Source organism: Dendronephthya gigantea, unplaced genomic scaffold (genome assembly GCF_004324835.1).
Source record: "Dendronephthya gigantea isolate DGI-Jeju-01 unplaced genomic scaffold, DenGig_1.0 000118F, whole genome shotgun sequence".
Lineage (NCBI taxonomy): Eukaryota > Metazoa > Cnidaria > Anthozoa > Malacalcyonacea > Nephtheidae > Dendronephthya > Dendronephthya gigantea.
The window spans coordinates 415,087-476,034 of NW_021163128.1; the positions used below are offsets into that span (position 1 = coordinate 415,087).

A 60,948-nucleotide genomic window follows, 5' to 3' on the forward strand; every position below is an offset into this window, starting at 1 on the left:
GTGTAGTAAGTGAGTGACATACCTGAGCTTTCTCCAGACAGGGTCAGGTCAGACTCAAAATCAAATTCAAAGTCCGCCATATTTGCATTTTGCCTTATTTGCATGGCTTGAAGCCGGCGACCACGTGGACGTGGTACGCTAATGCGTACTCGTTGCACTTTCTGTCCCAGACCGTGGAAGCATCAACAAATCATATAGCTATAGGCGATATTTCCGGCCGGCAACTATAGTCGTAAATACATATTCGAGCCTTCTGTTCATAATTTCGTATACTGCCACACGCCTACAGTACTGGCATGCTGAATTTGAAACGTCGCAAATTGCCAAATACGCCAAGCCGCCAAGTATTTGTAAATACGCCACGCCAAACACGTTTTCTTAGGAATAGGGAAAATATTTACGCCAAATTTAGCGTAAGTGGGAAAACTCCACGCCGAAGATCTTCGGCGCAACCTACGAACTTTCCAGTATGGGTTGTGAATATATGCTATTACAGGTTCACCTAAAAAATTAAGGAATGTACTTTTTAGTACTTTTTTCAAATAAACTACACAAAGGATCGCAATTTTGTAAAAACAAAAATACAAATAGGAATCCTAATTAGGTATGTTAATTTGCATTATTTATTACAATTAGATATTTTTTAAACTATCATATTTTCAGAATAGTCAAAAGGATAACAGCCATTAATGTGATAATAACTTAACTTTTGGATACTTACCTTCTGCAAATTATTAATACATTAAATTTAAGTAACAGTTTTGCCAAAGTAAGGAATGAACATAAATTTTACCAGGAAATTAATGTAAATAATACACACAGTGCTTAATCAACATGTAGTATTTTATGGTTTTAGCACATTAATGCTGATGAATATATTTTGCACATAATTGTACACCAGCCATCAACGTTCTACCACAATAAAAAAAATTTTTTAACATCTATTCACAATTAAAGATGTACCTTTGACTTCAGTCTGGTTGCCACTTATAACCTGAGTGATATAAAGGCTTTTCACCAACAGGTGGTAGTTGACCTGGATCACCAACTAAAAAAACTGATTTGCCACCAAAAATCTGCTCCTTAAAACCAGTAACTTGTCTACATCTTCAGTCAATCCATGCCATTGTATTTTGACCTAGCATAGAGTACTCATCAATTACAATGTAATCAATCTGTGCTAGACTTTCTTGTAAAACAGCAAGGTACTGTCCAGATAAATCTTTTTGAGAACCTGGAACTACTGGAAGTTTCAAGAGAAAATGAATGGTTACTCCGTTAATGTTAAAAGCTGCTTTACCAGTGGTTTCTGTTACAGCACAATTAAGTTTTAGGCAGTTTCACACCGTATTGATGAGATAACTTTTACCTGTTCCAGCTCCTCCAGTCACAATAAGTAAGAGGTTCTTTAGTGGTCTTTTTTGAATGATTTAAAATAATGTCATATGCAAGCCTTTGTTGTTCACTAAAGAAGCTTGTATCAATTGGCACATACTTGGAGGAATATAGAGCATCCTTATTTTTATTCATTACCATCCATTTTGGCATTTCAGTTATTTCCTTCTCAGTATATTTCGCTCGATCTAAAGACCAATCATTAGTAGTTTGATCGCTACTTCGGCAACTATCCCTGTTTATGTTATGTTATGCATTTGAGCAATTATCATCCAGTCCTCTTGCAGTGTATTATCATCTGGGTCATTTGGCAAAGGCTCATCAGCAACTTGAACAACAGAATGCAATGAATGTTCTAGGCTTTGTTTTCCAGTTTGGAACATGCTGTTTGCCATATGGTGAGCTTAAAAAATCCTTCCAAACAGTTATATATGTGCTATCGTTAGGGTCTTCAGTACCCCACACATTATCATACCATGGTTTGTACCTGAGCAAATGGTATTTACAGTACAAGCTGTGTAACTATCCCCACTGGGATTTGGGGAATAATTTGGAAATACCCCTGGAACAATATTTTTGTCTTGATTTTGAAGTTGTCCATTCACAACCTTAAAGTGTGTAACAAAATCAACTAAATTAAATTCAAGTATTTTGGTATACAGGTGCTGATACTCTTTGCGTTTTGCATATATATCTAACAAAGAATCTTTGGTGCAGTGGTTCAAGTTACTTGCATCTGTTACAACTCTTCGCGAACCATTTGAATTAACAGGTACAACTTGGAAAGTAGAGCAATACAATTTTTGGCCCAACTTAAATCATTTTCACAGTCAAAAATCACGAAAATAATGGTCCCTAAGTGTATGGAACTCTTTTTAGTAGCAGCCTTTTAACTGAAGATGGCTACACTACAGTAGGCTTATTAAAGTTATTGAATACCTACTACAAGAAGAGTTAATATGAGAAGCAATATTGTGAAACTTCATGAAACAATTCACATAGAACTTGTTACACAATTTAATAACAAAACAAATCAGAATTGCAACTATAATAATTATAACCTATGAATAATAGTTTATTGTGCTTGACAATGATCATATACTGTCTTAATGCTTAGAGATACAAACAGAACAAAACAGAAAATATCAACAACTTATTTTTATTAATTACTATCCATTTTGGCATTTCAGTTATTTCCTTCTCAGTATATTTTGCTCAATCTAAAGACCAATCATTAGTAGTTTGATCGCTACTTCGGCAACTATCACTGTTTATGTTATGTTATGCATTTGAGCAATTATCATCCAGTCCTCTTGCAGTGTGTTATCATCTGGGTCATTTGGCAAAGGCTCATCAGCAACTTGAACAACAGAATGCAATGAATGTTCTAGGCTTTGTTTCCCAGTTTGGAACATGCGGTTTGCCATATGGTGAGCTTAAAAAATCCTTCCAAACAGTCATATATGTGCTATCGTTAGGGTCTTCAGTACCCCCAACCTCGTTCCCAGGGTCTTTACTCGTGGGGGGGAGTAAAGACCCTGGCTGGAGCTGGTCACATGGCACCCAGATTTTGGGTGCTAAATAAAAAAAAGACTCAGGGAGGAGTGGCAAGGGGCATATATTGTCCGATGCTAATGTTTACAACTCTGAATCTAAGTTTATTCCCGATTTATTGTCGTTTTTGCGAAGAATTTTCTTGTGTGAGAATTGTTTACGAAGTGAAACGTCGTTGGTCCATTATGTAGAATATCAGGTTACAATATTAAGATGCGTGTACCCGATCAAATGTCAACAGAGCTCACGTTCGATCTGGCAGATGCCAGATGGCGACAAAAGACACTCCGAAAAAGTTATATTCTAAAAGCGGTTTTACAAAGAGAAGTTCTTCCTGTCGGTTGTGTAAAAGTGTCGTGGACAGGCGACACAGCAAGGACCTGTTTAACGCTACAAACTGTGTTATCTTGAATAACGCGCAAGTAATTTATGGTAGTAATTTCCATAAAGATAGTGCACTCCCTCATTTGATTTGCCGTCCATGCGAAAGGCGGCTAGATAATGCAATAAAATTCAAGAAAACGATTGCGGAGATACAGGAGTCATTGGAGAAAGAGACCAGAAAGAAACATTGTCTTGAACTATCCCCTTCAACTATACAGCCATTAAGGACTGTTGCGCGCACAAGCATTGGCTTGCCTGACTCTTCTCGCAGACGAAGTTTAGACTTTGAAAGTGGATCCGATTCAGAGCCAGGCCCTTTGAATGTGAGTTTATATATATAATACGCATTACGAAACAAAATTTTGACAATATTTAAGTTAATTTCTGTATTCCCTTTGTAGCTAACTTTTGGGCTATAGACATTACAATAAAAGACCATTGATTACAGTATGCACATGATTGGCATGTAAACAATAAACAAAAGCATGTGTTTCCTTATCAAATAAATCTTGGTGCTGGTGTGCTTACTATTTGTGTTATTGTGTCTGAAAACCTGTTATTGTTACAGAGGATGTTTCACTGTTTTAGGATTGGCCCTGATAGTATATGAATGCAAAAAGTGGAAAACTATTAAATTAATATAATAGCACAGTTTAACTTGCTTGTCTTTGTGCCCCTGACTTGCTACTCCTGGCTGCTGCCTGTTTTATTAATCTAATAAATAATGTCAGTGCCATGCATGTTAAATGAATGACATGCTGCAGTTTTGAAATTGAAGTAATTTTGTCTCATTCCAAGGTAAATGATCCCTCGAAAACATATCTGACATTACCATTCGGCAGTGTGATGAATATGGCCAATCAAGAACTGGTTGAGATTGCACGACGAAGTGAGCCCTCTGTTTTACGAGAAAGGTCCTACAATGGGATGATGGATGTTAATAGTGAGCTGTCTACCAGATGCCCAATTGTAGCACACATCCTTTCAATGTTTCTTCAGTTCAATCTGTTACCAGAGAAGACACTTCCTGCATTGTGCTTGATTTATGGCATGATAATGTTTATCAGATGTCATGAATTGAGTAGAATACAAAGAATAAACACTATTCTTTTGACACAAGGCCAAGCATCAAAAAATGTAAGTGTGTTGTCACATTACTATACATAGTTTGTACATGTCCTCAAATATTTCATAAAATCCTACTCATGCACTGTAACATATTGATAATTTAATTGAATATGATGATCAGAAGCAGACTAGGCATTATTATACTTACCAGGCTACCTTATGAATTCTATCCTGGTTACATGTCCTTAAATATTCTAAATTTCAGCATGCATACTGCCATTAAATTGCTCCTATTCATAACTGACATAGGTACATAATATCTTTTTTGTTTGCTTTTAGCTGATTGAACAGTTAAATAAGTATGGCTTCTGCTTGGAACCCAATGCTAAGTATTTATTGCTTGATGAGATTGGTGAGCATTTTATTGACCATGCTGTGGAACTGGTGAAGGCTGGCCACAAATTTGTATATGTTCTGGACAACATTGACTGGACTGAAAGAGTGCATGATGTTAGGAAGGATAGCCAGAACAAAAGTGTGCATGCTGTGGCTACGAGTATTGTGTTTGATCGGATTGCAAAAGCTGATTTACCAGATGATGGCCCACAAAGAGACCTCAAATTATGCAATGTTCGTCAGTTGGTTTCTGTTAGTGAATCAGAGATGAACTCAATCAGGTCTCGGTACAGAATTTTACTGGCAAACATTTTATTTCAGCATTTCCCATAATTTCAAATCTTTCAACCATTTGTAGCCAGTCGAACTGATTGCTTGTATTCGGAAAAAACCTGTTTGAGATCAAATGTTATCACAATGCCCATATTGATGAAGGACGAGAAAAAGTATACTGATTGTGTAGATGTGTTGGACAAGCTTGAAGAATGGACTCATCAAATCTATTCAGCTAATGGACTTTGCAATGTCCTTAATCAAATGAATGAGCAAAATACCCTTCCCATAGGAAACCAATCAAGGCCCGATCAACCAGCATCACACATCCCACCAGTTGCCTCTAGTGATGACCCTTTGTCAGGTGTTAAAGTTCCTTGCTTTGGTGACCAACTGACTAGAGTAAGACTCGCTTGTGCCAAAGATCTTCGACGTGGTTGTCATTCAGCTAGAGAACATCTTGACCATCTCTACCCATTTTGTATAGTCGATTGGCATACCAAGAGGAGTTTTTTAAAGGTATTATATGGTTCAAATTCAATACAGTGGAATCATTATGTTTTGGACTGGTTTTGCAATTTTGAGAATTTTTTACAAAGATATGTAGTGTATCTAAAGGATTTTTAAATGTTTAGCATGGTCAGTGATAAACTAGTCCCCAAGCTGTTCTTATTAAGTGGATTGTTACTGCATGTATAACAATCTCCCTTATTAAGGAAATGACTGGGGCCCTACAGATGATTCCAATTTATTGTGTTTAACATTAATCTTTACATACATTTTTCTTGGTATAGACTATTTTCCATCGACTCTACAAAAATTCTGGAAGAGAGAAGGGTACATTAAGGTACTTTAGAGAGAAATTGAACGGTCGGAATGTAACACTGGATGTCAAACATTTTGAAGACTGCGAACAGCTTTTTCTAAGTGTTGGGCGATGTTATGTTGTGGAAGCTTTATCTGAGTTTTTTCAGGTAGATGATCCAAGCCAAAGACCAACCAAGAATGCTCCAAACATGGCATTCACAGTAACTCCTTTGCAGAAGAAAGAGTATATGGTAAATGTGCTAGACAAGTTTCTTGACCAGTACATTTTTGTCAATGATTATGATGATGATGATGATGGTGAGGATGGTGATGATCACAATGAAGATAGTCCATTTGGAAGTGATGGTGTTTGCCACTATTCAGTCAATATGATCAAATCATATATGATATTGGCAGATATCAAAGATGCTGTTGCAACAGGAAATGGGCAACATTTGTCATCCTTGCATAAGCAGTTGTTGCATCATTTCTTCTCAGCAACTGGTTTCAATGAATATGCTACTGAGATGTTGGTATCAATTATGCAAAGGAAAATCCTATTGTCACCAGCTGAAGCACACCAATGCACATGGGCAGCAACTGTGAATTGGAGTGGTGGAGAGGGAAAGAATGTAGAAATTGATTTGTTCCAGGAGAACAGAAATAAGGACATGAAGTCTATGGTAAAGTCAATGGGGGCTAACAAAACGGACAAGGCAATACACCGTTTCAGTAAGGCTTCAGGAGGAACTAGGAAAATTGTGGAAGCATTCAACAAGCAGATCAGAAAACCACGCAAGGCCTCCTCACACACCCACAAATCATCAATGCAAGATGAAAGTACAATCATTGCTGACCTAAGAAGCTCGAGACCATTCAAACAAGTCAATGGAAGACAATTTGAATCCTTTAAGGACATTTCACATGACCCAACCGCTTCATTTGATGAAGAAAAATTTGAGGAGTGGGTAAATAGACATAAAAACTAGGTTACCTGCAAGGTAGAGATTGCTGCGAGCATTTTAGGGTCCAAGTGAATTGTTATATGAAATGTTAGTAAACTAAATCCGTTTTAACTAATAGCAATAGCAGGTTTAAAAAACGCAAAGTGAACCTCTATTGAGCGTTAACTCAATAACTTGCTGGGGCTGTACAGGAATTAACACCTATTAGTGAGAACACTGTCAATGACGTAAATATTTAGGTCAATATATTCTATATCATGCTGTCTTGCGAGTTGCAGCTCGTTTAATCAAAGTCTTTAGAGGCAGCTAGTTTTAAAAATATTTTAACATACGAATCACAACAGGAGTATTAACACTAATAGTAATATTAGGTAGAATTTTGCGCGCATGGCGACATTTTCCCCGCAACAAAGCGAAAATACAGGCCCAGTAGCACATGTTTAACAAAATAGAACATTTTTTGGTAACATGGATATTTGTTTTTTAAATATGCTATTTGTCTTTGTTGTGTCCATGTAAATGTTTGGCTTCATGTGAAGAGTAACAAAACATCACTTGATACTTTGAATTTTGAACGCGCTCGAGAAGACATGTAATCAGAAACCACGTGAAGATCCGGTAAAAGGACTAGTATAAAATAACAAAAACATTTAGCTCATTGTAAAATAGGAATAAAAACATATGCCTATGCTTACAGTGACCTAATTTTAAATAAGTCAAACATTTCACGAATCTGAGTGATTCAGTCAGGCAATTTAGACGATCAATTCAATTGCATATTTTATCTGCGACTGTGTCATGTTATTAAACACGACTCGCAAGCGTCAAGCCGCATACTTAAAGATGAGATAAAGTCCGTTCTGCGCATAAATTCCGCGCATCAACACATTCCATCAGTGGGGGAGCAACTTTTGGAATGTTAATGATATGCGATATTAGCGCGTTGTATTACAAACGGCAGTTCGGGAGCAAAATTATTTTATTTTATGTCACAAGGCGAAGAGGCTCGAATTGCGAGTCACGACGATAACTTATCTTATCATAAAGCTGCTAGAAAAAGCAATATTATGCTGAAAGGAATGCTCCAAGAATTTATTTGTTGAATAAGGCCCGAAATGGCGAGGCTATTTGTTGTCGCTACAGATGCCACCTTCTCGCTTGTCCTACAATTACAAATATATAATGTTTTAAATAACGGCCGGTTTATTTACAAGCTTCGCTTTATATTTTCTTCAAAATATAACAATATTTTCTTCAAAAAAATAAGCATATTCATCACAGATCACAGCCCGTCGAGCGAGAAGAAAATAATAAAATTATAACGACGCATACGTCATGTAAAGATTATATAACCAACGTAAACAAACATTGTTATGCGCAGAATATATGCTCAGAACGGACTTTACATCATCTTTAAAACATCATTTGATGGAAAATATGGAAATCAGCAAAAGAATACAAATGTCAATGGATAAAAAAGACTTTAAAGCATTTGTATGTAAGACTTGATTTGCTTCACAGCACTGACAGCTCAACTGCTAAAGTAAAGCGAATTAGCAAATTGGATAGTACATCTTAATATTCTAGAATGATTTATATAGTTCGTATATATACAGCATGAATCTAGCTGTGATCGATTGTATGCTTTTAGCGTTTCATAAATATACCAGTTAGAATTGTAAACAACTGTAAACGTAACATATGAACGAAAGAGGAAAATATCTTACCTTGAATAGTCAAAATAGAACAGACGCTTTGAAATTTAACAAAAATTTGAAGATCCTGTATATGAGCGAGTTTAAAATGTGTGTTCTACGCATAAAAAACACGCACGACCACAATTCCTTGCGCTAAATAAAATTTAGTTCAGAACCCCCTCTCTGCACAAATTAGACTGCTGCTACGCTCGCTTGCTTCAGGCTCGCTCGCTCCGCAGCAATAACATTTTGAAGCAATTTCCTCAGGAGATTGATGCAGACTCCGATTCTGATATCACTGATTCAGAAATTATTTGAAAAGTTGCAAACATTTTGGCCTGTTTAGGACAGACAGCTTGTGGAGCATAGTGTGACCTGTCATTATTTAATTAAATTGTTACAATATAGCTATTTCAAGTTTTGAGAGACAATAATCAAATGTGCTTAGAGAGATATATCTACAAAGAATATTCTAAGTGGAGTTCAATGTAAGGCAGCTTGATTGTTGCACTTTGATTATGCTCAAAATTTGCAAAACTAGAAAGCACTTGTCTAGACTTGCTTTTGTTTGAATTTTCTGAAACTCTTTCAACCCTTATATAGATCAGGCTCTCTCCTTAATACACTCTACATCTTAAATACTAGACATGCACTAATTGTACATATGTAGTAATTAATATACTCTATTTACACAAGTACAAAAACCTTTTCCAGCAGACAATTTTGCAAAATATAAGAGAAAACATACTCCGAAAAAAAACATCTTGTAAACTCAAGATATGAGCTGTTAAAAAAACAAGACACAATTTTCAACTCTATTTCAAAGTAATTGTCAAACCTGACAATGACTTTGAAATAGAGTCAAAATATCACCTTGAATATAGTATCCTGTTTTTTAACAGCTCATATCTTGAGTTCACAAGATGTTTATTTTCGGAGTATGTTTTCTCTTATATTACACAAGTACTTAGAATGTAAATAATCGTAATGTAAAATATCAGACTTGTGTCACTCATTTTCTAATGTTACATGAATAAGCACAGTTCTATCAAATTGTATGTGTTTGTCCATTTTTAAAGTTTTTGGCCAACTAGGCTAGCACTAAAGTGACATTCTTCACATGAACATTTCTTGGCACACATGTTGCAGCAAAGATGAACTGGCTCGATAGGATATGAATTGTCAAAGTCAAGTGCATGTAGCATCTGAATTCTTAAACAACTCTCTCTTTTGCAAAATTGCTTCATTTCATCTGTCATTCCCACTCTGTTCCTCGCAATATCATGGTTGTTGTAATACAACAGAGCTTGTGCATGCTTTCCATCCCTTCCAGCTGATGTGGATGACATGCCGTATAGATGGTATATCCACCCCCATACCCATAGCAATTGTTGCAAAAATTACACGTACAGTGCTTTCAGCAGAGCAGACCTGATTAAGCATTTGTTCTTTCATAATCTTTGTTTGGGAGGCATGAAACTGGGCAAATAGCCTATTTTCAGGTATTTTCAAGGAACCCTCTGGGTAATATTGCCTACTCCCCAAAACATGTTCGAAAAGTTTGTAGGCAAATCCACACAACTTTAATGGAAGGTAAATTACTGTAATGGGATGATTAGTCTTCTCCTTTAATAGCTTTTTGGCAATTGGCTGCAAGATACCTTCACAAGACTCCATATCATTTCCATGCCTGAAAATTTTCTTGTAGAAAACATTCTTTCTGTCTGGATTACCAATGACATTTTTGCAGTCCTTCAATCCCAGTGACTCTTTTATACAGTTCCTATCTTCATTGTTTGCAGTTGCAGTCATTGCAAGTACAGGAACATCTGGAAAATTGCACACAGAACTCCCAGTTTGCTGTAGTCAGTTCTGAACTCACTCCCCCTATAACATATTATCGAATAGAAGCAATTAATGCCATTATACATACTTAATTACTTTGATAAACTATAAATATGCACAAACCTACCATTCCAGTATGCAGTGAGCCTCATCAATTACAATAGCACAAATTTTGTCTTGGTATGTCTGGCTCTTGAGCAATTCACGCCCATACTTACATGAAACAAAAGATTCAGGATGTGCAAATACAATGTGATAAAAACCCGCTCATAGTTTATTATCCTAGCCATGTTGTAGATCACATTCGAGGGGGTCATGTTCGCTTTCTTCCTGGTTAACTTTAATGCCAAGTACTGATGCTCTTATACCAGTTGAGCCAAGGCGGGAGATCTGGTTGCTTATAAGCGCATTAAGCGGTGACACAACGATGATTATAGTCGCTGCCACAGAAATATCAATATCTCGAAGACAAACATCTCGCAGTTTTTCTTTGGCGAACATCAAACCAGGTAGCAGTTGAAACACTAAAGATTTTCCATAGCCAGTAGGAAGAACGCAAATAACATTGCGCTTTAAATACATATATTCTAAACATATTACTTGCTTCGGTTTCAAGTTGTTATTGCCGTAAATACTATTAGAAATCGCAAACTGCAAACACGAAAGAAAAGCTATGTGGTCCAACATGACAACTTGTCTTTGTTGAAGAGTTGGAGATCAGTAATCAGATACATTTCAACAACGCACTCATGCCACTCAAAAGCTGGAAATTTTTACACAAACCCGCGAACAGGCTCTACAGGAAATGCATCATTCACAATACCCCCCACCGGATGAATTTTGATCGGGGTGCCACGTGACCAGCTCCAGCCAGGGTCTTTACTCCCCCCCCACGAGTAAAGAGCCTGGGAACGAGGTTGCAGTACCCCACACATTATCATATCAATCAATCAATCAATCAATCAATCAAATCGTTTAATAAATATACATCTCGCAGTCATTAAGACTGAATTACATGTATAATACATCAATATGAATGGTAAAAATATGTATATTTTAAAAGTTATTAATATATTTACAACTACAAGCATTAAAAATTAGAGTTCATAACCTAAACAAGCTATATGACATCACATGCTACAAGATTACATTTACATTTAAGAAGTGTGTCTATTTGAATAATTTGGCATAAAAGAGTTTTTAAAACGATTTGTGTAACATTTGATCGTTTGAAATGTTCTCTTTGTCCTTAACTGATTATTAATACCGTTGGTTCTTTCCGGTAATAAATTGGTGAGTTTATGGTCCTTGTTATCCACGATTTCATCAAAAAACTTCGTACATAGAGATTGCCTTCTTTCAAATAAGGTTGGAATATTGGCTTTTCCTAATGCATCAACATATTTGACTCCAGGAAAAATTATACCCATTGCTCTTTTTTGGACACGTTCCAATTCATCCAATAGGTATTTTTGTAAACTAGAATGAAACACTTGGCAGGAGTACTCTAGAATTGATCTTATTATAGCACAATAGTAGCAAACAAGGTCTTTTGAGGCTATGTCAGCCCGTTTTAATTGCTTGATGAAATACAAACGCTTTGCTGCCTTTTTAGTAATGTCATTGATATGATCGTTCCATTTCAAATCATTTCTCATCGTAAGATCCAAAATTTTTATTTTCTGAACACTTTCGAAGGGTTGATTATCTACCTCTACTGCTTTAAACGTTGGAAAGGTCTTACTAAAACACATAGTAATTTCTTTGCATTTCTTTGGATTTAAAATCAGCTTATTTTCCATCGACCATTTAGCAATATGATTAATTTCCTGTTGTAGATGACTTTCTTGGTCTTGTAGAATTAGTTCGGAAATAGTGGTATCGTCTGCAAACTTACACATCAGTGAGTCCGTTTTTCCAGACAATTCTAAGTCGTTGATCATGGCTACGAAGAGCCATGGGCCTAGACATGTTCCTTGGGGCACTCCAGCCGGTACACTTTTCCAACCGGAGAAGCATTGATTATTAAGTTTTATTCTCTGTTGTCAGTCTCTGAGAAAGTCAATAAGCCTGTTGATGGTTGAGGATTTGACACCAAGGCTTAAAAGCTTGGCTATCAAAAGGTTATGGTCTATCATATCAAACTATCGTGTACAATGGCGACTGGACTTGCTCTACTATGTATCGTCAAAGTTTGCATGTATTTGGTATGTGTTACTTCAGTAAACCTAGATGAAGACGTCAGAAATTTAGAAAAGTGTTGCACTATAGTTAAAGTGCAACTCCCGTGTGTTTGGTTATTAAAACGGAATAAAAAAGTTATAAATCAAGATATATGTATCGGCCATATTGGTTCTGACTGTGGTTACAAAGGATTACAAAGTCTACACCCAAGAAAGAAACGTTTTGCATACAGTCGAGTGTCATACTATCATAATCATTGTGCTACGTTTAACATTGAGTTTCTCAGCTGCCATGGGGATGTTCAATCTAACCCTGGACCCGCAAACCGAGCCCTTCATTTTGGTGAGTTGAATCACGAACCTTCTGCTCCGATTATAAAACAATATAACAGTTCAGACCTGTCGGTCTTTTACGCAAACGCTCGAAGTATAGTTAACAAAGTTGATCTGCTTGAACTGGAAATTTCCACCCATTCTTATGACATCCTGATTTTTACTGAGACGCATCTGGACAGTTCTATCATTGACAGTGAACTGTTCCCTCAAAATTATAGAATATTCAGACGAGATCGTGTTAATAATGGACGCCAAGGTGGGGGTGTTTTAATAGCAGTGCTTGATACGATCAAAGTTTTCGAAAGACATGATCTACTTTGTGACTATGAAATCTTATTTGTTGATGTCATTTTATCTAAAAACAGAAAAATGACTGTCGGAGTCTTCTATATGCCACCAAACAGTGACATCAACCCGTTAGTCGGTTTGCAAGCGGCACTTGATAAGCTTCAGAATACTAATGGTGATGCTAATAGGGAGCTGCTAATAGTGGGTGATTTTAATTTACCTGACTTCGATTGGCCCCATCCTAGGGCCTCAAAGAATACTGAGAATTATGTTCTGTTGACAGATATAATCCATGATAATTTTTTGACGCAATTAGTTGACAAGCCAACAAGACAGCAAAAAATCCTAGATCTTATATTCACATCAGCACCAGACACGGTACATGATTTGGAAGTCGGAGAACCCTTTTCAGATCACAATTCAATTACATTTTTTCTGTCTAATCCATTATACAAGAAGCGTAAGTCAAAAAAATTTGTTTATTCGTTTAAAAAAGCAGACTGGGATCATTTGAGGAACCTAATACACTGTGTACCATGGCAATGTGCCTTTCTAGATAAGGATATAGATAATATTTGGGCAGCATGGACTGATTTGTTATTCACAGCTGTTGATGAATGCATTCCTAAACGAGAGGCCAGAAAAAAAAACTGATACACCTTGGATTGACAAAGATTTGAAAAGGTTATGCAGAAAAAAACGATCTCTTTATAAAAAGGCCAAGAGATCCTCCAAAGTAAAGGATTGGGACAAATACCGGAATTTAAACAACTCTGTAAAAAGAGCGTGCAATTTAGCGAGACGGCAATACATTAACGACCTATCTGAGGAATTAAAGAAAAACAATAATCCAAAACCATTTTGGAGCTTTGTTAAATCTAAACAAAAAGGTACAAACGATCTGATATCCTTGAAGGTTGGAGACGAAATCCTAACAGATGACTTAAGCATAGCCGAAAGCATGAGTTTGTTTTTTTCTACAGTGTTTACATCGGAGGATTATAACAACTTCCCTGAATTTGCATATAGAACCGAATCTAGGTTGTCGACGATTGTCTGCTCTGCTAATGAGATAGAGAAGCTTTTAAAGAACTTAAATGTTTATAAATCTCCAGGGCCAGATCAATTACCAGCACGCATACTGAAAGAATGCGCATACGAATTATCACCATCGTTAAGTGCGTTGCTAAATTTATCATTCTCTCGGGGTGAGCTGCCTTCGGGCTGGAAGTCTGCAAATATTACTCCAGTTTATAAAAAAGGGAGTAAAAATAAGAGAGAAAATTACCGCCAGATATCGTTAACGTCTATTGTATGTAAGATAGGAGAAAAAATAGTAAGAGCTAGAGTCGTAGATTTCTGGTCAGGCCTAAATATATTTAATTCAAATCAATTTGCATACCTCAAAGGCAAATCTACTCTCACGCAGTTACTTTCGTGTTATGATGATTGGGCTAAATCAAGAAACAAGTCAAGGCCAACGGACGTTATTTTATTAGATTTTTCTAAGGCCTTCGATAGCATTCCTCATGAACGTTTGCTCCTGAAGCTGGAACGTTATGGTATTAGTGACTCACTACTATTATGGTTTAGGAACTTTTTAACTAACCGCAAACAACGTGTTGTTATACGTGGAACTTGTTCCAAATGGTCGGATGTGAGATCTGGTGTCCCCCAAGGAACGATTTTGGGCCCAATTATGTTTCTCATTTACGTAAACGACATATCAGACGATGTAACTTCTACTGTTAAGTTATATGCTGACGACACTAAAATATATAGGGAAATTAAGAAAGTTGATGTTGATGAACCAGCATTACAATTAGACCTAAATCGAATAGACGAATGGGCAAAGAAATGGGAACTCCGCTTTAATACGGACAAATGTGAAACAATACGAATTACACACAGGAAAGATACAACTAGACCTAGTTATACGTTGGGAAAAGAACTTAAGTGTGTCGATAGTGCGAAGGACCTAGGAGTTCATTTCACAAGAGATTTATCTTGGAGTGAACACGTAGGAGTTACGGTAAACAAAGCTAATAAAGTCTTGGGTGTAATTAAACGAACGGTAGGCACTAAAAATCAATACGTATTCTCGACCCTATATAAAACTCTTGTTAGACCAATTATTGAATATGCAGCTCCAGTTTGGAGCCCGTATCTGGTTAAAGACATTGTTGCATTGGAAAAAGTTAAACGTAGAGCTTCGCGTTTTGCTTTACAGCAAAAACGGGGTGAAATGTCCTATGAAGAACGTTGCTGCTTATTAAAATGGCCAACACTAGAAAAACGTAGGGAATACTTGTCACTTGTGGAATGTTTCAAGTCAATTCATGACCTAAATGGTCTGGTGCCTGAATTGTTTTTTGAATATACGAAGGACAATCGAACTAGAGCAAACCATAAGTTCAAATTGTATCTTAAAGCCGCTAAGATAAATTGCTATAAATATTCATTTTTTATTAGAATATTAAGTAAGTGGAATAATTTGCCAGCAGAAATTGCAGAAGCTAACAGTCTTCAGCAGTTTAAGAATGGACTTAAAAAATTAATGGACATTTAGGTTAGGATTATTTTAAATTTTTTTCTTTTTTGTAGTAGTCGTATGTAAAGTATTGTTTTGGGGAATTGTCATAGTATAGGGTTAACCTCACGATTTCCTGTTCAAGATTGTTGTGAATGTTATCTTGTTATCTTGAATAAATTATGTATGTATGTATGCCTTTTTGAAATCCAGGAAGGCAGCACGAACAACAACAGCTTTTCCATCTGTCATTTGTAACCAGTGGTGAATCATTGATATGAGAGCATGAGTAGTTGATAATCTAGGTATAAATCCATACTGATTTTTATCGATAGATCTTAACAAGACAGGTTTCAGATCTTTTTCAAGAACAAATTCTTCAGCGATTTAAGTGAAATCGGTCTTAGATCCTGTGTAAACTCTTTGATGGTCGACGCCTTAGGCAAAGGAACGACATCGGCAATTTTCCACAATTTGGGAACATGGCTGTTTTGGAAGGATACATTTAGGATTAAGGTAATTGGTTGTGAAAGGATATCCGCATAATCTTTTAGTATCCAATTAGATAGTCCGTCAGGGCCTCCGGCTTTTGAACGGCTGACTTTTCTTAATTTTTTACAACCTCAATTTCTGTAACTTCGATGAATGGTTCATTCATATCCATAGAGACATGTACATTCGGTGACAAAGGAGAATAATCATGCATTACGCTTATAAATGCTTCATTGATTTTTTCGCATAAAACTTCTTCATCATAATCTAGGTCTGGCGATAGCATGTCTTTAAGGTTTCTTGTATTAATCTTGTTACTTCCACAGAGATGTTTAACCTCCTGCCACCAATTGCTAGGTTTCACATTTCTAAGATTTTCAACTTCAGACTTATAATACATTTTTCGGATGCTCTTCCTTTCTCTATTAACCTTGTTACAAAGAACTTTGAATAGAACCCTATTTCTAGATGTAAATGCCTTTTGTCGCTGGGAAATAAGCCTTTTTAAATTACTAGTCATCCAGGGACGGTCATTATAATGGACCCTTAAAGAACGTTGAGGCATTATTGTATTTAGTCCGTAATTAATAATATCTGACATTATTTCTATGTTCTGGTCACATGTAAGTTCTTTTGATAACATGCAAGACCATGGAACTTCCATTAGAAATCGGCCAAGGCTAGCTTTTTTGCTTTGTCGTTTGTCTCTAACTTTGATGACTTTTGATTGAGATTTGCACGAGTTGGCACGGTCTTTAGGTGTGGCTATAATTGTCACATGATCAGATAAGCCAAATGGTGGCGCACTGGATGGTGAATCATAATATTTGCTCAAATTGGAAAAAATTTGGTCCAAAGTATTATTACCTCGTGTTGGAAAATTCACCATTGACTTTAGCTGAAATAATTTTGTAGTTTGCTTCAACTTTAATTTATTGAAGTCGCCAGCGATAATGATCGCACTGTTAGGAAAAGACGACTCTAAACTTTCCAATGAGTTTCGTATATACGAGATCATGTAATCACTGTCCTCTCCTGGTGGGTGATAAGCTACACCTACTATAAGTTGATGAAACCCTCTAGGTAAGCGAGAAGGACGTAGCAGAGCCCACAACACTTCCACATTTTCGCTTTGCATATCTAATAATTGTCGACAAAATATTGATGACTTCACGTATAGACAGACACCTCCATGTAATTTATGAACTCGGTCTTGTCTCAACAATTGATAATTAGGAATATTAATTGCTTCATTTGGTATTGATTCCTTTAACCATGTCTCTGTAAACATAGCAATGTCAATCAATATGGTTTCCACAATTTCATCAAGTTTAGGAGCGAGCGACATTGTGTTGGACAACAATAATGACGGTACAAATTCTTGCTTTCGTGTATTAACCAAAAGGGAATGTTCAGGCAATCTCTTAATATGAATAAAATTTGAAGGATTCGAATAAGGACAGCGTCTGTTTCGTTTATTTACGCGATTGCGAGGAGAAATTCTAACTGAAATCTGAGCCATTATTCAGAAGTTGGGGGGTTTTCACCTTGGGGTGGTTTGCTTTTGGTTTGCAGCTTTTGCTTTAATGGTTTTCGCAAAGCTTCTTTAGATTTCCATAATTGGCAACTCACAAATTTGGGCCAGAAATCTTTTTACTGTACAAGAGGGAAATCAGCGGAGGGGATGTGTACCTTGGCCGATACCGTTCCCTCACGTTTACTGGGAAAGACCGAAATAAATGTTGGATTTATATTTCGCTGCGTGAGGTAGGATTGGATATGTTTTTCATTCACGCTGCTTGCAATTCCAGATAGAAATATCCTCTTAGTTTGGTTCCGCCTACGCTCTACTCCTACAAAACCATAAGCACTAATCCTATTGTTATGCTTAGTGGTAAAATGTTGTTGTGGTTTTGGAGCATTTCCATTTGTGGGATTTAAGACCGGCTTTGATCCGGCAGCTTTAGCATATGTTACTTTTCATTTTCAGCTTGTTTATTGGTCTCAACTGGACTGTCAATAATTACAATATCTTTGTTATTTTCGGGACTTAAGGCCTAGTCTTGGTTCGAACTAGCGGGATTTTCACTCAACAAGTTGGTATTCTCATTGTTGCTCGTAATCACCATTCCTAGCGATTTCGATGGCTCAGTGCTCGCTAATTGTTCCCTATTTGTGGGCTTACTATCGCCATCTACTTCATTTACATCACCAACAAACACTTCATTTGAATGTTCTACATGGAAATTTGTATATTCAGCAGCTAGAAGCAATGTTTCTCGTATAATGCTGTCGTCGTTTTTACACATAAGATCCCGAACTTGTGATATAACAGCAGTCATGTGTTCAAACTTATCTGACAATGCTTGAATCGCTTTCCTATTCATTATTTGCTCACGTTTAAGCTCCCCAATTTCTGTAGGGGGGCCAGCCGCTTCGCTCTAATAATCACTAATGTATCTACAAACCTCTCTCTTGAATTGGTTTGCTTTTTCTCCTTTGAAGAATAGAAGATTTTTGTTCTTTCGCCATGTGATAGAAACCTCTTTAGCAGTAAACACCTTTTTGTCACCTCCAGGTTGGGACCAGGAGCCATTTATCTTCAGCGATTCAGCCACAAAACACTTTAATGAATCAAAGTCGCCCGACCAGGCCAGACCAAGCGATTTAGAAATAGATTCAGTTGCCTTTCTGATACAGTTGTCCTTCCCAATGTTTAGCGAATCGTCTTTAGCGAAATATAGTATGAATTAGCCAATTTCTGGCTTGGGATAGGACATGAATCACTTGGAATAACGGAGCCCAAGATGACACGTCTGCCCTCCACATACCATGGTTTGTACCTAAGCAACTGGTATTTACAGTACAAGCTGTGTAATTATCCCCACTGGGATTTGGAGAATAATTTGGAAATACCCCTGGAACAATATTTTTGTCTTGATTTTGAAGTTGTCCATTCACAACCTTAAGTGTGTAACAAAATCAACTAAATGAAATTCAAGTATTTTGGGATACAGGTGCTGATACTCTTTGTGTTTTGCATATATATCTAACAAAGAATCTTTGGTGCAGTGGTTCGAGTTACTTGCATCTGTTACAACTCTTCGCAAACCATTTGAATTAACAGGTACAACTTGGAAAGTAGAGCAATACAATTTCTGTGATATCAATAAATGCATAGTTAGATATTCCACACATGCATCATGGTCAATTATTACTTGTATGTCACAGCTCTCCAATCTTGCAATTGAATTCTTTGTTGATTATTTAATCTTGAATAATTTTTTTTTGGGACTACCTTTGCCTTATACTGCACTGTTTTGTCTAATAAGATGCTGTGCTTTATTTAGAAAAGGAATGTCATGTAGCAAACCAGGATTGGTCAGGTCACCACTGCTGTCAGGAACCAATGCAGGAAATGGCATTGTGGCTAGAAATGGTGTGCTATATTCATTCAATGGCTCATTACTGATTGATGGCTAATTTATTTTTGCATTATGCAAACATGTTTTTATTCCATCGTTCTTGGAGGATAACTGAGTAAATAAGCCAAATATGATATTGTTATCATAAACTCTGTTTTCTTTACTGTAGCAGAGGAATCAAAGACCTGTTTTAAATTGGCCATTTTATTCAGTAATCTGGTTGTTTATGTTAAGTGCTAGTTTTTAGGCTTGGCAGTTTCAAAGTAAAGAGGCCAAATAATTATAACATACCCCTCTGGTTGAATTTGGCACAGCTAATACATGTCAGCTGATCAGATGACCTTTAAAAATGGTTGGCTCACTTTAACTTGCATTTTCTGTGCAAATACTTGGCTGATTTTAATAAAAATTAAACCATTTAAAAGAGGACATTGTCCTCAGTAGATAGATGTTTTTTTTTAGTTCTATATGTTTCAAATTCGCTAGGATATTTGCTTTAGAATGCATGCGATTTGGCTAATTTTCGATATTATACCTCAAAGCGGCCTAATCCTTAGAATATTGCCCAAAACGCAAACAAAAACTGGTTACCGTGATTTAGTTCACATTTCTAGGATCATTTTGATATATTTAGCTTCAAAATGGTGCCTTTAGAAGATTTTTGCCGATTTTTTACATAAACATTCATAATCTGCATTATGGTATGTATTATCGCATCGCTCACGGAAAGCATTTCACAATAATAAAAAGATTCACCAAAAATTTCGGGCAAAAAAAGCCGAAAAACGGACCCCTTGGTCCAATTTTACGCCAGGAATCGATTTTTGGGGTCAAAATTTGCCTAGGGGGTAGGCATCACAGACTTTTGTCACATTTTTGAACCGCGTGACAACATTCCGAGCAAGCGCTAAACACGCGCTTAGCAACGCTCATCAAGGCTCATCGCTTAGCTCTTAAAATGGCTTATTTCTCCGATTCTCTAGCACATCCTAATCTAAAAATACATCGAAGTTATAACAGAATGGATAATAGGCAAAATTGAGACAGTCTAAAGCTAACAGAGAACAAAATAAATTGACAAACATGGAATTTTGAAAAGTATATGGTTGCCATGGGCATGTAATTTGAGATAACAACGCAAGCTACTATTTAGGCTTATATTACAAGTGCGGCTTAAAACTATCTGCCGATTTGAATATAGCATTTATATGATCTCTTCAAGCGCTATCGTTTGGTGGTATTTCGGTATCTTTAGCTTAAATACTTGCGGAGATATTCAATTTAAGCTAGGGTCCCTTCTATGACACCCAAACATTAGGACCAGTCCATAAAGAGTTAAGAATTTTGTGTGTATAATTGTATTACGGTATCCCATGGAATGGGAAGTTCTTGCTTGTCTGCATGTTATTAATAAATTGCTGGAAGAACAGTTTGCTTGCTCTTACTACATTCATTGGTCAATAACCTGTGATCAGTCTCTAAAAATTGGTCTAAAAGGGACTGATTACTCTGATAAAAGGTTACATATGTTTTTATAATTGAGTGAGAATATGCTAGTACATTTGTGCATATAATTCATATCAACCTGATAATGGTAATGATGTGTTAATTTTGATTAATTGTACTGGTGGTGGTCATTGCCTATAGTGCAATTAATTTCTAGAAAGTAAATAAGGATCTGATATGCATTAAAAAGTTGGTTTGTATTGCTAAGTGAGGATACAACTAGTATATTTGTGCATATTATTGATATTAATCCAAATAGCAGCCCTTATATTCTATGCGGGGGGAAGTTTCTGCATGTTATTAACTAATTGCTGTAAGAACAACAAGCTGTAGATACATTAGGGTGATAATGACTTCTTTTGTTGAATTGTATTATGGCCATTAACCTGCAAATGACCTCTAGAAAGTAAATAAGGGTCTTAGATACAGTGTACATAAAAAAGCAAATAATATAAATAATATATTCTGTGGATGGGGATTTCCTGCTTGTGCACAGCTCATTTGATGTGGCTACTACAGAATAGTAGTGACCTGTTTTAATAAGTTATGGGGTTGCCATTAATCTGGGGGTAATTTGTATGATATTGTTAATGTCTAGTTTGGTCATAGCATGCCATCAGTCTTGAGAAATAAAGGGGTGAAAATAAAGGGCTGATATACCTAAAAGAATTATATTTGTATATTAAAGAGTAGATACATATTCTAGTATACCTATAAGTGTATATCAAGCCTACAACAACCCCTTATTCTATGGAGCAATACATTCTTGGAGAACAGCTTGCTTGCTGTGGCTACAGTAGAATATTGATGCCCTGTTTTATTAAACTTTATGATTTTGATAACTTGTAGGGTGGTCATAACATGTAATCAGTCTTTAGAAAGTAAATATGGGCTGATACATTATACTCAATAATGTTTGTATAACAGAGTAAGAATGTGCTAGTGTATGTATGCATATCAACCCAGCAGCAGTCTTTTGATTCTGTGGAGAGGGGTTTTATTAGCATGTCCATTGTTCACATCAAATTTTAGTATTATCTCTTAGTGGTCTTAGACTAGGTTAGGAATGTTATATAATATTTTTGCCTTTTAGTAAATTTTGACTGGTTGTACTTTATATTTATAGCAACTTAGTTTTAATTTTTCTAAAGCACGCTTGCCCCCTATACCTGGGAGGACACCGCAGAAATTGGTGTTTAAGACGTTTCAACCCGAAAATCTAATCGCTGGTTCACAATTGTGCATTCCTGTACCGCTATCAAAGAGAAACCTTTTGAATATCTTAAAAAAAGTTCAATATATCTTTTGAATACGCATTCTGCAATCTTTTGACTGCTCATCAAACACATCTGACCGCTGTGAAATGGCCATTTTGAGGCTTAAAGTATACACAAGGTTATTAATTCAGACGATTCGTTTTTACCGTGTGCAAGCTTCAAATATTTTGTGCAAGACATATTTTCTTGAATATTTATAAATCTTTTTTCTCACCAAGTTTGAAGTCTAAGTATTGAGAATTGCGGCTAAGTCTATACCAATTTCCGCGGTGTCACCTGGGAGTACTTGTTACAGGGTACTTGTTCTATATAACTCAGTTGCAACAAAGCAACTTTGGTGTTGGTAGTATTTAAGAAAATTTTGTGTCCTTTAGGGCTTAATGCTTGATCTGAATATTGTGTAGCAGAATTCTGCTATAACAGTTTTTTTTGTTTTTCAGCTACCTGCTTGTTGACTAGTCTTTACTCTATGGTCAGGGAGTATTATTTTGTTTTATTTATGTTTATAAGCTCTTTCTCCCCGTGTAAGTAATGTACTTGTGTATAGGATTTAGGTTTGAGATACTTTGTATCTGGCTTTAATTTGGTCGGAAAACATATAACATATAATTTCAGTATGGATAATGTGGACCTTAGTAAGTGATAACAACATATTTATGGCACACAATTTGGATATTAGGACCAAACCAACAGCGTTAGAATATAGAAAACACATAAGTACTGTACGGTAAGTGTTCAAATGTCAAGCAATGTTGAAAATCTCCGAACAAGTCTGATTTTCCACTTCGCTGGTCCAAAATCTCACACACTGGAACTGTATATAATTTTACATTTATTCAGCAATCAACACTTCACAACAATTCTCGCTCTAATACACAACTAACTTACAACAATAGTTTTAACCAAACAATAATGAATTTATCTGACGCATCTTTTACTGAACCACAGGATGTTTTTCTGTGGTTTATGCTCAACTGCACCCACATTTGCGTTCACTTACGTTATTGGTTTTGCGGTTGCTACAACGTGCTACCTCGAACCTTCATTCCCTATGTTATAATTAGTATACTACACTGTACTATTAACATTACAAAACAATTCCTTTAACAATACATATACAATTTATGGCGTAACACTATCTCTGCGCATACTATGTAAATGACTATTTACGTATGATTGGTGTGCTCAACCATGCATTAACTAAATTCCGCAACAAGCAAACCTGTTTGCTATTTTGCGCTGTTAGCTAAAAGCTCCGATTAAATGTGTGACTTGATTATCTTAATTACACACAGATATGTTTTAGTAGGGCATACCAAGTCTATATGGTAGTCTAAAACTATGGTAGTTGGAAAACAGTTCATTTCCGAAATGTAGCTAATATCCTTGAATGAAGAATAAAGAGGTTTGTTATTTTTTGTTCCTTTAGCTAGTTATAGGTTCCAATCAGTTGCATAAGTTAGCTGGTTACCCATCGTAAATAACATAGCTGTATAGCGAAATACGCAAATTGTGGTAGCCCACACTAAATGAATATCTAAAATCTATTTTAAACAAGATGCTGCTTTTAACACATTACCAAGCCTATGTTAATGTTATGTTGACCTTTGTAAGTAAGGAGTAGAAATATTTGTCATATAAGGATTTAAAACAGATATTAGCATACAGTAAACCTAAAAAAAGAAGCAAATTAGTTCTTTTTGTTGCTAGTTCGTGGTAGGTCACATCGAACGCCGAAATTAACAGCCCCTCAACCTAAAGCATACATGCCCGTATGCGCTATCTCCTCCCTATATCCCATGCACTAGATTGTTATTTCATTTAACAGTTTTATTAAGCATCAATAACATGTCCGTTATTTTCGGTTCCTGGTCAATTGCCTAGGTTGGTTGACCATTCAAAAGCTAGAAGAATGTTTCAGCAGTAAATACGCAATTTGTGGTAGTTTCATTATATCCTTTACGTAAGCATTAGGTTGCAGATCTTGCCTATAAAATCCTGTTAAAATTTTGTTTATCTCAGTTCTTTAATGTAGATCTATATAAGTACATAAAATTGTGGGTTGGAAACCTTGGATTATTTAACAGCTTATATAATTGGAGAATTCTAACTCATCTGAAAGAGAAGCTATCCTGATTGCAAGTCAAAGTGAGTATACATGTATAATAGTTTTGTTTATTTCATCATCTTTATTTATTCACATGCCAGTAATTTGCGCTATTTTACAATTATCGATTTTCAATGCATAATTTATATGATATAACTCCAGTATATTCTTCAAATTTGCGAGATTTACGTAGCTTGCATGGTATATACAAAAGTTAGTAACTATTTACACTTGTCGGATTCTTGTTTGAACACTTTGGGTCCCTATGTATATATCTTTTATACTAAATTATGCATCATAGGTTATATAATACAACCCTGATTTGGAGTTTGTGAATTGTGTATTGAATTGTGACTTGACATAAATTAGCACATGCTTTACCATGCGTCTTTAACTGTAATTGAGATTTGATTAATTGGTATGTGTGTGCATGGAAAAGTGAAATTTTGAAAGTTAAGTTATAAAGATTGCTACTAAACATAATTCTGATCATTATATATGCTAATTATGTCATCACATTTCCCTTTGTTAGCACGCTAAAAGCACGCAATAAATTTAGAGAGTCCAATTAAGGCAATACGCCTGTGAATTTTAAAAAGGTTTAAGTTGCTATTTCCCGGGCCAGTTTATTTTCTGATTCACATGTGGCGGGCAAGCCCGGTAGCGGTTTTAGGCGGATATTTTTTTGTTAATTTTTGAAATGTATATTGTGTTCTTTTGGTTTGCAAAATACATATAAAATTATTACTTAGCAGGGGCGGATTCAGCCATTCAATCTGACAGTATCATTCTAAGATGTTACGCAATCTTGGGCGGTCCTGGGGTGTGCTCCCGCGGAAAATTTTTGAAATTTGAAGCCCGGAAATGACATTTCCTGGGTTCTGAGCATCAGACTCTGTTCTGAAATATGGCCTTAACCAAGTCAGATTTTAGACAATAAGTAAAAAAAATATGATAAAGAATAGCAGAAAAATATTGAAACATACTACCAGTTTAGAAGGCAGAGGACCCTTTTCCATTTGGCAACGTTCAGCCCACATTTCCAATTCAGTGTCGAGAAAGCGAGGGTAAGGCAAGTCGTCCTTATACATGTTGAGGAACTTAGAAAATTTGGTTTTCCAGTCAGGGTAGATAAGAACTTTTTTGGCAAACCATACACTGCATCCATAAGGTCAAGGTTTGTCTCCGAGAATCGTGTTTGGATTTCCGATTTAAGATGATCCAAAAAGGGCACACTAATTACTCTACGGTAATATTGTGACAGTATCAGCTGGTGTGTTAGCGCGGTGTTGTTGCCTCCCTGTCGTTCTTGGCTGATCTGGTTGAGTTCCAACACTGGTTCCCATGGATTCAGCTTCTTTGTACCATGAGTCGTGTTCTGCATCCACGTCATTTCTCATTTTCTCTAGATGAACGTAAAGAGCGGATACTTTTTCTCTAGCTGCTCCAGCATCAATAGCGGATTCCTGCAGTTGAACCATGAGCGGTTGAGTCACCAGAAGACATTTTGAAACCACAAATAACGCGACAATGAATGGAAAGGACACGGTTGCTGAATATAAAGAAACAGCTTTTCGGACAGAATCTGAATTCCAATTGTCGCCGACATTGTCACGAATGATTTCCAAGCATCTAATAATTGCAGGGAAAACCTCGATAAAAACACACAAACCATCAATTCTGGCCACCCATCTTGTTTTGCAAACATTTATCAGCCGTTTATGATTCGCTGTAGGAAGCATTTCGTGGATGGTCTTGACCAACAAATCAAAACGCTTCGGAGAAAAATTAAAATGAATGGTCTGCTTCTTTTTAACTGGTTGCGATGAAGAAGAGTTTCTTGGGGGTACAAAGGCAGAGGAAGTTGCCACAGGCACAGTACTACATAAAGGTGGCGGCGTTTGCTTGGTAGGCGGTGTAACATTTCGTACTTGTGTCGAACTGATATTAATACCTGGTGAAACTTTCTTCATAACAAAGTGTCGAACACCTACCTTACTGCTGCTTTCTTTTGCTTCACAAAGAGCAACATAGTGATTTTTTGTCGCAGGAACTTTACCAAGCTTGGAATAATCCATAGGCATTAATGCACAACGAAATAAAGGAATTTTCTGATCTGAAATTGATGTTGCTATTTCTCGCGGATATATAGTGCAGTTAAACATTGTAGACAGGGAGTCAATTTTTTCTTCATTAGGTGTAATTGGAAAATACGACTCGATTGGACGTTTAACAACACTTGATAGGGAAAGAAGACGAATAAAAGAACTCCATTGATGATTCATTGCGTTGCTGTATGCTTCAGTGAGTATTGGTGCGCAAGGATCTTCTTTTGTTACAGAACCAAGAACAATATCAGACAAACACATTGCAAAAGTATTTGCAATGGAACTAAACGCACCTTTTTTGTGCTGCTGCTCAATAATGGGATGTTTAGCATAAAAGGAAGAATTTAAAAAAAGTTCAATGCAGGTAAGACGCCAGAGACTCGTTGCCACACAATGCAATGGAACATGCATTGTACAAACAATTGCCATCTCCAGTAGTCCTAAATATGGGAAATACAGAAAACTATGTACTGTTTTTGCATACAAAAAGATATAATAAGTGGGACCCTTCAGCTATGCACTGACACACGTAAGGGGAGCTGAAATTCAAACTCCACTATTTGAGTGTGAGCATGAATGAGCTTTTAGAATACAGGTGTTAAAAAATTCAAGTTAATAACTCTATCAATACACTGTACATTTGTGGAAATTGCTCAAAGACAAAATTATGTAATTAGCCTACTTAGTTACTTTATTAATCTTTATCTATCTTCACATTTATCTATAATGTTACTTTGACATCTGGTTCCACATCCACTTATTGCACATATATTTCACGACATTTTTAAATAATTTCAATTAATCTAGGTAAATCCTGTATTTTAGTTAGTTGTCAGTAATGAATAATTACACATTTATAAATTAAGCTTGTGTGACCAATGGTGCTGCAAATCTCTTACTGTAATTAATCAATGGTATTATTTTTATGTGCCAATCAATAGCTTGCAGTACCATGTGTAGGTAAGCAAATACAAAATACACTATCGCAGCCAGGAAGCAGGCTTTATTGTCTATATGTAATTCTAAATTATGATAACTTGATTACTGTGCTGTTGAGGAAATACATATATGTTATTTACCGGCTAGGAGGTCCGGATAGAAAAATATTTTCCCGAGGTCTCAAAAACGGCCGAAGGGCGAGGGACGTTTTTGAGGCCGAGGGAAAATATTTTTCTATCCGGTCCGACTTAAACGGTAAATAACGTATTTATTTTTTTGTCAAATTGAGGGGACGTCGTGGGGATAAAACGATTGTGCGATTTTGTCCATAAAACTTTCGTCACTTTCGTCCATGTTTATGTTTTCTTCTACATTTTCGCTAACATTTTCTAGGGTATTTACAAGCTCGTCTGGATAATAAAATTCGCTTTCCGAGTGATAACTATCATCCATTGTTAAAAACCTTTTCCAAAACAAACTAGCTTGACTTTAGGTATAATTTCGCACGAATAAGTTCATGAACACTGCAGTGTCTAAGATAAAACACCGCAGGGTCTAAGATATAAATATTTAGCATATTAACTCACATATTTCTTCAATAATATACACACATGACATATTACATGGCTATTAAATTAGGATGAGAGGCCATTGTTCTGTATTTTTTATACATAAGCAAAATATGGTAATATATTCGACAAGAATGAAATGTGTAAACAATTTACATATTTAATATATTATTCATAAGACTGACCTGACAGGAAGGTGATTTAAACAGCGCTGTTGTTCGCTTCGCGGGAACTGCAAATGCGAAAAATCGCACACCAAAACCTTTCAATTATCCGAGACGTTCCTTAGCGATTCCTCCACGACCACTTTCTCACACAGGGATTTAACAGAGGCTATTTTATTCGCCTTTTCCTCAAACGAAATACGTTGGTTCAGTATACAAAGAAGCTCTTCGAGTGGGTCTGTAGAAGCCATGTCTACTTAGTAATTACCGCGTCTATTCACTCTATTGATTACAAGTCAAGTCAACGAGGAGCGGCGAATACGATTATACGACAACACGTCAACTTCATCATTCTAAAGTCAGTCGAAGCGACTATTGCAAACAGTAGCAGTTTGCTTCATTTTGATTGGCTTGCTCTGTCTGAGCGTAGCAAACCAATCAGAATGCTGTATTTGCGAATTTTTGCAGCGGTCAGTTTCAATATGACCACTGCAAAAATTTGTAAATACAGCGCTATCATTGATTTGCTACAGTTAGATGGGGCAAGCCAATCAGAATGAGGCAAATGCTACAGTTTGCAATGACTTGCTTCGACTTCAGAACGATGTGATATAGCAATTGCCGAAAAACCCGCAAATACGGGCAATATAATGCTAATTTCAGGCAGAAATTTGATAAAAACCCTAATTTAATCATTCAAAATGAAATAAAAACAATTTCAATATACCGGATTACCGGGTAATTTTGTAAATTTCAAATATGAAATTATTAGCAATTATTTCGTTTTCCAAAGGTACACCCTGGAAAAAAATATGTCTGTAAAATCTGACCGTAGCATATGCTACGGTTGCAACGGTCTGAATCCGCCCCTGCTTAGTATGCCATAATTTGAAGTTATACTCAATCAAACAGGTTAACGTTTTTTTTAATTTAACATTCATCTATATTTTGTTTTTAAATTAATCAGGCCCTTGCGTATATGCTTTGAGTGACTGTAAAAAGTATGGCAATTATAGCAGTTTAGTCATGGTGATATTGTTGTTATAATTACAGGTACCAATGAGTGGTAAAGGGATTTCGTATTTTAATGCAATTTTTTCTTTCAAAAAAGATTGGAGGAATAGGCACAAGATATTGGCTCTTTTGTTGAAAATCGCTAATGTGGTAAATGTGAGTAGAATTTATCGCCGCCATAAATCATACAATGCTGAATATGAGCGGGGTTTTATACCACTGAATGTTGATGATTAAGTGGTCTAAACTTGTTAGGATTATGTAATTTATTTTTCATTGCTTTCAAACATAGTTTGACCTCATAGGAGTTCAGAAACTGTGTTGATTTCTTAGGATGCTGGTGGTAAATATTCAGATGATTGGGAAGACATTGAAAATGAAAGAAAGGTTCAAATTATGATTAAAAAACCTGAACTGTTAAAAAAAAGCTTGTTTGATTCAGCACCTTTTTGAAAAATATTGTCAAGTTCTGTACAACTGATTCTGTTATATTCTAAAAATACTCAGTTATTCAATTGCATTTGTCACTGTAAAAACTTTCTTTCAGACTAAGAGAGCATTGACATCCAAGAAAATTTTGTTCATTTTTTAGTTAAAATCTACTTGCAAGGATGAGGTGAATAGATTTTTGAATGATATTGAAGAGTTACTGAATGAAAATGTTGCCATAAAGCAGGAAAATACAGAACAAAAATGTGATAACCTAAACCTGGTATGTTAATTTGTTCATTCACATAACCGTTAGAAGAAATAATATATTAATAAATATAGTTAGTCCCCCAAAAACAACTCAGGTCAGAGCACTGTTGAGAAGGTAAACATGGAAAAATTTAAATGAATATTTTTGCACAAAGTTATGTATATTTTTATTTCCTAGTTACCTTAAACTTGTACACAAATTTCCACAATTTAGTTATTTCTTTCACAATTCTTCTACTCTTTATAGGAGTGCGGAATGGAACCAGAGCAATGTACATCATCTGCACCCACTGGGAGTGAGAAGCGCTCTCACAAATCGTCGCCATCCCCACATAAAGGGTCATGTAAGAAGGGGAGGCCTAAACATACATGCCCTTTTCCTGATTGCCATTCTTCAGTCGTCCATCTCCCACGGCACATGAGGAAATGTCATGGATGGAGCCCCAGAAAAGCCCACTCACTCTGTCCTAAATTCGTTTAGTCTAAGAAAGCGAAAAGCTGAATCAAAAAGGAAAACAAAACATGTTTATAAAAGTGTTATTTGTCCAAATGACGAATGTACTTCAATTGTTGAAAGAATTCACAACCATTTAACTGATGTACATGGGATTAAGAGAGGCAGCAAATTCTATAAGAAATGCCTACAAAATGCTTTAAGTCATGATGTGGAAGCCCTAAGTTCAGCTGAGTCATCTGAATCATTTGGCAGTGATGGCAGTGTTTCATCTTCGCAGATGTACAGGCCTCCAGCGAAAAAGACAAAAACCGAATCCCATGCCATGCACTCTCCTAGTCTATACAATACTGTTTATAATAGTGGAGGAAGCAGTGACGAAGGATCCAGAAATTCTGAAATAAGCGTTGATGAAGCACAACTTCGCGAGAACACAATTACTCCTGTGGTTTTCGATGAGAGCTTGCAAAAGATTTTTGACAAATTTGAATGTTGGTTAAAAGGGGCAGATGGTGGGAAAAAAAATCATCGTTCTGCTGTACAATGCAGAAGACAAGTCGAATTAGTTGTCAATTATATCGATAGTTCAACTCCATCTCTAAACAATATTTTGCATAAAACGATACTCCGTGAAAATTGGCTAAATAAATTTGACCATGAAAAACAGCCTGGAACTGTGAAATCATATCTTGGTTTATTGAATCAATTTTATGGGTTTTTAAAATGCGAAAATATAGATGTCAATACTTCAGTAGAAAGGTTAACCAGTCTTTCAGACCAAGTGAGACTATGGGCTAGGTCATTCAGAAAACAAAGCAAGCAATGTTTTTGGGAAAAATGCATAGATGACATTGAGGCAATAAGAACCCCCCAGCAAATTCAACAATTTGACACTTCAGAAGTTGCTAGGGAGGCTATTTGTCTGCTTGGAGAGTACCAAGAGAAAGAAGAACCACCAAGCCAGCCTGAGTATACTGCTGTAAGGGACTACCTCTTAACTGACCTGTGTATCAACAATGGCAGCAGATCTGGAACACTAGCAAATATGACTCTTGGTGAGTTTGAAAGATCCACGGAAGAGGATGAAAGTTTCATTGTGAGGGTGCAGGACCACAAGACACTATCTTCTCATGGCCCTGTGAATGTTATTTTTAATGCATGTCTTTACAGATATACTAAAATTTACATTCAGAAATTCAGAAATCGTTTGGCAGATGTTAACACAGACAAAGATTCGCCAGTTTTTTTAACTTCTTACCAAAAGAAAATGAAGTCATTGCAAGTTGTTCCCAGATGGGATCGTGTTGGGGGAACGTTTTTGGGAAAGAAACGTCTATGGGAGGAGCAACTGCCTTCAGAAAAGCTGCTGTATCCGCAGTTCATGAGCAGAATGAGGATTTACGTGGGGACTTAGCGGACCTTATGGTTCAAAAGCAATCAACAGCTGATCGTTACTATCTGTTAGAAAATAAAGGGAAATCTGCTGTAAGAACTTCAAATGAACTGGCAAGGATTATGAGGTCATCTGGTCAAGCTGATATGGAAGAAAACACAGACACTCTTCAGGTGGAAAATTCAGAACAAAGGCACAAATGGACACCAAGTGAAATTTTGGAATTAGGATCTGCGTTTTCTGAACATATAAAGCGGAAGTCAATAACGTTAAGGCAGGTTAAAGAAATCACTAAAGGAATACCTATTCTACAATGTATATCCCCGAAAAAAATTTGTGACAAAATTCGCTCATACTTTGGGACAGATGAATCGGGAAGTGAGAAGTCACCATCCTTGCCGGGTGAAATAGAATCTTGTCAAGAGCGTATGGAGCGTGCTGGTCTAATACAACCAAATGTTAACAATGGTATGTTAAAACTTTTTGGGAATTGATAATAAGATAATCTGTTTACATGAAATATCTAGGTTAGTTATACTTGATCAAAAGGAAGTTCCAAAGGGATGAACAAATACTTTTGTCCCAGGGATACTTTTCTAGAATTTAAAGATCAATGCAGTGAGACTCAATTGAGTGTGATACCTAGTGGGATATCTTTGCAATTTCTAGTATACTCTAAAAAAGATCTGATTTCTCTTACAGATATTACAGATTCAGTTTCACAAGACAATGATATTAGCAGAGGAAGTGGTATGTACACTAACTGTAATAAGTAGGATTATTATAGAAATTTTATATGTACATTTTCTATTGAATAATTGAACTAACACTTATATTTTAGAAATTACCAACAACCCAGATGAATATGAAGGGTGGATCATGTCAAAAATACATTTACATAATCCTTCGTTATCATCGGGCAATATGCTCACTTCATATTGCTATGTAATCACATCAATAGGTTTCTGTCTTTGTATCGCTGGGCAAAAGTGTTGCATCTTCAGACCACTGTATCATGTCATTACGCTGTTATAGCCCGATGACATGAAGTACATACATGCTGTTTTATTTCATTCGTTTATAGCTTCATGTCATTGGGCTATGAGCCATGCCGCATGTGTCAGCAGTCTCGCACTTAAAATGAACCACTATATTCAATATAACTTGACGTTTTAACAGCTCAACCTCGTGACGATGTCATGTTTTCTTGGCGCTAAAAGCTATTAAAGTCTTGTAAAGTTTATATCTAGGATTGATTTTTTCTGGTTGAGATGGATAAAACAAATGAACAAAATAATTATATAAGCAGTGCAAAAGCTATACTAAGGACAGCAATCAATGAAATTGATCGACTTGGTGCAGATTCGGCGACAACGTCAGGCATGGGACTGGGTTCATCACAGCCATCTACGTCGGGAGCTATGAACACAATAAACAACAATGTCAGTATAAATCAAAGCCTTCAAAGTAGAGCTCATGATAACTTTCGGTAAGATATGGTGCAAATAATTATTTGCATTCCAATAGTTTTCATTGTGAAAAACGTATTTTAAGTAAGTCTGGCTTACATAGGGAGGGCAATTTACGCTCAGCTTTGAAAAGTACAAAAGCAGAGCTTGCATTTATTTTACTCAGTTTTTGACAATTAAAGTCTGCAATTACTGCAAATATTAATGTTTGTGTACATTGCCTAATTGGTAATCTTTGTGTTCTTTATGTAATAATAGGAGAGCATTTCCGGGATTGTGTGGAAGGAGCTTGAAAAGGTCACCAACAAATGATGTGAAAGGGAAAGCACCAGCTAAAAGAATAGATATGTCACTTTGTTTCAGCCTAAGGAGACATGGACTCATAACTTTTGTTTACTTGGGTGTGTATCAGATGATATTTCCCCATCAAAAGATGAGATCGTCCATCTTCAAAATGCAGGATTAGGAAAACAGAAAATTGTTTTCCCTAATAAAAATGCAGATCATGATGGTTTGATGAACATTCTTGAAAAGGAATATCCTAAAATAAAGGAAGGAGGTGGTATAGAGCTTCTTCGAGCAGTTGGTGGAGGAGGAGGTCAAAGAAAGCTTGAAGTTTTGAAATCTGGACCATGTGGATATACCATATCATATCTGCGAAACATTATATGTATTGGACAGGCAACAATATATTTACGACCGCTGCAGAAGGATCTGGATCTAACCGCACTGGCCACTACAGTAAGTGTTTGTCGACATCTTTTTTACTCAGTGTGATCTGGTTCGTAGAAATTAAGATTTGATTGACTGCAATGTTGAATAATATGCAAGTGTTGTAGGTTGTTTTATAATAGAGCTTTTGTAAATTCTGAAAGATGAGTAGCTATAGCATTGCTGACATAACTCAATGTCAACACAGAAAATTTCCAGCAAAAATTCCCTGCATATTCTTTGTGCTACATGATAAAAAATATATAGCAATTTTCTATATTGATATACAGTTTACTCAGTTTCCGCTTGTGTTGATGAATATCAACATGAAAAATGTTTTATATTTCTTATATGTAGATGTTGTCATTGCTATTTGAACCCTTTGAGTAGCAACACTCTTCCCTTGATGAGTAAAATCATCTGGCTTTTAGACAGAGTAAAATAATAAAATAGGGCACATGCCACTTGAAGGGTTAGTTACTGGTAACATTGTTTATCGTTTACCTCAATTATTTTGATTCCTTTTTATTTATATAATTATAGATTTCTGAAAAAGATACAAGTAACAGTCCAAAAGTAACTTGCCGTGCATGTGGAAAAAAATGTAACTATGGTCATCTGAAATACCATCGGGAGAATGAATGTAAACAGTGTACTTTTATTGTGAAGGTACCACATGTATTAATGATAATTATAGTATCCACATTGATGTTTACTGATCAAGCACATATATAAGAGCAGTGTGCTCTAATTTTTGAAACTAAATGAATACTCATATGATTACAGTAATCCCTAATATATTTTTGCTACTATTGTTTTTGTGGTGAAACTTTTAACAGTAGTTGGCAATGTGTGCATAGGTGTGGTACGTCATACTACACCCTTTATACAATAGCAACACACTGAATTGTTCTCTCTGAAGCGGTAGCATGTCGACATTTAAATGGCTAAGTAGTGTACAGATACTGTTGAATATGATTGGTTTACAGTTTGATGTGATAACAGAGGGCAGCGAAATATAACAGCGAGAGGAAAACCCCACAGCAAATCTCTTTATTGTGTTTTACAGATATGGTTTCCAGATTATCCCCACAAAAATAGAAATGCACTGTTTTGTTATTTGATCTGTTGAGATGGGAAATAGGATATTTTAGCTGTCCTTAAGCTAAATCAGAAGATCTGCTAATCTTGTCATGCAAAGGAGTCAAAGGGACTTGTACCCAGCACTGCTCCAGCTGCCTTGTCCCCAGGCGCTTTAATACGAAATACTTTAGACTTACATGAAGTATCCTTCCCAAAAGCCCCTTTGCGCATTGCCTGCTTGAATACTTCATATGAATCTAATTGTAATTTAGGAGAAGCATTCAGTTTTCCCAGTACTACACGCGTAAAAATTGATCAGGTTGTTTGGGTATGATGAAAACAGGACTGAAAAATGTTGTGCTGCACCCCACAAACATGCTTGTCAACAAGTGCAACAACCTGTTGAGCTTTAACAAGTTGTTGCAACTGGTTAACAACCATGTTGGTAGGTTGCAGCACAACATTGCTCAGTTCTTTTTTCATCAACCAGGAACAACGTGTGCATTTTTACATGTGTACAGTATACAATCATATCAATGCCAGCCAATTCTCACTTAAGGTTTAAATTAATATTTGATAGGATGCAGAAGATAGTTCTAGTAGTGGTGATGAAGTAGTTGAAGTTTCTAAAGAATCAACAGCTGCTGATAATGAAACCAATACCTGTAAATCTAATGGTCAATCAGATTATGAAACAGAAGTATGTATACATTGTACATGATATTTGTTCAAAAATGAAACATCTAGAATTAGTTGATCAATCAGTACTTTTTTACAAAATATTAATATTATCATGGGCTCCAGGCCTTTGGGGCTAACTTTAGGTTAACATTTAACCCACTGTTTTGGTTTATGTATTTTCGTTTAACTGGGTTTTTTTTTGAGAGGTAAACTACTGTATTTGATCCAGAAATTTATACTATTTCAGTGCTTATGGAAATGCATACTGACAAAGATAAAGAGGACATTATCCAAGAGTTTAGAGCAGACAAAATCATTCAAGGAACACAAATGATTGATATAGATCGAATGTTCAAATCTATGCTAAACCAACTAATGCGTATTTACAAAAACCCAGAATTATCCATTAGGAAAGTACCTGACATTAGTTTTACTGGTGAAACTGCAGCTGACGTTGGGGGACCAACTCGAGAGTTTTTCTATGTAGCAATAGACAGCCTTGTCAAAGTTGATGAAAGATCTGGCAATCAGCTATTTTTTGGAGTACTTGGGCACATGTTACCGCTCTGCAGTTTGGACGCCCTTTCTGGTGGGTGCTTTCTTATGGTTGGCAAATTATTAGCCCATAGCATATTACATGGAGGTTCAGGCCTGGTTGGTTTAGCGCCACCAGTTGTCAAATACATTGCTACAGGTTCAGTTGATATTGCCCAGGCAATTGTGACAATGGATGATCTTGGAGACATCGAGCTAAAAACATTACTTAAACAAGTAAGTTATTATGATGTACACTTAATAATATGCATGTGTAAAAAACCTAGTCATAGCAACTGGTTATATGCTATTTTAGAGCTTAACCCTTTAGGTGGCAATGTGCCAGGATGCACCTTACTATTATTTTTCTCTGTTAAATGCCATATACTGTATACGATTTTACTCGTCAGGGGAGAGTGCCAAATTCAGAGACCATGTTATGTACTCGGGGTCTAAAAGTGCTCAACCAATCACAGTCCACCATTTTCATTTTTGCCATAAGTGATGCTTGCAATACAATTAATTCTTATTAGCTTAGTAGAATTATTTTTGTAATATTGTCACCTGGTTTTCTTTTGTATACATACCCATGGTTCCAAAATGTTTATACTACTGTACAACCATTCACTTTAATTATTTTTTATAGGTGCTTGATTACAGCTGTCACAGTCTTGATGAAACTGATCGAGACAAAATTGAAAGTCTAATGGTGAGACATGGTTTGAATGACCTTCCCCTGACAGATCAAAACAAAGAAAAGGCAGTTCAAGACATTGTTGTTGCAGAAGTACTGACAACAAGAACAGCCGCACTTGATGCTATATTTAAAGGAATGAACACATGTGACCTTGGGACATTGATCAGGGCCAATCCATCTATTGCATCTATTGTGTTCCCTAGTCTAGAAGATGTAAAAGTTGATGTAAAGTTAATGAAGGCCAGGTTTAAAGGAATTGACTCATTTGATTTTGATACTAACGAAAAAAGAAATGCGGTGCAGTGGTTTCTTGATTTTTTAGAAGAAGCTGACAAAGAGTCAGGTATGGGGCCATGGGCAAAATGTGTGACACTGTTTAGCTGATTTTTGACATTCCCAATCCCCATTTTAAAACTTCAGAAAAAAAATTTCACTGATCCACATAAGATTTCTAAAGAAATATTTCCAAGTTCATAAACAAGCTGTTGGGAAATTTGCTTTGAATTTTAGGTTAATCTGGGATTAAACGAACTAGCTTTTGAACAACCGGCCCCAGGAGGAAACCTTGCCCTTGGTACAATGTTGATAAGTTTAAAAGGAGTGGTCATAGTGGTCATTATCCATCCAAAGCTTTTAATTTTATTGTTTTAACACCCGCTACCACCTTAAGCATCATATATTTCCTGCAGTCGGACTGTTTATTATTTTTCTATTAATGACTGTTATTCTGTAAGCACAATTATAATTAGGCGGCAAGAGAGCTAACAGGATTCAGTCGTTAGCTGTCGCTGGTATGACAAGTGATAGATGTTGTAAAATAGTCTAATATACCGGTAATAAGAGTCTTTGTGTTTGTTATATGCAAATCAGGCCTAATGATTGCAGAGTTTTGTAAAGTTTTGTCGACACTCTATTACATCACCCACTTGTCATACCAGCGACAGCTAACAACTGAATGGAAACTAGCCTTAAGACTCACCCTTAAGACCCATACAAAATTGCCACCTAAGATCGTCCAGACGAATTATCCGTCTCTAGTATAAACAAAGCAAATGTTAGTACACTATTTTGAACTTTCATTCTTTGCAGACCCAGTTTCAGGAAAAAAATTGACATCTATATTGCTCATGTTCATAACTGGTTCACAAATCTTTGTGGATGAATTCAAAATTGAATTCAACGATGATCCCACGAATCTCTTCTGGAAGCAGCCCCAAATTTGCAGCCCCTCCCCCCAACTTCTCCGTTTTGAAATATATAATTGGCCTGAGGAAATGTAAGGTAGTCTGGACCCCTCCATCCTTCCTCCCCCTTTGCCACGACTCTGATAACACAAACACAATCGTTTACATACATCAGAAGAAAATTGCGCTAGAAATTCTCGAAAAATTGCAAATGTAGACAGGCTTTAATATTAATTATGTTATGTTAAATGTTCCATATGTTCCATGACAAAAGCAACAGTATTCAGGTATATGTCAACTTCATTGTTAACACTGAGTTGTTTTGGATCAATGGATCCTTGTAACTCTATTTGTGCCTCACCACTCAATGGACACTCGGTAGTTGGTACAACAATTCCATCAGAACTAGGAAAACTCAGTCCCATGCTATCAAAATAAATTCCATAGCTTTCTTGTTCTCTCTGTAGGCATTTATAAGATTGTCAAGAAGTTACATTAAATTTTTAAAGATGTACTCTACATATATTGTAGTGTCTGAAAAGTTTCATTATTGTACACCATCTTGTTATAGATTTTGCCATGAATAACAACAAGTATATATGTTAACCCATTTAGTGATAGCACTCTCCCCCTAACGTGTAAAATCGTCTGGCATTACTGTAGACATAGTAAAATATTAAAGTAGGGTGCATCTGGGCCCATTGCCACTTAAAGGGTTAAACCGGATAATACAAGCACAAATGCTGGTGCAGCATGAATTAATAGTCAATTTTTTGTTTTATCCACATTCAAAATAACTCGTTCAGCATTAAGTGCTTGTATTATTAGGGAATGCTGTTATAAAATGCTAGTGCAAACCAGATTTGCACAATGTATGTACCCACCTCATTTAGGTTTTCCCAGACTTCTTTTGCAATTGTTCCATGATGGTTAGCAATTCTAAATAAACCTTGGATCCAATGTTGGTTTGGAGTTAAATTTCCTGTTCCTTCAATAGGATGATTGTCCCATCCCTGAGTGAATTTTTCTAAGCAACTGTTAACTCTTGGACCAAAGACATAATGCAAGCAAAACATATGAATTTCGTCGTTAATATCAAGGTATCCTTCACTTTCAAGAAAATTGAACAAGCAGTAAAATGTGTATACACAACAAACATAAACATCAACCCAAAGTCGTTCTATACGCTGATTGTGTACACTTTTTCCGTTGATAAAAGAACCTCTATCTGGATCCCTTTCAGGATGGTTAAACATGAATCGAGCAACATCAATGTTTTCGACACCTTGGTCACCTCTGACTCTTGATGGCAGTCCATGAATGCTTACAGCTTCAACAAAGGCTTCAAGTACTGTTTGGGCATTGTTGTTTGTATTGGATTGTAGGTACATGATCTTCCTGGAGTAGCCATCAATACAACCATGTATCACAAATCTCCATCTATTGGAACAAATAATATGCTACAATGTATTTCACTATTTTTGCTACACCACATCATTTCCCTGTTGAACGTTATAGACCTTGGTACACTATAGTAACTTAAATAGTGGTTGTTTTCAGCAGCATGGCATTTTTGAACCGGTACAGTAGATAAAGCATGTGGAACTGGGTGGATGTGTACTGCGCACAACACCTGAGCACCACCATAATGCAACATGCTAGAAAAATGTACTGAACAGACACCTCTTGGTACAACTTAGGCAGCTGCTTTGCTTCAGGGTTGCTCTGCAGATTTTAAAAACATACCTGATTAATTTGTGATGACCATCTAAGTGCCAAAGAGCAAGTGGGCATGTCACATTGTATACTCTTCTAGAAATTGGTGTGAGTTGTAGAGAACGTAACAATACACCTTCCGGGTCTGATCTTATCATCGCTTCTCTTACACGTATTTGTTGTACATGTATACCCCGTGCTCGCAGGAAACCAGTCATTCTTCTGTAGCCACAGTTCGGAAATTCAGACACTAACTGCTGTATAATTTTATCTAATTCAGGATTGCTTATCGTAGAATAGGTTCGTGTGACTGATAGACCATAGTCTTTTAGTCTTCTGCTGACAGTACTGAGGCTCACTCCAAGCATTTCACTTATTTGTGGAAGGGAAAAATTGTACTCCAAAAAAAGCTTGATTTGCTCTTTAGGAATATCAAAACTTGGCCTTCCTCTGCACCCGGAAAAAACTTTTTTGGGACTATACCCCATGAAGATGTCGTTATCAAGCTGCACCATGATGCCTTTACTTCTTGAAGTTGACCAATCAGACAATCAATTACACCCTCATCGTCTGGTGTTGTTAAAGAAAACCTGTCCAAAACACCTAAAAACCAATCAAGGCGAAATGTTGTGTTATCAAATTGGTTGTAGCTAACATTATAGCTTTCCAAATGCGACAGTACGTCTACTAAAAACCTCTTTCCGTACAACTTCAACGCTTCCATTTTTAATTTATAGCAATCATCAGTAGAAACTGTTTAAACGTCAAGTTATATTGAATATAGTGGTTCATTTTAAGTGCGAGACTGCTGACACATGCGGCATGGCTCATAGCCCAATGACATGAAGCTATAAAACAGCATGTATGTACTTCATGTCATCGGGCTAAAACAGCGTAATGACATACAGTGGTCCGAAGATGCAACACTTTCGCCCAGCGATACAAAGACAGAACCTATTGACGTGATTACATAGCAATATGAAGTGAGCATATTGCCCGATGATAACGAAGGATTATGTAAATGTATTTTTGACATGATCCACCCTTCATAGATGATGATCTTCCTAAAACTTGTGACAGCGAGTATGCTCCATCAGTGCATAGTTCTAAACGGACATTGACGTCACTTCTAACCATAGAAGAAAAACACTTATTTACTAAAACCTTTTCAAAGCTCCTTCACTCATCCAAACCCGTTGTTATGAAAAAAGTGATAGAAACCTTGCAGAAGACACCTCGGCTTTCCCATTTGTTGGAAACATTTACTCACCGCCAATTAGCTGATAGAGTGCGCTCAGAGCGAAAAGCCATTGTTTGTACCAAGCAGAAAAAGAAATTGAAAAGTAAGGCTAAAAAATAGTTAATTAAATATTTAAACCTTAAAAGTCAGCCAGGCTCAGCAATCTCATTTATATATAACAGAACTTTTCAACAAAGTATGACAGATATGCAAGTTTATAGTAGATTGTTTCAGCAACTATTTAAAGTATATAAGAAAGTTCAACTAAGGTTTTACTCAAACTACCTTATTATTATACTTTAATGCTTTGGGACTCAAATTTACGATCTTGACTTTCAAAGTTTGTTTTGGACTTCGAACATTCGAAACGCGTAATTGCGAACTTTGCACCGAACTTCGCAAACACGTTTTGAGCAGTTTGTGAAATCTACAATAAGCTTCTAGGTATTGTTCTGAGCAGATAGCAGCATAGCCTTGGCTAAAATATACAAGTGCTTTGGTTCACACTCATTACACTTACTACAGTTCCACAGCGAATCCCTAAACAACCATTTCTTGCAAGGTCCAGACTTGACAAACAACTTGACAGGCGTCCTATGCAGATTTCGTAGTGAACCAGTCGCTGTTATGTGCGACATCGAGGCAATGTTTTATCAAGTCAAGGTACCGAAGGCATGTCGAGATTTCCTTCGCTTTTTGTGGTGGGAAAACAGAGACACATTGAAAGAACCCGAGGAATACCGAATGACAGTTCATCTTTTCGAAGCAGCTTCGTCTCCAGGCTGTTCAAACTTCGCCCTTAATTCAGCAGCTGATGATAACGAAGAGACTGTCGGCGAAGAGGCGGCCAAATTTCTTCGACGCAATTTCTATGTTGATGACGGATTAAAATCAGTATCGACCGTGAACACCGCAGTTCAACTAATTCGTGATGTAAAGGAAATGTGCAAACGGGGTGGGTTCAACTTCCACAAATTTACTTCAAATAGCAAAGAAGTCCTTGAACAGATCCCAGTGGGTGATGGAGCAGAAGAAGTAAAAAATCTAAATTTTGAGCAAGAAACTCAGTTGACGGAGCGAGCGCTTGGAGTCCTTTGGTCCATCGAGATGGACGTGTTCAAGTTCACCATTGCTCTTAAAGAGCGTCCCTGCACTAGATGTGGCATTCTTTTGACAGTGAGCTCCGTATTCGATCCTCTTGGATTCATCGCACCAGTACTTCTAGAGGGAAAATCGATCTTACAAGAGCTCTGTCGTATTAAACTTGGTTGGGACGACCCAGTACCTGAAGATATGCGCATAAGATGGTGCAAGTGGAAATCCGAGCTAAAGGAGTTAGAGTTGTTCTCAATTCCACGTTGCTACAAGCCAAAGGACTTTGGTCCCATCGCGAAATCCGAGCTTCATCATTTCTCTGCTGATGCTAGTTTTAAGGGATATAGTCACAGTGCAGTTACCTTCGCCTGGTTGACGTTAATGGCAAAGTCCATTGCTCCTTCGTTCTCGGAAAGTCGAGAGTTACGCCATTGAAAGTGGTAACAGTGCCAAGGCTGGAGCTCACCGCCGCAGTTGTTTCAGTGAAAGTGAGCGAGCAATTACATCGAGAGTTGGATGTGACGATTACGAAAGAATTCTTCTGGACTGACAGTCAAGTAGTTCTGGGATACATTGGCAATTCGGTTCGACGATTCCACGCATTTTTGGCCAATCGAGTACAGCGAATACAAGAAAGCTTGTCGTTCGAGCAAAGGGCGTATGTCGACACAAAACACAACCCAGCAGACGAAGGTTCTCGGGGTTTACGACCAAGCCAACTATCAAACTCTAAATGGATTAACGGACCAAACTTCCTGTGGAAAGACCAAGCCGCCTGGTCAGATGTGACGAAAGCAAGTGGAGACAGCCTGGCACTCCCAGAAGATGACCCCAAAGTGAAAAAAGTTGTTTCCTTTGCCACAGTTGCTGAAGCGCCGTTTCCTACATTACTAGAGCGAGTCTCGTACTTCTCAGATTGGCATCGAGCGAGAAAAGCGTTTGCGTTGTATCTTCGATATGTAAACATCCTTAAAACCAAAGTTAAGGGTGAAGAATATAAGCGCCGTAAAAGAAAGAAGAACATACGTAAGAGAGCTATGATTCCCGTTTCTGTTGAAGAGTTACGCCAAGCTGGAGTAATAATTATTAAAGCCGCTCAACGCCATGTTGATATGAGTGTTTCGAACTCCGGTCCTTTAGCAAACCTGGATCCATATAAAGATTCGGAGGAAGTTATTAGAGTTGGCGGTCGTCTTCAGTTGTCAAATCTGGCCGGGGAGTGCGTACACCCTGTAGTACTACCGAAAAACAATCATGTTACAGATTTGATTGCCAGATATTTTCATCATAAAGTTCATCATCAAGGAAAGGGTATAACCCTAAGTGAAATTAGAGAAAATGGATACTGGATTCTCGGTGCGTCCTCGGTTGTCTCTCGAGCCATAAGTAAATGCGTGACCTGTCACAAACTACGTGGAAGTGTTCAAGAGCAGCGTATGGCTTTATTGCCACCCGATCGTTTAGAACCTGCGCCGCCCTTTACAAATTGTGCTGTCGACTACTTTGGGCCTTTCGTTATCAAGGAATGTTGCAAGGAACTTAAAAGGTACGGAGTTCTGTTCACATGTATGGCATCCAGAGCTGTACATATCCAGGTCGCAGTAAGCCTTGACACAGATTCCTTCATTAATGCACTCCGCAGATTTCTAAGTAGAACAGGTCCCATTCGGCAGTTACGAAGTGATCAAGGTACAAACTTTGTAGGAGCTAAGAGACAATTAAGAGAAGCATTGGAAGAACTAGATCACGATAAGATAAGACAGCAGTTGCAACACGTCAACTGTGATTGGTTTGAATTCAATATAAACGTTCCTTCGGCTAGTCATATGGGTGGCGTGTGGGAGCGACAAATTCGTACTGTTAGAAATGTGTTGTCAGCGATTCTCGAAAGGAATGCTGCCCAATTAAATCATGAAGCGCTCCTGTCTTTCATGTGTGAGGCAGAAGCCATTGTAAACAGCCGTCCCCTCACAGTGGAGTACATTAACGACCCTAAGTCTCCAACCCCATTAACGCCCAACCATCTGCTAACCATGAAAACTAAAGTATTGCTACTTCCACCTGGTGTTTTCCAATCGGCAGACATGTATTGCAAGCAGAGGTGGAGACGAGTTCAGCATCTAGCAAATGAGTTCTGGATTCGGTGAAAGGAGTATTTACTGGCCTTGCAAGAACGACAAAGATAGAAAAAATCGCGCTGAGATTCGACAGTAGGGGATATCGTGTTGATTAAAGATGATGGCGAAACTACCCGCAACCATTGGCAACTGGCTAGGATTGTGGAAATCTACGAAAGTGCTGATGGTCATGTTCGTTCCGTGAAATTAATAGTTGCTGATGGACAACACAATCGACAACAATCGACAACAAAGGAAGATCAACAATCGACAACAAAGGAAGATCTACTAAACAATCAAGATATCTGGAATGCCCTATCCAGAAGGTGGTGTTGGTACAAGAAGCGTAAGACGTATGAAGTCGATTCCCCGTCGAGGAACCTTGTATCTTTTCTTCTATATAAACATTTAGTAGTATTTAGAATAATAATTATTTTGAATATAATAATTAAGAGTGAAATGTAATAATTTCAGGGGAGCCATGTAGCAGCTTTCAGCTTGATTAAGCAAGAACAATAACAGGAACCTTTAGTAATTAGCGGTTAATATGACGCGGTAGCAAGTTCCGATTTGAAGCATGCAAACTTTGCGTAAATCACTGTTTTCGCTCAGTTGGTTCTGTGCATTTGTCAAGCACAGTTGCACTTAAAATTCGTGTCGTAAAGTACAAAATAAGGTACACGTTTATAAGTATTTCGTAGTCGCACCAATAGTGGATATCGTGGTTTGCGCATCGCCTCGACAAGCGGGACAGTTATGTAAGTTTATTTTTTACAATTGTTTTAGTTTGTGTATAGTTCTTTGTTAACGAATAGTTTTAGCAATTTGCATGACTAGAGTGGAATGATCGCCTTGTTTTAGAACGCATGATGTCCATCTCGGTAAATCTTTAGTATAAGTGCATGTAAGCCAATAGGCTTCTTATTAAGTAAGTGGATTGTTATATTCTTTAGTAATGCATGAGTTTAGTTTTTCATACATTCGTTATTTAGTTTACGACAACTATAATCGACAACTCTATTGATCCTCGAGTAAGCTTTGTTACCTGTTCAAGACATTAAATTGTTGCCTGTAAAATATATCCTGCGTTTTGTTTCTTCGAACTTTACAATGCGTCGTGACGTAAGCAAAATCTTCATCGTTTCACATAAAGCTTGCGCTGCGGCCGTTACAATGTATATATATCTATATAACTATATATCTATATAAACATATATCTATATATATATCTATATATATCTATATCTATATCTATATATCTATGTTTATATATCTATGTTTATATATATATATATATATATATATATATTTATATATATATATATTTATATATATCTATATATATATATACACCCGTTTGCAAAAACGTTAGCTGCAGATAGATATATAGATAGATACCCGAAATCTAATTAGAATTGCATATGTTGTGTAATATGATTGAAATCGAAATATATATATATATATATATACATATATACATATATATATATATATATATGTATATATATAATATATACATATATATATATATACACTCGAACTGACACAAGCTTATATTTATTGATATAGCTTCATTAATAAACCTAGGGGCCTAAAGCAAAAGCCATGTGGTTTCTAGTAGGCTCCTAGCCCTTTTCTTGTATATATCTATTCTTTGTAAATGTCATACTTTTTAGGGGAGGTTTTTTTGGCAAATTAAATAATAATAGTAAAAAAAATTACTCACCAATATTTACCTAAAATCCTATCCAATTGCTCCCAAACTTTTAAAGCAGTTTTTTCTACACTTGACAGGGCACTTGAAAAGTATGGTCTTCCGATCTCGACTGTTTCATACTATCTTTAACTTGCTTTAACCACTTCTCATTATCTTAATTTTTGTTTCGATTTGGGACATTGTTATGTCGATATTTGAGTGCTCTTTTAATATATTTCTTACTTCATTGTAAACAACCTTGTTAGTTGTCATTCCATGAATGGCTTCTTGAATTTTTTGTTCCCCATATGCATCCAATAATGCTTTTGTTTCTGCTTCTGTACACCTGCTCCCTACACTGGCCGCCATGTTGTTTTGTGTTGAGCACGGTGCCCTTGTCGAGTACTACCCCTGGAGGTAGGTACTACCACTGTGCTCAAATTCTATCCCGAGTATCGTGTTCAGACAAGTGCTCGAAGTAGTGCCGTACCCGGGCACTAGTGCCAGGTACCTAGTCTGAACGACCTATAAGACTTCTGCCACTTTGACAAAGTAGCCCAAGTTGATGTCTGAGTAGGCATCTTGTTTAAAGAGATCTATACCTGAAATTGACATAAATCGCTTGCCATTACAATGCATATGCTACCTTATGCATGTTAATTATCTATGACTGGGTGCTAGACATTACCAATGTCATACCCAGCCGCTTTAATACCCCTGCATGCTTGCCTTTTTTCAGCTGACCTCTATACAATAAGTGAATGCAACATATATTTCACTATTAAAGTAACTGGGTGTTAGGCTGAGACATTACAGCATATGCATGTGATATTGATTTCACTATATACGTCTATGCATGTCTTCATGATTTATATGGGTGGGATTGGGTGCTATCAGTGCTATGCATATGCATGTTATTCACCAATGGCTATATATAGGGTACCTGAACTCCATTGTGCAAACAATTACCTTGGGTGCTTGCAAATTACCATATCTTTGAACATTTTATATATTCCTTACTTTAGAATATAGACCAATACTATCCCAGGTATATCCCTTTTGCCATGTATATACATCCACAACTAATAAGAAATGGTAGCATGGCAACAGGGGTGGGGTGTGATCTAACCCCATAACACACACACAAACACACTAGCTACAAGCATATGACAGATATGTGCATAGGCAAAATTCTCACTAAAGGCCCAAAATCTGCAGCAAAAAACACAATAGTAAGTTCATGTAAATTTGCGCACAAAGAAAAATCAAGTGGGCAAAAAACCCACCATCAGTGAACCACATGGGAGGCTTGTGGGAGTGAATGATTAGGTAAACAAGACAAATCCTTTGGTGGATCTTAAAGGAACAGTTAGTTTCTGATACAGTCTTGCAGATTGTGATGCTGAGGCCAGCAGAGTTATCAGACTCATTTTTAGTCAAGAAGATCATCTTTATTTTTAGTCAAAAAGATTATCTTCATCAGCTTTCACAATCATATACAAAAGCAATCATTTTGACGGACAATTAATCACAAATTAAATGTAGTTAGTTAAAACCTTTAAACCCATTAAAACCTTTAAATAAGGTGAGGGTGAAGGTATCGAAAGGTAAAAAGTATGTTAATACACCAAAAAATGAAAGTGACTGCAGCATAAAACCACCTGATCTATTCACAGAAACTTTGAACTCTTGCACTGTTTCATAATATGCCAGACCTTTGACTCTTTAGGTTTCCATATATTTGCATTTCTATATTTACTTAATCTGAATCAGCTAGTGTGGCAGTTATATCTTGATTTGAATTGTTGCTTGGTATACTACATTGGTTGCTAGACATTCACCATTCCGTGGGCTTGGGGATTTATTTCCACAATTACACTGTTTTGGTTTCGTGACAGAATCATCTCTTGATGTGGACTTACTCACTACCGATTTATTGTGCCCAGAAATAATACTGCAGATGTTTGACATGCCACTGTAGCTCAGCTGCAAGGTATTCCTGTTGAATATATTGTTCAGAGGGTGGTTTATGGGAAAAGCAATAATCAATTGCTTGGAGGAAATTGTGACCTATATTTGTTCTCACATTGGAGTCTCACTGTTTTCCGTGCATCGTATCTTTGATTTTTGGGGGTTGTAGTTGTAGCCACTTTTATGTAAGGCATCTGGGTATGGAGGACAAGCGCAGTTAAATGCTTGTTCATCAAAACCGTTGTTAGATAATCAATTAATAGCTTCACCAATTGCTTTCAAAACAGCAAGTGCATGATTACTTTGACAATGGATATATTGGAGCGAGTTGCCTAGTTTCGTGTATGGTTTAAATTAAGTGGTTCTCAGATCAAACATGACATCTAGGTAATTGACCCCTTTTTTTGTTGGCTTCGATTGTTATCTTTACCTTACAATCATTAAAAACAATGTAGATTTGTTTCTTTATAATTTCTATTTCTCTCTCTTTCCTTTTTTTTTACAAATGCAGCTAGCCCATGGTTTCTGTAGAGACTAATTTAATTTCGATACTCAGGAGGAAGTTTTATACGAACAGGATGACTCGTTAGGAAATTCCTAAACCATGCAACAACCGAGCTCGTATTTTTCCATTGATTAAAATGCATTTGGGCCAAAATATTTGAATTCTTTGCAAGAGTTGTTTACTGATGACACCAATTTCTGACTTACAAGGGTTACTTAATCTACAAGTTGGGTTGTTTTGGAAGTTACGTTTGTGACCTCTTAATGTAATTTTTAGGTGCCAGTGCATCATCAATTCGGTTGGCGAGTCCAGGATTTTGAGCAAGAATCTTTTCCTCAATTGCTATACTAGAGGTTAGGTTTGCATCGATTTTCTTGTAGGACTTTGTTATAGCATTACTAAGTAATTTGTCGTACGAAGGTGCGTTAAGTTTATAAAAGTTTGTAGTTTTATCTGCTGACACTAAAACTTTATCTTCATTATGAATGCTGTACTGTGCATTTGATCATATATTAGCATGTTAATTTGCACATTATAAATCTTTAAATATTATTATTAAACAATTGAAGATATATTATTTTAGCTTAGCATATTAAATTGCATTATAACATAGGTCATATTTTGGATACTTGATATTTGTATTATTGAATGTACTGTGCATTTGATCATATATTAGCATGTTAATTTGCACATTATAAATTTTTTAAATATTATACAATACACAATACAATATTTTAATTAGTCTCCCAAACTGGGCTTTTCAGACTTAATTTACAATAAAAATTTGGTGTAAGTATGAATATTACAAGTGTATAAAAACTAGGTAAAACTGGCTACTATATGAATTAATTTATAGTTCAATCGCGTATGTGTTAACAGGTAAATACTAATGTTACTGGGACTTCCAGTTCTCTATGAGGAGCTTTTTTAATGCCCGCTTAAAAGGTTTTGCAGCATCAATCTGTTATATTATTAGGAAGAGAGTTTTAGATGTGGACTGCTCTGTAATGGAAGGCCTGTTGTGCTAGCAAAGTTCTGCACTTCGGAATTTGTAATTTGTCACAGTTCTGCACTTCGGATCTTAACTTAAAAATAGATGACAAATAATCAGGTGCTAAACCATTCATGCATTTGAACATTAGGACATCGTCTTTTAAATATAGAAGTTTAGCTATTGGTGAAAAGTTTGGTGTTATATGTTCATACTTTAACTTGCCAGAAAGTATACGAGCTGCAAAGTTTTGGACGAGCTGCAATTTCCCAACGTTTTCCTTACTTGTGCCTGACCATACAGATGAGCAATAAAAGAGTTTGGAAAAACTAAACAGTTTATAATCATTTAGAGGGCAGATTGGTCTAGGAGATGACGGATCCTGTTACTCATACAAAGTTTACTCATCAAGTCAGAGACTAGAGTATGGATGTGTTCATTGAAAGAAAGGTGCCTGTCGAGCACAACACCCAAATCTTTAACTGAGGTCACAATGGTAAGTTTTTTCCCCATAAACATAATCGGCGATATAGCTGTTCGCTGCAATATTATTGTTTTTAAGCCGTTCACCAGGGTTTTCTGAAAATCGCTTCGTCGTTTGCAAAGTCCATGTGAAGTTCAATATTCAACAGGAATACGTTAAAGCTGAGCTACAGCCCCATGCCTAACATCCACAGTATAATTTCTAGGCACAATAAATCGGTGGTAAGTAAATCTGCGTCAGCAGATGATTCTATCACGAAACCAAAACAGTGTAATTGTAAAAATAAATCCTCTTGCCCACTCATCCACATGGTGAATGTCTAACTACCAATGTAGTACACAAAGCAACGGTTGTTAGAAATTATTCTAACTGAAAGCCAATTCACATCAAGTTATAATTGCCACACTAGCTCATTCACATTAAGTAACTATAGAAATGCAACACAGCTGAGTAAATATTAGACTACAGACAGACGTAATAATGTACATGAGAAATACGTCTGTGAATACTTTTAACTAATCATGTTCAGTGACGTCAGTGTTATTTCAATTTCCTATAACGAACTCAGATGTACCCATGTTTACGGTTCACCCTAGTGCTTCCTCTCAACAACAGGTGTGTGCCTGTAGATGAAGCGCACTGCATTAGTCAGTTGTATGTGATATTAAGACCCATTTTTCTAGTGGCGAAGCCAGCCCGACTATTTTAGTCCTGCTACGCTAATTTTTTAACACATTCAAATCTTTAGGAATCATTTGTTATTGAAATGTGTATATCATTATAAGTTAACATAGCAGGGCTAAATAGTCGGGCTGGCTTCGCCACTGCATTTTTCATTTCTTATTCTTGTGCTGGTTTCCTATTGTATTTGTTTTTTCTCAAGGGGAATTCCTTGTGGGAATATGTGTGATCTGCCATTTCGAAAATGGTATGGTAATCTTGGAGAGTTAAGATTGCTTATAATAACATAATGAAATATGTAGAGGTATGGCATCATTCTCATGCCGCACGGATTTTGAAAGTCATTAATGAAGTATTTCTTGACACTTATGACATCACAGAAGTCAGTGAGTTAAGTGAATCCATTCATGCAGAAATTATTGAGGACATGGACTGGGAGGAAGTTAATGAAGATTCATCATTATTTTCAATAATTGATTCCAATGATGAAAGCATGTTGATAGATGAAACTCTGAAATCAGATGAAGTATCATTGAATAATAGTAGTTTTTACCAAAACTTTGCAATTAATTAGTGAATATAGATATTTTATTATATATTATTGACTAATTGACTAATACCGTGAAACAAGCTTCAAAGGACACATGGCACCATTTCCATGATGACATTTCATTTCTCATGTTTTTAAATGAATAGCCATGCAGAAATGCAGAAACAGAAACAATGGGTTAAAATTTAACCTAGGGTTCACGCTATTCAAGCTTTGGACCCCACTATAGCAGTTTTAGTATATAGGAAATATACATATCGTAAATGTGATTCATATCAAAAACCTTATTCATACAAGGTGTTGTATATGTTTGTTAAAATGTATTTTTACAGGTACCTACCTTCACTGATAGCATCTTGCAAATTTGCCACCAGCATCCCATATTCCATCAGTGCCCTCTGATAGTTTAACATATCATCTGATTCTCCAGGCTTGTCTTCAAAATACATCTCATTGGACTTGATGCTTTACCACAACAGGTGGATCATGGTGTGACTCGTGGTTTAGCCTGGCTTGGCCATCATGAGCAAAGCTGGAATTGCGTCCAGGATGCCGTCACTTGAAACGTTCATCACTTGTCACATAATTTGGTTTGCATTTCATTGCAGGCAGTTATGAATCTGTCGTACTTAGCTTTATCAAGTACATAATTGTCCACAACACTTGTTGCCAGTTTTCTCAGCAGTTGTCACTTCTCTTCTTTGGACCAGTTCTTAGTGTCTGGTAACCTGTCTGCATCTGGTGTTGCATGCACACTGTCAATTTGGAGCAGTTACCCATTAGGTTCCTATCACTGTATAAGGTGCATTTGTCATAGGATGAGGCAGTACTGTAGAGATGAGAAAATACAACCTAAACCAAATATTTCAATGTTTATGTTTACTTTTCATAAAGCATAAAGTTAAAGATGAGGTAAAGTCCGTTCTGCGCATATATTCCGCGCAGCAACACATTCTATCAGTGGGGGAGCAACTTTTGGAATGTTAATGATATGCAATATTAGCATATTGTATTACAAACGGCAGTTTGGGAGCACAATTATTTTATTTTATGTTGCAAGGCGAAAAGGCTCAAATAGTGACGAAGATAACTTATCTTATCATAAGGCTGCTAGAAAAAAGCAATATTATGCTGAAATGAATGCTCCAAGAATTTATTTGTTGAATAAGAACACAAGATGGCGAGGCTATTTGTCGTCGCAACAGACGCTACCTTCTCGCTTGTCCTACAATTACAAATACACAGTTTTGAAATTAAAATAACGGCCGGTTTATTTACAAGCTTCGCTTAATATTTTTATCAAAATATAAAAATATTTTCCTCAAAATATAATATAAAATAAGCATATTCATCACAGATCACAGCCGGTCGAGCGAGAAGAAAATAAGAAAATTAAAACAATTTATACGTCATGTAAAGATTATATAACCAACGTAAACGAACATTGTTATGCGCAAAGTATATGCGCAGAACAGACTTTACATCATCTTTAATAGTGCATAATTACAGAGCTGGCAAGTTCAGATAATTACATACCTGGAGATTTTTTAGGGCCTTTAATAATTAGGTTTTTGGGGCCAAACTTGCATGTAGACTGTGAGACTTTGCAGCGCTGGTATTACTACACATATATAATTTATTTAAAGATAAATTTATAGACCTATTTAAAATAGAGCAGGTGACCTGTTGCAAGTTATGCAAAAATGAGGCTAGTCAGATTTTCCTGCCAAAATTTCAAAATCATTTTCATTTGTTTATTTTCAAATTTTGGCTGAAGAAAACCTAACTAATCTCATTTTTGTGAAACTCAACAGGCCTCCTGCTCTTTTCAAACAGGTATTATATGCAAATTGTATCCTTCAACTTACACCTAAAGCTTTGTTTGTTCCATGCCAATCAGCAAACTCGAAGTGCATTCCTTCCAATATCTCTTTAGGGTTGAATCAATTTCTGAGAGTATTATGAATGTTAACACCTCTTTTCTACTGTAAGTTGGTCACCCACTATAGCTTGATCTTGGAACATATTTATGGAGATCATTTAATATGGATGTCATACCCTCTACATCGTTTTCAATATGGTACAAGACACCTATGAATGTCTGAATAGGAAGTTATTGTTGATTATGAATAAACTACTATATTAAATTTCCACAAGGCCAACTAAGTGTTGAACAGAGTATATATAGAAATGTTTACAAGAGTAAGTACCAAAGAATACTACACAAATTTACATGTTCCATACTGTATCTTTTGTAAAATACATTTACAGTGTAAATTGTCACTGTATTTCTTTTCCTGTGGGGTCTTAATTATTTTTCAAATCAGCAATTTTGTTTATAAATCCAAATGCACCACAGAATTTAAGTGAGGAAATAAGTTATTAATAGGCTAATCAATTTTCACCAGAATTTGATATGTATATACATATATCATAGCATGCACACTTATTAACACTGGTAACCAATCACATTAAGCACATTTTAACAATTTGCATTTGAAGGATACTTACAGAATCAGTAGGTTCCCTCATTTCTTTACCATACATATATGGGATATGATGCACTACAACATCTTTGAATGGTTGCAAACATTCAAGATTTTCCACAACAATTTGCTTTGTTAGTTTAATGTAGTTCTCCCTTTGCTGAATTTGCTCCATATGATTTGGAATGCATTTTCCATTTTCCATCACATTCTATCCAGTTTATTTCGAGTCATGGGGAGCAGAAAAACAGCCTCATAGAAAATTGTATGTTTGCTTATTTAGATGCTCATCAACATAACATGTCCTCCCTCTTATAATGACTAGAATAAACAATTAACCATTTCCGTTTATTATGATGATAATGATCACAATAAAAACTAATTTCCACTCCGGAAAACGAGCAGCGGATCGGAACGAAAAATAATCCGTGCGTGCACAGTGTGTTGAAAGTTTTGGTTCATCTCAATCCGAAAGCGTCCAAGACCGGATAAAAAAAAGTTCAAATAGTTTTAACTTTTTTGGTCCGATCCCGGGGATGAAATCTTCCCACCAATCAAAATGCCGTATTCTCTCACATAAATTAAAATAATTTATATACCTGTTTAAAAATACAAAATGGAGGACAATTTAGAACAAGAATTGGTTCAAATCGATGTTCATTTGGAAAATACAAGTAAGCCATTTTCTCCACAACTACCTGTACGGCAATGCGACGATAATTCAAGTCTGAGGGAGAGACTAGTTGAAATTATGCCAGAGTATCCTTGTCTGTGGTGTACTAGCTTGAGATCGTACAAAGATTTAACAAAGAAAAATGCTGCATGGCGAGAACTATGTAGCAAGCTGAATGCGCCTGGTAAGCCTGGTATTTTGTTTCTTGTTTATAATATTGCTTGCTTAAATACAATGATATGTTTCCTGACACAAATATGAAAGCAAAGTACTTCCAAAAGAGTATCCATAGAGTCAAATTTCTGACTGTTTATTTAGCAAGATTGACTGTCTTGGTGCCTAGGAATAATATCAGGAAATATATCAGCTTAGCTGCATGTTTGATGTTTTTCTTGAAGGTTTCATTTTGTATTTGCAGTTGATACACTCAAAGCTGAATGGGAAAACTTGAAAGATAACTATAGAAAATGTCTTAATAAAAGAGAGAAGGCTACAAGATCTGGTGCTGGAGCAAAGAAATTACCCTCATGCAACCTCTTTGCAGAGCTTTCTTTCCTGCGTGATACTCTACTTGAACAGGAAAAGTGAAAGCAATATACCTCAAATGCTAAGCAACCTACCTCAACCACCAAATGTTGACCTCACTGTTGTAGCAGAAGAGAATAACAACCCACAGCTCAATTTCGTCAATGTTGATGAAGCAGCTTCAACATCAGCACCCTCACAACCGTTTGCTAGTCCATTTAAAAAGCAAAAGTTTGAAAACCACAAGAATAAGAAAGCAAATGACATACAACTTGGTATTGATGCTTTATTTGTAAGGACACTCAGTAAAGATCTCAATTCCTCTCCTAAACAATCTCCAAAGCAATGACCAAAAGAAAATGATGATCCTGATTTGTTATTCTGCTTAAGTTTAGTAGATACCATCAAAAGACTTAATGGGCGCAAAAAATCAATGGCAAAAATGAAAATACAAAAATTGTTATTTGATATTGAACTTGATGAAGCATAGCTTCATTTTATATCTATTGTTAATTGTTTTTGAAAATCTGTTCATAAAATTTGTTAATATTGCATTTGAAACATGTTATATCATTCTATTTTACCCATATTATTTTATTTACAATTGCAATATATATTGTATTAATCATTAAGTGGTATTTCAATAAGATTTTATTATACTTATGTACAAATAAGCATATTAAATATTGTTGTATGGTTGAAATAATTTGCATCATTAATATAATAATTATTTGCATCATCAATATTTATAACCTTTGACAAAATAATTCTCTAATGGCTTTGTTTGTATACAGTAGTTTGAAAAGATTAACAACAGCAAAAGTACTGTATGCTTGATCATGCAAGTAATTCTCTGTCAAAGTCATCCAATGTATTGTTAACTGCCTGAAATTGCCAAGGTACTCTACCAGCAGCAGAAGAGAAATAATGGCAGAAATTTTCCCTGACATCTTTGGCATCATTTGTGTAGTTGTCCATTTGTGTAACCATCCAGAGAAGAAACTTCTTCCCTCCAATCTCCAGGTCTAAATTTCCCACCTCTTGATGAGTCTGCAAATAATGGGGTCACGAGTCTGCAATAATGGTCAGCCATAAGGTAGTTATGAAGAGCGACAACAGCTTTTGTTGCTAAAACAACATTCTCAACTGTGCTGATCATTGGTCTGCAAAATAACCTGAATCTGGAAGCGCAAATACCAAATGTATTTTCGATAACCCTTCTAGCTTGTGAGATTTTCAATAATTTAAAATTCTCTTCTCATCATCCAATGCATTACGAGGGTAGGGTTTGATCAGGGATGTTTAAATTGCAAAGGCTTCACCTCCCACAATAACGTATGGGAATGTTACATGTGTAAGGTCTAATTCTCTAGCATAGGGAAGGTTGAGCTTGTTTTCATTTATTGCCTGTCCAAGGTTACAACTTGCAAAAACACTTCCATCACTTTCACGTCCACTATCACCAACGTCCACTATTAAAAATTTGTAACGAGCATCGCATATGGCCATTAAAACAATACTATGGGTTCCCTTGTAATTATAAAAAGAAGAACCAGCCCTAGCTGGTGCTTGCATCACAACATGTTTTCCGTCGATTGCACCAACACAGTTTGGAAAATTCCAATCCTTTTCAAAAAGATTTGCTACGTCCTTCCATTCATGGTGGGTTGTAGGAACTTTTAAAAAGCCTTTCTCCATCAAAATTGCCCAAATAGTTGCACAAGTTTCGGAAACAATTCGTCCTGCTGTTGTTGGACTCACACGGTAAGTTATGCACAACCGTTCTTCAGGTGAAACTGCGTCTCGTCTCAGCGATGACTTGGCAATGAAGGGAGCAACAAATGACAGTAGCTCTTCAAATTTGCTTGGCAACATGCGAAATTGCTTAAAAAAATATTCATGATCGCAGAGCTGTAACTCTTTAATTAACAAGTGGTATTCACTTTTTGTCTGCCGTTGCTGAAAAATTTTTCTTATCCAAAATCTCTTTTTGTATTTTTCTTGTTTTCTTCTCATTTGCTGGCGACGACGTAACAGGAGGAGTAGAAGTACACGCTTGTTCAAAACTGCCGCCATTTTGAAAACATAATTTATAAACTTTATTAATGGCAATCACTTCATGGATCGGACCAGCTCGGAAAAATATCCAATCTGATCCGCTGCTCGTTTTCTGGAGTGGAAATTAGCCTTTAGAGCAACTCTACAGACCTCTATTAAGCCGGTTTTCTACTTGCAAATTTTTTCGCGCTAAGCGATAATTTTTGAAGTCACGCATGCGCATCTCTCAAATGACGTCACATATGATGCATGGCGATAAAATTCGAAAGCTGTTCGCCACCGCGAAAATTTGAGTTTGAATGATTTCTACTTTTTCGTGGCGAAAAATGTCGCTAGCCAATCAGATTTCAGTGTTTTTGTTTGTGCATAATTAATTTCTCAAAATGGCGGAGGTTGAGGAGTTATCTGCTAATGCTAGCAACTCAAATTACGAGTTTGCTCATGAAAGGAATGCAATTTTCCAACCATCTATCCCGCAGACAGCTGATAATTTTGACAAAGGAATTTTCTTAGAGGAAGTACGAAAATACCGATGTTTATGGGACGTAAACAGTGAGAGTTACAAACAGCGACCGATGAAACAGAGTGCTTGGATTCAAATTGCAAGCATATTTAACAGAGATCAGAGATGGTGAGTACTCAAATAATACTGCTAAACTTTTAAAAACAAACCTTTCTAACAGCTGTCCACAAACCTGCGCGTGCATAGCGTTTCAAGTAGTGCCGTAAGGAAACATGGATATCATACTCAGATTTGTTGAATGACTCCCATTCAACACAAAAATGTAAACATTAGCATGCTTGATGCTTTAGTAGAAGTTGGATAAATTAGATAATACATAAATTTCACACAAGATATTTTTGCTAAACCTGTTTAGTATAATGTACAAAAATACCTCATGAGTCATTCTGGGTTTGACAGCAGACTAGGTGAGTCAGAGTGCAAAGAGGGGGGATTTTGCTTTTGTTGGCTTGCCCCTGTGGAAGGAACGTTTATTCCAGCAAAATGTTATTCCCTATACACAAGTTTTGTACTCAATAATTTATTCAATTAAGCGTTAATAAAATGTCTTCAAATTGAAAGTCAGAAATTTTTTCATTACTTCTCTTAATGTTGAAAACTATGCTCTTTTACATTTCAGTTCAGTACTTGTAACGAAGCTTAAAAAATTTGAAAGACAACCTCAAGAAATGCTTAGACAAAAGGCAACAGATGGCAAGATCAGGCGCCCCAGCATCATCCTTGCCGAGGTGTAAATATTTTAAACAAATGAGATTTCTGCATGAAAAACAGTTAACCAACCAACAGAGTCTAACATTATTCCTAGTTTAAAGGAACAAACTACTGTTAGTGCAACTGTGAAACCAACTACACATGCAACCACTGTTTCCAATTCTGCTAAACGAAAGGCTGATGATGAAACATTATTGCCCCCACTAAGTAGCAGGCACACTTCAAAATCATCTCAACAGGATGCTATTGATTTAGCTGTTTTAAAACAACTTGACAAAACAGACAAAAAGATTGATGAAACAATTCTAAAAGAGGAGACAACAGACGAAGTTTCTCTATACTGTAGAAGCCTCATTCCTACTATCCGTGCTCTACCACTGAAAAAGAGAAGAATGGCTATGATCAAAACTCGTCAAACATTGTTTGAAATTGAATTAAATGATGAGTGAATATTAACAGCTATTTTTATATTGATGTTACAATGCTATGTTTTAGGAAACTTGCTAGTTACTTGTTGGTTATTTCATAAATGTTTGTTGATTATCTGACATGAGACATGATGCCTTTTGGTAATTTAAGGTGCCAGATAATGCTGGAAAGTTAACTCTGAATAAGTTTTAAGAAAAAAATAATAACAAATTAAATCCACTGCACCTTGCAGATTATGGGTAGCCTAGCCATGCCAACTTCAGTCATGCTTTGCAAGATTTCTCATTATTTGAATCAACAGAGATGTATTTTTCAGTTTTTAAAATATAAAACAAAATTTGCAAATACAACATAGGTCAGTACAAATTAATCACATACTGTAGCATGACTGGTGGCCATGACTGGTTTTCTGACTGTTTTCTTTTGTGTTAAAAATGTTGCAACAGTTTGCATTTGTTAAAAATACCTTTCTGATAAATGATGATGGAAACTGCTAAAGATGCTTGTTCTTTGGCATTGTTTGTTTTGTCATGTACAGTTGAATATTGCTATTAATATTTGCTGATTGTAGAAGATGTAAAACATTAAATTTTTTTTTTCACTTAGGTGAATGTTCTAATCTGTCCAAGAAACTGTCATAATGTGTGACACTTCTATTTACTACTTCCCATTGCCATTCAACTGATCCTTCTGCTTTAAAGTACTCTTTAAATCCTTGTCTTACCAATGATGCATGTTGAGAATAGTTATTGGAACCGATTCGACCAAGTGGTTGCAGGCCCAAGATGTCATCTTCGTTACTCCTCCATTCTCCTGGAGCAACGCCTGTTGCATTTTCGTTATCGATATAATTTCTTGGGCAATACTGGTGTGCATTAGAATAGTTGCGACTCATTAGAAAATTATGTAGGGCAACTACAGCTTTTGTAACAGCTTTAGCCTTTCCAACTTTGGCAATTATTGGGCGCCAAAATATTCGAAATCTCGACGCAGCTACCCCAAATGCGTTCTCAATCACCCTTCTAGCTCGAGAGAGCCTGTAATTAAAAATGTGTTCGTCAGTAGGCAGATTCTGTGACGGAAAAGGCTTCATCATGTGATTTTTTAACCCAAAAGCGTCATCAGAAACAAACACATATGGAAGAACCTTTTGAGAATTCGGAAGTGCTGCTGGGCCAGGAATGTTATGTTTATTGTTTTCAATTGCAAAACCCAAATTGCTACAATTGTAAACACTGCCATCACTTTGCCTACCACAGTCTCCAATGTCAACCAAAGTAAATTGGTAGCGTGCATTGCATATGGCCATAAGGACAATACTGATCGTTTTTTATAATTAAAATACATTGACCCTGAGTTCGCTGGAGCCTGCATCACCACATGCTTGCCATCCAAGGCACCTACGCAATGTGGAAAGTTCCAGTATTTTTCGAATTCACTAGCAATTTCCATTCTTCTTCCGTAGACAGTTGTTTTAGGAAACCTTTTTCAATCAAAGTCTTCCACAATGCCTTGCATGTTTCATTTATTATCCTGCCAACAACCGCAGGGCTCATTCTATACAAGGTTGCTATCGTGATTTGGGCATCCCCTGTTACCAAGTATTGTATACAAATGCATAATCTTTCCTTGGGATCGATTGGCTCTCGCATTTTTGTAGTTTGTTTTTGAAGCTGTGGTGCTACCCATGAGAGCAGCTCTTCAAAAAGTGTTGGTGACATGCGAAAACATTGGAAAAAATACTGTTGATCGTAAAGACTAAGCTCTTTAACTAGCAGATGAAATTCTCCTTTTTGTCGCCGTTCAGCATATACACATCAAATCCAAAATCTTTTTTGTACTTGATCAATCGCTTTCGTCGCCGTGGCAGCAATAACAACCTTAACAAGTTATTTCGTAGCAATAGAAGTCGTCTAGTGTTCAATGCGGCCATTTTGTTTTTAAAAGTACGTACTCTTTTTTATATTTCGCACATTTTTTGTCTCATGTGGAAAACAATTAACCATTCACGCGAAATATTTCGCCTTGAAAATTATCGCTTCGCTCGAAAAAATTTGCAAGTGGAAAACCGGCTTTACAATCAGTACTGTGCATCTGAGAATCAAAGATGGCTGACCAAACTCGTGAATAAGCGCAAATTGGGTTTTTTATTCACTCACATGAACTTTAATGCTATATGAAAATTAGACAATGTTTATTTTTTATTAATAAGCTTGCCGATAAAAATTTTTGATATTGCTGAAGTCAATGATTTAAACGACTTCATTTAA

The 60,948-nt window shown here is 36.4% G+C and overlaps 2 protein-coding genes across 2 annotated transcripts; one reads left to right on the plus strand and one right to left on the minus strand.

Moving 5' to 3' along the window:
* Positions 1-38,466: 38,466 nt before the first annotated feature.
* LOC114535453 lies at positions 38,467-40,458 on the minus strand. Its single transcript, XM_028556760.1, has 3 exons — positions 39,974-40,458; positions 39,112-39,667; positions 38,467-38,688 (listed from the first exon to the last, which is right to left on the minus strand). Exons 1-3 carry the CDS (start codon positions 40,456-40,458, stop codon positions 38,467-38,469), a joined length of 1,263 nt encoding a protein of 420 aa, XP_028412561.1.
* Positions 40,459-43,315: 2,857 nt separating this feature from the next.
* Positions 43,316-44,425, plus strand: LOC114535455. The gene has a single exon (XM_028556761.1). It carries the CDS (start codon positions 43,316-43,318, stop codon positions 44,423-44,425), a length of 1,110 nt encoding a protein of 369 aa, XP_028412562.1.
* Positions 44,426-60,948: the final 16,523 nt, after the last annotated feature.

Excerpts from the sequence above, each read along its gene's own strand:
- LOC114535453 (XM_028556760.1), bottom strand. The coding sequence starts at position 40,458 with ATGGTGCAGCTTGATAACGACATCTTCATGGGGTATAGTCCCAAAAAA. Across the intron at positions 39,668-39,973 it reads GGTCATCACAAATTAATCAG|ATGGAGATTTGTGATACATG; the intron begins GTATGTTTTTAA and ends TTGTTCCAATAG. Across the intron at positions 38,689-39,111 it reads TCTGGGAAAACCTAAATGAG|AGAGAACAAGAAAGCTATGG; the intron begins GTGGGTACATAC and ends AAATGCCTACAG.
- LOC114535455 (XM_028556761.1), top strand. The coding sequence starts at position 43,316 with ATGATTCCCGTTTCTGTTGAAGAGTTACGCCAAGCTGGAGTAATAATT.